The sequence below is a fragment of the Cornus florida genome, unplaced genomic scaffold (assembly GCF_030987335.1).
Source record: "Cornus florida cultivar Cherokee Brave unplaced genomic scaffold, ASM3098733v1 CherokeeBrave_3.0.0_Hap2_Chr02, whole genome shotgun sequence".
Taxonomy (NCBI): domain Eukaryota; kingdom Viridiplantae; phylum Streptophyta; class Magnoliopsida; order Cornales; family Cornaceae; genus Cornus; species Cornus florida.
Window position 1 is genome coordinate 55,268,465 of NW_026775572.1, and position 72,089 is coordinate 55,340,553.

Genomic DNA, 72,089 nt, shown 5'->3' on the forward strand with positions numbered 1-72,089 from the left:
CGGTTGTGACTAAAGAAGGTGAGAGAAAAAACTAATAGAAAAAGAAAATGGCAAACAAACCCATCCATACAAAGAAGCTCTGATGCAACAGAGAACTCTGATTGACAGAGAGACCCTTCTACAACGAGAGGACGAATTACCCCAAGCTTTTACTTGTAGGCCGCCCATCTGGTAAAATGGAATTGGAGGACTCAGATTTTGTAATGTAGTGGTTGGCGGACAATTCTTTGGACTTTACGATCTTATTCGCAAAAACAGGGCTTCTTTGTGAAGATTCTTATCCGCCAGCGTGTTCTTGGAGTCCTACAGCAATACGACTACGACAACAACTACTTATTTTATATATATATATACACACACACACACATTTATATATTTATATCCTAACAAATTTATATATATTTGGTGGAGTGACTCCAATACTAGTAATAGTAGTGCGGCAACAATAAAATATAGGAAAAATTACATATAAATGGAGTCAAAGTTCCATATTTACTTAGAGGCTGAGTCAAAGTTTCATATTTCTCTCAAATGGATTGCTGAGGTGGCACATGGTTTTTTACTGTTTAGAAATTGTGGTGCCTAAAATACCCTTCCGGGAAGGTACTACTTTTTCTTCGAAGGTACTACTTTTTCTTCGAAGGTACTACTGTTTTGAACTGAAGGTACTACTTTTTAGTGTCCAGGTACCATGTTTTTTAAACACCTGCGAAGGTACTACTTTTTCTTCGAAGGTACTACTTTTTTGAACTGAAGGTACTACTTTTTTGAACTGAAGGTACTACTTTTTTGTTAGGGAAGGGCATTTTAGGCACCACAATTTTCTAAACAGTAAAAAACCATGTGCCACCTCAGCAATCCATTTTAGAGAAATATGGAACTTTGACTCAGTCTCTAAGTAAATATGAAACTTTAACTCCATTTATATGTAATTTTCCCTAAAATATATATACGGATCAATTTCATTAAAAAAGTTTGTTTTGGGAATTTAAAGAGTATATCTATTTTACTTTAAATTTTTGCTGGCCTGTCATACATGAACAAGTGTCGTCATTTTCTTTGTTTTATATTTTTTAAATCCCGAGTCCCGACTAATCTATAAAGTCCATGATAGTTCGATCTGGGACCAGATGTTGGATGCGAAATCAATGATTCTCATTTTGCTTTAACAAATAACCAAACACTTTCACTTGTTCTCATTTTACTTGCATAAATACTCCTCTCTCTGGCTATCTCCATATTTCATACTAGAATGGGTAGTGTTTGGAAGATTGGAAAGTTGATGATGATCATTTTCTTGATGAATCTGCCTATTCCAGCAGTAGCAGCAGGAGGAAGAGTACTACATTTGAATGTTGTGATGACAAAGTCACCGGTGAAGTATCCTAGCCCTAATCCTCCATCATATGTTCCTAATCCTGGAGCTGGAGGTAGAGGTAAGTGAGCTTGTTGCACCAACAATAGTATATATACATATATATATATATATATATATATATATACCCGTTGATTTCGTATCTATATATCTATATACTGGAGTATGCAACAATATATTGTCTACTTGTGTGAATGCTTGTGATCTCTGTATATTATATCATTGTTAATGTGATCAAGAAGAGTCACCTTCTTTTCATCCCACAAAAAAGTGAGAATTCACCAAAACTTAGCTGTAGAGCTGCCGGAGATGATGGTCTTCGTCTTGCCATTGCCACCTAAATCATCACATTCCACGGAGACTTGCATGTCCAAAATCACAGTCTCCAAATATATCCCTGCATGCCTTCACATATATCATCACCAACCTCGTTTCTTTCTTCTTTGCCACCTACGCCACCGCCTCTCTGATGGTTCTCATCTTTCCGTTGCCGTCATGCACTATCGTCACATCTGGCATCAGATTTCCCTCCTGAAGCAGCCTCCGTTCATCAGAGCTACCCAACCGGGGAAACCGTCCAGTGCGTGTCAAAGACGCTCTGGGCCCTGGCAAGCAATCAAAGCTTGCGATGAGGCTTCGGACACCTTCATACATGCGTGGAAGGGGTCGTCAGAGACGAAGGGACTTTGGTGGAATCGGTGTTCCGACGACGGCGTGGATTGTCACACTTCACAGCGGCGGGTTTAATCGGGTCGAGAACGAACTTTATTGCCCCGCATTAAACGGGTTGTACAGTGCTGGGTGGGTCGGGCAAAACTATTTGACCCCCGAGCCAGAATTTTGACCCAGCTTTTTAATACAGCCCGAACACTCTTGCTCTTTTGTCATAAACCAATCATCCTCTAAAAATTGTATTAAACAAAGAAACAAAAACAGTGTTGGCTTGTAAATAGAGATGAACTAAATCATAGCAATGAATTTTAGTTAACTTTTTCTACGTTCTGTCTCTACCCTTTCTCTCACTCTTAGCCGCTTTATTCTCCCCGTCCGCTTTGCTCCTGCTCCCATCCATGGGAGTGGGGAAGTTCTGTTTCTTGCCTTCCACGGGTTAATAAATTCGGCTTATTTCAACAAGTTCGTTTTGTGAGTGATTTTCACATCATTTTTATTTTTATGTGGCTAAATCTGCTTCTTTTTGGCTTGTTTCTGGCTAGACGGGTGGATTTGATATTTTCTCTCCAGCTAGATCTGTGATCTATGTCGGTTTTTATTGTGCTCAACTTGATTTGATTTTGATTATTACTTATCCAAAAAAATATATATTTTGTTTTGATTATGTAAAGGGTCGTGATAGATAAGCCGATGATTTTGGCAGATTAGTTTGGCAGAATACACATGGCAGTCCAGATAATTAATTTTAACAATTAAAAAAAGGAAAAAAAATAAATAAAAAAGGAGAAACAATATATGCGTCGGCAGATTCAACTTTCCCAGACTGTCAAGTTTTAGGTTAAATTCTTCTCTTCTAATAATTATCAAATCTCTTACTCTTCGTTTAGTCTCTTCAAACAATATTTATTACCATCTTAACTTGAAAGAAGAAATAACTTTTGATTTTTAAGGTATGGTTGCAACTTCATATCATATGTCATATATATATATATTAGAAAGAGAAATATAATGAAGAAAAGAAAGAAAGGAGAGAAAAAGAGAGGAAAGTAGTCTTCGGCGCTTACGAACCAGCTTTAGAACAGATCGACCCATTTCTTGCTTTTTTCCGGTGAGTGAGATATTATAGAGAGAAATAGAATGAGAAAAAGAATGAAAGGAGAGAGAAGAGTTGAGACAGAAAGAGATGAAAGTGGCCTAGCTAGATAAGCCACCTAGATTCTGCCAAAGCAATCGATCAGATACTTCGGTTGATCATTTTCCTCATGTAAAACTCAACTTAATTAAACTTGAGTCATTCTTGTTCCTCTTGTGTAATATTAAAACTTGTGATATTCTTATTATTTTAGTGCTATATTGTGTAGGTCGCATGAAATTGGTGTCTTAAAATTGAGATTGAAAAAATTTTAGTTCAATATTGTTTAAAATAATTTTTATGCAATCAAACATAACATAAATAAACTCAAGAGTAAGGCAATCGTGACCCTTATTTATATGTCTTTATATATATTGGGCTGGGCCAGGCCCAAGGGCAGCTCCCCAGCCCACCCACCCATGTGACGAAACCAATTAGCAGAACAACTCCGTCAACATGTAAATCATGCACTACGTACTACTTTATCTGTATAAAGCAAATGATGTGACACCCGCATGCATTTCTTCTTCAAGAAGTGACCTCCTTAAATCCACACAATATATGTGTGTGTATATATATATATATACTGTACACTGTACACTGTACACACACAAACACAGGCCCATCATGCATGAACCATGAAGAGAGAAACTTGTTTGCACAGGAGGACCCACAAAATTAATCATTTGAGGTGCTTTAATTTCATATAAGACCAGTTTTTTAATGTCATTGCACAGGTCATCTTCAAGAATCCAAATGTGTTGGATCCCGTTATTACATTGCTTATACGACAATTTCTTTCAAATTGAAATGACTTATAAAATAATAATTATTTATTTTTTATATATTTATTACACAAGCAATGTCATAGTGACAACTATTGGACTAAGACACCGAATCCCCTCCTTGGATTATTGGTTCAATTTTAATTACTAAATTTCCCCTTTTAACACAGTTAATCATAATTAACAACTTGTTCATGTTCCTTCTTTTGCCTGTGAATCTGTGATGGTGTATCTTCAATTCTCAGAAATATTGCTGCTTGCAAGTTTTTTTATGCATTGGTTGATGAAATTTCAACAACAATGCAAGATTGCATATATATTACACACTTTTTTCATAAATATATATATATATATATATATATATATATATATATATATATATATATGCAAAATAAGATGTACGTTTTCAAGTACACCACGTCCTCGTTTGGTATGCTTTATACAAAAGCCGCGTAAACTTATGGCCGCAAACTTAAATTAATAAATTACAATAATTCACTATTTCACCTTATAAGACGTTGTGAGAGAACTTATAAAACATAACCTTACAAATTACGCAGCAAGAAGGAGGGTATTTTGGTAGTTTCATTATACTTTGCTGCGTTAACTTTGTCTACACGGCATTTTGGATCAAATAAAACATACCAAACGACAACGTTTCGTGTACTTTATTGTTTTCATTTTAGGAATTTTTACATATAAATGTACTTATGGATCATATTTATTATAAATTTAAGTCAAAATCTGATAGTTTCAATAAAATGAGATTGACCCAAATATTGATGTGATTATGAGATTTTACCGTTCATTTTAATTTCTTATCTAAAATACCCTTTTTACTACCCCCTTTCTCTTTCCTCCTCTGCCGTTCGTTTTCTCTCTACTCTCTCTCATCAGAGACCAAATCTCATTAATATATGGGTAAATATATATATGTACATGTATATATAACAGAGAACATGAGAGATGGTTGACGACCATCGCAACGTGGCGAGCTCAAAACGGCGGTGGCCCTCCATGATTTCGCGATGCTCCACAACAGCGTTCACCAGTCACCACCACCACAAAGGCGGTGCCGCAGAGCTCGGACCGTCGCGCCCGCCATTCGCTGTGGGTCGAATCAAGATCGGGCTGTGGTCGTGGAACTGGGTTCGAGGAGCGTCATGACCGGAATCGTTGATGTCTCAGGCCGTTCGTGACCGCCGTTTGTTGTGGGTGGGATCAAGATCGTGATCCATGGTCGTGTCCTCGGGTGACGAGTGAGAGGTTGGGTATGGGGTTGATGATGAGGGCGATTGAGGAGGAATTGAGAGTGATATGGTGTATCAAACTTCTGTCATCAGAGAAGACCTCTGTTGTTGGGTTTCTTTGTGGGGAGAGAGAGTACATAGCGAAAGGGGATTGTTGAGAAAAAAAGAAGTTTTGGTCTGATGAGAGAGAGTAGAGAGAGAAAACGAGCTACAGAAGAGGAGAGAGAAAGGGCCGGTAATGTAATTTGATTCAAAAGTAAAAAAAAAAGGGTATTTTAGGCAAGCAATTAAAATAAGCAATAAAATTACATGTCCACGTCAACATTTAGGTTAACCTCATTTTATTGGCTTTGACTCAACCCTACAGTGAATATGGCTCCATAAATACATTTATATGTTAAAATCCCTTCATTTTATCCATTGAGAGTTGACACGCCGCATGAAGTAAATTAATAACGGCACTGGTAGTTGCGCAGAAATGAAAACGAAACCAGATACCCTCCTTCTTGCTGCTCCATATAATGATTAATGAACTCCGTAGAGATCTCTACACCTTAATCATTCATATAACTTCTCTCTCTATATCTCTCTGCATATCATTTTTATAATTTTCAGCTTTCATTATATATATATATATATATATATATATATATATATAGTTAGAATGAAATTGATGAGTATGTTTTTTTTATTGATGATGATCATTATTGTGACTCCAAAGCCTCTTCTAGAGGCTGCAAGGCATTTGAATGTTGTGAAGGTGGCAAAATCGGCAAACGGTGTATCAATTGATCAAAAAGGTCCCGTGAAATTTCCGAGCCCTAATCCTTGCACTAATTATATTCCTGAAGATGGAGATTGCAAATTGCATTAATTAATGCAACAGCTGCAGCTGCCAGAGGTACGTGAGTCATATATGAGTTGTTGAACAAGAATATATATATATATATATATATATATTTTGCTTATTTGTGTGAAAGGTGGCTAGCTTGTGATCTCTATTCTATCATTGGTATTTATTTCTAAATTTTGAGTAGTCATGCAATGAATAACGTGGTACGTACAGAAAGGTGAGGGTGATCTTCTCTTCTCTTCCTATATATTTTCATCACAAAAAACGGCAGCTGGTTACCGGAAACCTGTAGGCCTCGCGGCGGCGGAGGGAGTATTCAGTGTTTGATCCATCGGGGTTGGTCGCTTCCGTGACTGAAAGTGACGAAAATTCTCTTCTTCTTATTTTAGTTTTTAATTTTATTTTTGTTTGTTTATAGGGTGTGATCCTGAAGTGTTTGGTGAATGCATGGTTGACCAAAATAGGGAGAGAAGAAAGACAATAAAGAAGAAGACAGAGACTCTTTTATAATTAAAAATATATAGGGAGAAAAGAGGACAGAAAGAGACAATCCATCATGATTGAAGAGAGAGAAAAGAGAAAAGAGAAAAGAGAGAATTTATTACTGTATGATTGAACATTATATATATATATATAAGATAGTCAACAAATATTTAAAATTGGAATAATTACAAATATATGGATTTTTGGGGAGTAACTTTTAAATTCATAAAGTTAACATTTATCAAAATTATTATTCTTCTAAAAAATGCTACATGCTTTATACTTTTGTGTATAAAGTTGATATCTGAACACAGCAAGATTAATTTAGGAAAATAAATAGTTCTTTCATATTAACAACAAACTTTTCGAAACATATATTCTCTTTGTTCCAAAATAAATGTCCATTTTAACTTTATACTTCTAAAGTCGACATTTATTTTGAAACATAGATAGTATTATTTAAAAAACATTGATTTTGACATAATAAATTTCAAAGTTGTCCTCCAAAATTTTATGTATCTATAATTATCTTTTCAATTAAGGGATTTCCAAAGTCACATTTATATTTGGGTGAGAGAGTATTATTTTTAAAAAAATTGACTTTAACATAATAAATTTAAATGCAGTCCTCCAAAATTTCATGTATTTTAAATTATCCTTTCAATTAAGGCATGTATATTGATTGGGTTTGAACCAGATAAAATACAATGGTATCCAAATTCGATAAAGGTTATAGTCGATTATAACCCGATAAATTATTTATGAGTCAATTCATATTCAATTTGTTATTAATTAGATTTCGGATTTGATAATTTTTTGCTAAAAATTTGAAATTTTTTTTTTTAAAAAATTCATACACCTATTGAGAATAAAAGAAAAGAAAAAGAAAGAGAGAGTGGATAAGAAAAACAAAATATAAAAAAAAGGTATTTAATTTTTATTAAAGAAAAATATAATGAAGAGAGGAAAAATAGAGAGGGAACAAGAAGGAAAACATAATAATAAAAATTATTTTAATAATATGTAAGTGTGCTCGTAGCATTAGATAATATATATAGAGAGAGAGAGGGGATTAAAGGAATTATTAATTTATAGCCGAATTATTAGATCAAATTCGAATCAAATTTTCATTCATTAAAAAATCTATTCCAAGTCTTTTTATCGTGGACTTTTCCAATCCTCTCTTCCGACCTTCAATCCCAAAATACTGTTTTGCTTTATTCTGTTCTCTAGATATAATTTAATCTGGTCTTTTCTTTTACTAAATATAGGAAAAATTACAAATAAGTGGACCTTTAGATTTCAATTGACAGTCAGATGGAGTTAAGGACTTGAAATTTCAGCAAAATGGACTCTCAGCTCGAAAAAAACACATTCATTATCGAAGTGCCTTTTGGAAATGGACCTACCTTAAGGACTACCTCTCCACCAACTTTACTAAATAAACTCACCTTTTTTTTGTAAATTACACCATCTTTGCTGCCTTTGCTCTCACAACCTCAACCTTTTCGATCTGTCTCTCTCTCAACATCTTCTGGCCCGAAGGAAGACGCTCTGCTTCTCTCTTGGCTCGAGCTCATCTCTCAGTCTCTCCCTCTCTTCTCTCTCTCCTCTCTCTCTCTCTCTATATATATATATATGAGGTAAAGTGATTGCATTTAGGAGGCAAAAAAAAAAAAAAAAAAAAAAAAAAAAAACATTATTGGATAAATTTCCTCTTTTTTTGTTTGAGAAAAATTTACTTTGCCGCAACAACTATATGAAAAAAACACCCTCATTATTGAAGTGCCTTTTGGAAATGGACTTACCTTGGCTACCGACCTCTCCACCAACTTTACTAAATAAACTCACATTATTATTATTACTATTATTTTTGTAAATTACACGATCTTTTCAGCCTTTGCTCTGACAACCTCAACATTTTCTCTCTAACCAGACCATGTTCGATCTCTCTCTCTCAACATCTTTTGGCCCGAAGGAAGACGCTCTCCCTCTCTCTTGGCTCGAGCTCATCTCTCAGTCCTTCTCTTTCTCTCTCTCTCTCTAGCTATATATATATATATATATATATGAGGTAAAGTGATTGCATTTAGGAGAAAAAAAAATTCCTCTTTTTCTCTTTGAGAGAAATTTACTTTGCCGCAACAACTATATGTTTTTCAATGTATATTGTGGTTTTGATTTTCATTTTAACGGTGTATGTGGCAAAATTGCTTCTAATGATGAATACTAAATGCATTTGGTGCTTTTAAGTTTGAAAATGCATTGGATGAATACTAAACAATCAAGAAGAGAACTTTAAATTTTTTTTATCCCTTAGTACTTTGCCTATCCAAAGAAAACAAGTCACCAAATAAGTGAATATTTAAAAAAAGAAACAAAAAATATATACACAAAGACTGAGAAGAGAAGAAAGGTAATGAGTCGTTCGATCAATGGTGGAGTTACAGATGATGGGCAGAAAGTGACAAAAAGTACGAGGTATGATGGTATTAAAATTACACTAAAATTTTTTAAAAGAATGAAGATACTTCTTCTTCTTTCTTTTCTTTTTTTTTTTTTTTTTTATTTCTTTTCTCGTTGGCATTCACACTCTGTTCCTTCAATAAATTGTTTGCACCAAGAGTAATCAAATTTTAGATATTATGTTTCTAAAATGTAACTTTTTTTTTAAGGGTGGGAATCAAATGAATTCGAAAAAAAAAAAAAAAAAAAAAAAAAACTAAGCACTTTTTTTTTTATAAATTAAAAATTTTAGGAAGACATTTTGTCAAATTATTTATAGATATGTCCAAAAAATAAAATTAAAAAATAAAAAATAAAAATTATGTGTGTATTTATATGTATTGGGCTGGGCCAGGCCCAAGGGCACCCACCCACCCACCCAACCCAAAACACCTTGCTGGCAACCATCATGCGAACGCAAATGTGACGAAACCAATTAGACCAACAACACCGTCAACACGTAAATCATGTACTACACTACTACGTACTACATTATCTGCATAAAGGAAATGATGTGACACCCGCATTCATTTCTTCTTCAAGAAGTGACCTCCTTAATCCACACGATATATATGTGTGTGGTGTATGCACACAGTACACACACAAACACAGGCCGTATCATGAACCATGAAGAGAGAAACTAGTTTGCACAGGAGGACCCACAAAATTAATCATTTGAGTTACTTTAATTTCACATAAGACCGGTTTTTTAATGTCAAAGTACAAGTCATCTTCAAAAATCCAAATGTGTTGCATTGTATGCTATTAAATCGCTTATGTAATAATTTTTTTCAAATTAAAATGACTTATGCAACAATAATTATTATTTTTTATATATTTGTTGCAACGACCAATATCCTAGTGATAGATATTGGACAAAGGCACCGAATCCCCTCTTCGGATTATTGGTTCAATTCTAATCACTAAATTTCCCCTCTTCGGATTAATGATAATTAACTACTTGTTCATGTTCCTTCTTTTACCTGTGATGGTGTATCTTCAATTCTCAGAAATATTGCTGCTTGCAAGTTTTTTGAAACATTGGTAGATGAAATTTCAGCAACAATGCAAGATTGCATATATATTACACACTTTTTTTATAACTATATATATATATATATATGCAAAATAAGATGTACGTTTTCAAGTACACCACGTCCTCATTTGGTATGCTTTATACAAAAGGCGCGTAAACTTATAGCCGCAAACTTAAATTAATAAAATAACAATAATTCACTATTTCACTTTATAAGACGCAGTGAGAGAACTTATAAAACATAACCTTACAAATTACGCAACTTTAATTGAAAGTAAATATATATTATATTGGAGCAGCAAGAAGGAGGGTATTTTGGTAGTTTCATTATGCTTTGCTGTACACGGCATTTTGGATCAAATAAAACATACCAGACAACGTTTTCGGGTACTTTATAGTTTTGATTTTATCCATTTGACAGTTGACACGCGGCATGAATTAAATTAATAACGGCTCTTGTAGTTGCGCAGAAATGAAACCGAAACCAGATACCCTCCTTCTTGCTGCTCTATATAATGATTAATGAACTCCGTAGAGATCTCTCTACACCTTACTCATTCATATAACTTCTCTCTCTATAACTCGCTGCATATCATTTTTATAATTTTCAGCTTTCATTATATATATATATATAGATAGATACAGTTAGAATGAAATTGATGAGTATGGTTTTGTTATTGATGATGACCATTATTTTGACTCCAAAGCCTCTTGAGGCTGCAAGACATTTGAATGTTGTGAAGGTGGCAAAGCCGGCGAACGGTGTATCAATTGATCAGAAAGGTCCTGTGAAATTTCCGAGCCCTAATCCTTGCACTAATTATATTCCTGAAGATGGAGATTGCAAATTACATTAATTAATGCATCAGTTGCCAGAGGTACGTGAGTCATATATGAGTTGTTGCAACAAGAATATATATGAATTTTGAGTATATATATATTTGTGTGAAAGCTAGATTGTGATCTCTATTCTATCATTGGTAATTAGTACTAAATTTTGAGTAGTCATGCAATGAATAACGTGGTACGTACAGAAAGGTGACTCGGTGAGGGTGATCTTCTATTCTCTTCGTATATATTTTCATCCCACAAAAAACCGCAGCTGGTTACCGGAAACCTGAAGGCCTCGCGGCAGAGGGAGTGTTCCGTGGGTGGCAGATCCATCGGGTTTGGCCGCTTCCATCACTGAAAGTGACGAAAATTCTCTTCTTCTTATTTCAGTTTTTAATTTTATTTTTGTTTGTTTATAGCGTGTGAAGTGTTTGGTGAATTAATGCATGGTTGACCAAAATACGGAGAGACAGAAAGACAATAAAGTAGAAGACAGAGACTCTTTTATAATTAAAAATATATAGAGAGAGAAAAGAGGAGATAAAGAGACAATCCATCATGATTGAAGAGAGAGAAAAGAGAAAAGAGAGAATTTAGTACTGTATGATTGAATATTATATATATATATAGAGAGAGAGAGATATAGGACCTAAATAATATGAATGACATAAGATAGTCAACAAATATTTAAATTTGGATTTTTGGAGAGTAATTTTTAAATTCATAAAGTTAAAGTTAACATTTTTAAAAATTATTATTTTTCTAAAAGCTGCTACATGCATTATACCTTTGTGCATAAAGTTGATATGTGAACACAACAAGAGTAATTTAGGCAAATAAATAGTTCTTTCATTTATATTTACACCAAACTTTCTAAAACATGTCTCTTCTGTTTCAAAATAAATATCTACTTCAACATTTATTTTAGTACATAGAGATTATTATTCAAAAATCATTGACTTTGACATAATAAATTTCAAAGTTATCCTCCAAAATTTCATGTATTTGTAATTATCCTTTCAATTAAGGTATTTTCAAAGTGGACATTTATTTTGGGTGAGAGAGAGTATTATTTAAAAAACATTGACTTTAAAAAAATAAATTTAAAAGTAATCCTCCAAAATTTTATGTATTTTTAATTATATTTTCAATTAAGGCATATATATTGATCGGGTTTGAACCAGAAAAAATACAATTCGGTCCTAATTCGATAAAGGTTATAGTCGATTATAACCGATAAATTATTTATGAGTCAATTCATATTCAATTTGTTATTAATTAGATATTGGATTTGATAAGTTTTTGCTAAAATTTAAAAAAAAAAAATTTAAAAATCACAAACTGATTAAGAAAAATAAAAAATAAAAAATAAAAAATAAAAGAGAGAGAGGATAAGACAAAAAAAAAAAAAAAAAGAAAAGAAAAAAAAGAGTAGTAAAAATCATTTTAATAATATGTAAGTTTTATGCTCGCAGCATTAAAGGAATTATTAATTTTGGATCAGATTAAATGTTTTAATTTATAGCCGAATTATTAAATCAAATTCGAATCAAATTTCCATTCATTAAAAAATCTATTCCAAGTTTTTTATCGTGGACTTTTCCAATCCTCTTCCAACCTTCAATCCCAAAATACTGCTTTGCTTTATTATGTTCTCTAGATATAATTTAGTCCGTCTTTTCTTTTACTAAATATAGGAAAAATTACAAATAAGTGGACCTTTAGATTTCATTTGACAGTTAGATGAAGTTAAGGACTTAAAATTTCAGCAAAATGGACTCTCAGCTTGAAAAAAACACCATCATTATCGAAGTGCCTTTTGGAAATGGACCTACCTTAAGGACTACCTCTCCACCAACTTTACTAAATAAACTCACCTTTTTTCTGTAAATTACACCATCTTTGCAGCCTTTGCTCTCACAACCTCAACCTTTTCGATCTGTCTCTCTCTCAACATCTTCTGGCCCGAAGGAAGACGCTCTGCTTCTCTCTTGGCTCGAGCTCATCTCTCAGTCTCTCCCTCTCTCTCTCTCTCTCTCTCTGTCCTCTCTCTCTCTCTATATATATATATATGAGGTAAAGTGATTGCATTTAGGAGTTAAAAAAAAAAAAAAAAAAAACATTATTGTGGATAAATTTCCTCTTTTTTTGTTTGAGAAAAATTTACTTTGCCGCAACAACTATATGAAAAAAAACACCCTCATTATTGAAGTGCCTTTTGGAAATGGACCTACCTTAGCTACCGACCTCTCCACCAACTTTACTAAATAAACTCACATTATTATTATTATTATTATTTTTTGTAAATTACACGATCTTTGCAGCCTTTGCTCTGACAACCTCAACATTTTCTCTCTAACCAGACCATGTTCGATCTCTCTCTCTCAACATCTTTTGGCCCGAAGGAAGACGCTCTCCCTCTCTCTTGGCTCGAGCTCATCTCTCAGTCCTTCTCTCTCTCTCTCTCTCTCTAACTATATATATATATATATATATATATATATATGAGGTAAAGTGATTGCATTTAGGAGAAAAAAAAATTCCTCTTTTTCTCTTTGAGAAAAATTTACTTTGCCGCAACAACTATATGTTTTTCAATGTATATTGTGGTTTTGATTTTCATTTTAACGGTGTATGTGGCAAAATTGCTTCTAATGATGAATACTGGATGCATTTTGTGCTTTTAAGTTTGAAAATTCTGTTATTTATTTATTTATGTTTGGCTATTTATGTGTAACGGTTTTAGATTTGTATGTTTCATGGATTCAACGTCATGTATAGATTACTTGTTCTTCTAATCTTCGTTTCTTCTTCTTTGTAAATTAATAGATGGAATTTCAATTTAATCTTGGTGATCTATAGTTTTATATGTCCATTATACATATAGAGAGGGTAGGAGTTAATTTTGTATCTCAAAAACCGGGAAAAAAAAAATGGAATTTCAACCTATATTAGAAAATTTTAATTTTAACACTCGTTATTAGATAATAGTTAATTAATAATTAGATTTGAATGAGTCTGATAAATTTCATTTGTGCTTAATCACTAGGTGGCAACCATATCTGAAAGGTGGAAGCGGAGAAAGGTTGATGAAGAGGAATGTTGTAAAGATGAAGACTTGTATATAGACTCGTATATATATATTACTTATGTTTTGCTTATTATTCAGGATCCTTTATCTTTGATGTTTACGTAACTTCTGTGAAGTATTTTGATGTATTTATTTATTTTTTATTTTAATTGATTGTCTTCTCTTTTGTGATAAATTCTATTTTTAAAGCGATTCTGAATATTATTAATGCTCTGGATTTCTTATGCGAATCAAGTCCTTATTCATTCCAAGCATTTCCATTTCTCCATCAATTCAGATGATTAATGCTCTGGATCCACACAGGGCAATGTCCTGAGTAGTATGGGAATTCTAGAATTTTGAGAGTTAGTTAGCTGGGTTGGGTTGGGTTGAGTTGGGTTGGGCTTCTCCTAAGTTCTTTGGCATGTTATGTTGTAAATGTTTGGTTTGTAGGCTTTTGCCAAGTCTGGATTTGGGCCAGGTTTCTGGGTTTAACTATATTAAGCCCACTTCTATTTGTTAGTCCTAAAAATTTAGTCACTGGAACCGTTGACTTCATATTTGGTGATGGTACTGTTGTCTTCCAAAACTGTCAAATTCGAGCCCGTCATAAGAACACCAAAACTGCTCAGGGCAGGAAGCACCAAGGTTGAGAAAAGCAACATAGTCATCTTGTTCACAAGGAAAGGCTCGTTCCAAGGAGCCTTCACTCGAAACTAGGATCACCAGAAGAACCCTATGGTCGCTGCAGCTGAGACCGTTGCATCTCAATGTTGAAAGTTAATTCAAATTTAACATATCACGTTAGTGTTGTCTTGTGAGTTAGGTTTTTGAATTTGAATAAAATAATTGATATGGGTTAGGTTGTTAGAGTTTAAATATGGTAGCACTTATATCATTAAGATGATTACGTTCTTTGCCTATTTAAATAAAGTGATTGTAATCGTCGATGATCAACTGGATTACACAAAAGCGTAAGACAAGGTTGAGGTAAAAAATAAACTATGGCCGCAACATGTAATAACAACTCTCATCCAATTGTTCCTACTTTCAAAGGTGAAAATTACCAGTTTTAATTTATTAAAATGAAAACAATTTTTATTTCTCTTGATTTGTGGGAACTAGTTGAGAATGGTTGCTGTAGAAAATGATAATCAGGAAGAGAGAGTTACTGCTGCACAAAGAACAACATTGAAAGAAAATAAGAAGAAAGATACCAAGGCCTTGTCCTATATCCAACAAGGGTTAGACGACACTATTTTTCCAAGAATAATGGGAGCCAAAACATCCAAGGAAGTATGGGAGTTGCTTCAGAATGAGTCCGAAGGATCGAGTCAGGTAATTGCTTTAAGGTTATAGACTCTCTATCGTGAGTTTAAAACATTGATGATGAAAAGTTATGAGTCAATTACCAATAGGCCAGTGGCCTAGCGGTACCAAGTCCCTACTTCTTAAAGAGATGTCAGGGGTTCGAGCCTACATGTAGGCATGTGTGTGTGAGTATCCAACTAGGAAAAAAAGAAGAAGTTATGAGTCAATTCATGCTTACCTAATTAAAGTTACTGCTATTGTTAATCAAGCAAAATCTCTTGGTGAAAATTTGAATGATCAAAAAATCATTGAAAAAGTTTTGAGAAGTCTAACTCCTAAATTCAATAGTGTCGTAGCTACAATTGAGGAGTAAAAAGATTTATCTAAGTTGTCCTTTACTCAATTCATGGGATCACTAAAAATGCATGAAGAAAGATTAAATAGGTCTACAGAAAGTCAAGTGGAGTAGGCTTTACAAACAAAATTGGAGTTTAAAAGAGGGAAGCAATTCAATGGAAAAGGGAGACAATTCAATAAAGGTAATTGTGAAATTCCTATTTGTTTTTATTGTAGAAAAATGGGTCATATTGAACAGGATTGTTGGTACAAAAATATGAATCATAATATCCCTCAGTGTTCCTTTTGTGAAAAAAATGGACAAAATGAAAAAGACTGTTGGTATAATCCTAAAAATCAAGCTAACTTTCATTAGGAAAGAGTTGATGAAGAAAAAGTTGAAGATGAAAATGCTAATGATGAACATCTATTCATATCTTGCCTCAATGCCACTGCAAAAAAATGTGGTATCTTGACAGTGGATGTAGTAACCTTATAACCGGAGAAATCTATTTTTGTTAAACTTGATGAATCTGTGTAAAGTCTCAGGTCCGTATGGGGAACGACAAAAAGGTGTAAGTTCAAGGCAAAGGAACCGTTGCAGTGAATACAAATTTTGGTAAAAAATTTGATTGATGAGGTTTTATATGTTCCAGGTTTAGCTCAAAATTTGGTCAGTTTGGGACAATTACTCAAGAAAGGTTGTTCAGTTATGTTTGAAGATGACAGATGCATGTTGTACAACAAAGGAGATAAAAATTAATATTGTTTTAAAAAATGTTTGATAACAATATTTATCCTCTTGATTTTTCTAATCTCAGGGATGATGAGAAGAAGAAAGAAGTGGTTGCATGCACTGCAAAAACAACTCCAGAAAAACATTGTGTAACGATCCTGGATTTTTCAACCCAGTGTGTCCTGTGATGAACCAAAAGATGCCCCGATAACAGATCCGAAATGCAGAAGTAAAAGAAGCAAGATGGCCTCAAGAGACGTACATCATCTCTAAGGCACCAAGATAACTCCCCCTGAAGTCACGGAACTCAAATGAGCCAAGCAATGAAGCAAGAATGCCAAACCCGAAAAGAAATTAATTAAGGGCAAAATGGTCATTTCACACTGAAATGGGTGCCACCGTGCACACCATTGGAAAGACAACAAAAAATGAACGAAGTTGGACTCAAGAATCGCCTGACTCTGAGTCCAAACGGAAAAGATATGAAATTAAAACAAAGTGGTCTTCGCCGTTTAAGAGTTACCACCAACCTATCTCACTAAAATTAGAATAACTCACACTATAGGTGGAGTTTTGATAAGTGGTTAGTACCATTGGAAAGCTAACTTCAAGCTCTTGAACTTAGACTCAAGAATGACCAGATTTGGATTAAAAATGAAAGAGATATGATTCCCCAAAGTTGGAATAACAAAGTTGTCCAAGGAAAAGATGAAGAAGACGGTCCCAGGGAGCATCGGTCAACCGAAATGCAACCATCAGTCGGCCGAAACTCAACCGTCGGTCTATCGAACCCCAATCATCAGTCGACCAAAATGAGATTTTTCCTAAAAAGCCTACTGGAATGGTCTCAAGAGTTTGGTCAGCCGGCTGATGGGTCCTTATCAGCCGACCGACACATCTGCTGCAGCAGAAAAAGCTGCTGCAATGTGTGTGTGTGTGTGATACTTGGTCCGTCTCTAAGGCTATACATGCATTCTACATGATCCAAACACGTTTGAAAACATTTCCTAACCTCATGCAAGCATCCAAAACATGTTAAACAAAAGGAAACTTAAAATGATACCCCAAAGCATAAATTTTCATGAAAATTCATAAAATCGCCCAAAAATAGTTCAAAAGTTGAACTTAAGAGTTTTGTGAAATGTGGACATACACGCAAACGTAAAAAGACATTTAAGACGCGTTCTAATGGTCTGCGGCCTCAAAATGTCCTAAATGCAAAATATGACCTCTCAACGGTAAAAAATGCCTTAAAACACAATGAATGAAACTAAAATGCAAAGCCTAAAATAAAATGGTGTTTGGCCTTTGGCCACACCTCATTCATAATCATGGAGACCCTATGAAAGAAAAAGAATTGAATTCCCATGCCCGATGAAAATATGGTGAGGCAAAATCTAAACATTTTCCATTATTTCCATAGTAAACCTTGAAAACGAAAGTACATAGAATACATATTTGATGACATTGGCCTATGGTCTCAACTCATACATGTCAAATATAGTGAAAAGAGTGTACTTATGTATACATTACATATATGGAATCGAAGGTACAAGTTTTGACATACAAAGTTACAAATAGGAGTTCATGCCAACATTTTCATGAAAATGATACTTCAAGACTACGCAACTTCCATGGCTTAGTGTGCATCCCAAATCAAGGTCCCTGTACCTGAAAAATGTCCCCACTACGTGGGTGAGTAATATAAAGCTACTCGTAGGAGATGAGCATGCATCGACCAAGCATTTTGTAATTATATCACCTTAAGGTGAAACGTGTTAGAGGGGCTCATGCCACCTAACGTCTATGTTAAAGTGAGACTTAGGGATCATCCTAAGCTATCTTAGATCATTTCTAGTATAAATCACAGCATTCATGCAATTTAAACAACATAGAAACATGTTGTATAAAGCAACAAGATATAGGTTCTCAAAAGTATCAACTTGCAACTTAAGATACGAGAACAACTAAAGTGGGTCATGCCACATAGCGTCTATGTTTCAATGAGTCTAAGGAATCATCCTAAGTTACATTTGAATATCAAAACACAAATCACAATATTGATGCAATTTAACCAACATTGGAACTTCCAATACAACGCATAAAATATGATTTTTCAAAGTTAACATCTTGAAACCCAAAGTGGGAAAACAATTAAGGGACAACAAATTACGATATCATCTAGTTATCAACTTGAAATGAAATGCGAAATCAAACAAAGTGGATACTTGGACATCACGCCGGATTAGACCGACACCATAGTTACTTTAGGGTTACTAGCCCATGGTAAACCTCCCTATGTGCGCACTAGACTGTAGAGGGACAATCCCCCGTACTAGAACCATATCCTAGTCATAGTCAAACAATGACATTCCCAAGTTTCCAAAGTCAACAAGTTATGCAACAACGTATATATCAACATCTATATACAAGATAATCAACTATCTACCATGCACAACCGAATTTGGAAACTCATACAATACATGCTCTAAATCCACAACTACTAAGGCATGACAATGTCAAATTTTCAGTGTGCGATTCGTTACACGCTATGGCAATATCATTCAATATTGAAAACATAAATTCATGCATTGAATAAAAATCCAAAATCATGATTTAAACATATAACCAAGGTCAAATACATGATTAAATCCTTAATACCAAAAGAAATGAAAATTAATTAAATAAACTAATTAATTTCCCTAGGTTTCAATTCTCAACCAAATGATCCATAATTATACATGTTATACAATATAACTTGATCGTTACATATACCAATTCAAAAACTTGATTAGGTCATTTAAACAATAAAATTGAATTTAATTAAATCATGATAGTCAAATTCCTAATTTCTAAAACAACATGAAATGATCTCAAATTAATATATGCTAGTATACAAGCTCTAGTCATCACAAATATCAAGTTAAAAACTTAATTAGACCAATTAAACCATTAAATAGATTTTAATTAATCATTTTAATTAAAATCTTTAGATTTTCATACTCATCCAAATACTTTCAAATTAAAGTATGTTAAAGAACATGCCAAGACTTAATTTAAAAACATATCACAACTTAATTTCATGCAAGATACACCCATGAAAATTAAACTTTCACAAAAGATAATTATTAAATAAAAAGTGCAATCCTTATTCAAATAATTCCAATTTAATATATGTTAACAAACATATCAAAACATAATTTATCATTATGCCACAATTCAATTCTAAGCTATATATATCCTTATAAATTAAATCTTATACAAAGAAATAAATATTATTAATTTTCTAGATTTGATACAAGGTATGCAAACAAGTTGTATAATCATGGAAAACACTCAATGCAATACATACAAAATCCTAAAACACCCCTTACCTCAACTTGAGATAAAAATCTCAAAAATCACCAAAATGAAACCGCTCTGAATTCGACGAAACTTCTAGGTTTTGTCGGGGACAATACGATGAACAAGAACCCCAAGGAAATCCCATGAAAATCACAACTTGACTTTAAACCCGAACTCAAAAAATAGCCAAAATGAGATTTCAATCGGTGGAATTGAAAGCCTTCCCAAGACGAACATAAAACACTAAGGCACTATGACTTTTTACTGAAGGGAGGAAGCTCAAAAGAAGAAAAAGAAGGTGGCAGCCATGGCTGCCATGGAATCCGGCCAAGAGAGGGGAGGAAGATGATGAAATCTGATTTTTTGACTTAAAACCCCCTATTTATAGGAAAACTCAAAAAGTGCCCCGCCTGGTCCAGAAAAGTGTAATTTGAGCAAACACACTCAAACGGTGAAACTCCATGAACAAAAAAGATTCCAAATGAGAAAATATGTACAACGGAGGAAACGGCGTCAAAAATTGAGTCCCGAATAGAGAGATATGCCCCGAACAAGTTCCGCGGTAACTGGGGCCAGAAACCCTGAAACTGGAAAAAGATAACCAGAAGGAAATTCTAAGAGTACATGACTCGACGAAATGTAGTTATGAATCCCGTACAAGGATCTAGGCTCAAAATGAGGTATTTTTGCAATAACTTTCCTTAATTGCACAATGGCCCCTCCAAAAAGGGTTAATTACACTAATAACCTAGAATGAAAATATCTTCCAAAAATATTTTCTTAAAAACCCCTGAAATAAAATATCTTCAAAAGATATTTACGAAAAATACCCCAAGAAAAGAAAAATATTCTGTAAAACTATACATCCATGCTCTTATGGATACCGGGAGCAACTAGAGTACTTTACTGCAAAAGGAAAGATACATATTTCATGGAAACCACCTAGAATGAAGATACGTGAAGTCAAAAACTAACTCCGAGCATAAAAAGTGAGTTGTGCCAAAAAGTGACAAATGGGGAAAAGACAAAATAAGGAAAAGGACGAAAGGTGAATAGTGTTGAAAAACAGAACTCAGAAAAGAAAATTAATCGGAAAAAATTTATCCGTAAAATTTCAGGAAAAAAAAAGGAAGGAAAATGACCGGGTTATTACAACCTACCCTCCTTAAAGGAATTTCGTCTCCGAAATTAGGAACAGACAAAAGAGAACCGAACAAGATCAAAGCAAGATCAAACTATAAGGTGCTAAAGGACAACTCCAAAAGCCTGAAGGTCATCCGAAGGGACACAAAAATCAAGAACTGAGTGAAACTTCCCAAACGAATCGGCATATCACCTCAAAGTCAATCATCGAGAGAATCCCCAAGACAACGACAATTCAAATCATGACAAATAGCTAAGAATGATATGGCAGTACGAACAATGACCAGAACCCGCCCACACTTACTCGTCAGTAACGTAGCAAGACAGTTTAAAGCACTATTTCATAACATGCCCTCAACAGATCAACTCAGAAAGAAACTTTTCGATATAAATGACATCAATGTCGAGAATGATCATTACCAAAAGCACTACAGAAACCAGGCATTTGCGGGAGTTGGGGTAGCTAATCCCAAAACTTTAACAACAATGTTATTGGCACCATTACGCTTAAGGACTTAAATCCCTAATGTTGGCGTAACTAACGACCCCCACATCTGAAAATGCAACAACAACAATATCAGTCCCGAATCCATAGCCTTACGAGTCTGTGCCCTTAAGCCAATGGATTGGACCCACAAAACCAAAACCCTAAGCACAGATCTGAAGTAGACCTACCGTAAGGCTACATACAGAAGACAAAACATTGGGTCAAAATCCCTATCATGGGCAACTAAAACCTCAAAACACAAGTCTACTACGTAGCTCGCTCTTGACAATCCCGACATCCAAGGTCATAAAACCCCAACATAAGTACAGGAAAGATGAAACAGTATAAACCAAATACTCACATAGTATATGCTCGCAAAATTTAAATGACATAAATTAAATAATATCATAGTACTAAGCACAGTACACATAAGGTAAACCAAATAAACCACCTATTATATAGAGATTAAACAAATAGCAACACGCTATACACCACCAACAGCACAAACATGGTAAGTAGATACAGTATAAGTAACGTATCATATACATCCTCATATAACTACCACATAGTCATAAATCCTAAACATGTTTGTAAGGTATGCCCGAAAACAATGGGGCTCATAAACATGTAAAAATAATCATACAAATGGTAAGTTCGTAAAATCAAAAGAAATGAATAGAATGCCTCTCAAAAGGAACAACCTCTCGGAAAAGGTTACACAAAACCTAGATGAGTCCAATTTCTCACTATAAGGAAATGAATCATTCCCCCTAATGACCACTAAGGTCTCCTAAATATAGAGTCAGCACGTCTTTCCCAAGACCAACTTATACCCTGATGGAATCCCAACACTACACGAAACAAGGCAACAACGAAATGGACAGCCCCAAGGTTAACCGTTACAAACATCAACGAGAAAACCCCCAATCCAAGATGCCAACGAGTTCGATGGGAACTCTACAGGATTCTACCAGAACCCTAACACAACGCCCCAAGTCTTAAAGGACAAGGGAAAGTAATTAATTGCACCAACGCAATTAATTACACGAAACCGCTCACATCCCAACTGTAGCTCGTAAGAGCTATCCAAGGCAACACAAGAAGGATCTTAGGTCAACACACCTATTCAAATCCCAAAACCATTATCCTAAGAAAACAAGACACAAGAACCTCGCCCTGAGGCTCACAAGGCAACTTCCCAATTCCTTTAGGAAGGATTTGAGTCAGTCCTGACTCATCGTCCCATGATGCTAGAAACAAAGACCTTTATGACATCACGATTTCAAGACCACTACGAAGTCCTAAGAGATGACACCGACACCTCCAATACCACTATTACCACATCACACAAGGGCAAAAGAAGATGAGACGAAACGGTGCCTCCGTGGCCTATGTCTCATCTGCCAGATGGATACTACAAGCCTATGCTCACCTGAGCCCCAACAAGAAGACTCTCTGCAAGTTAAGACTGTGATGCTATATGCGTGAAAAGGAAACGAAATCAATAATAACACGGGTTATTATGATCGAATGCAGCTCACTTAGTGAATGCCTCAAATAATTAGCATGTCAATGTATGCAATATACGGTTATGCTAGGGCAGTTAAGCATGAACAACATGTTAAACAGATAAAGAAAACCTCTAGGTACTTAAACACATAAGCACGTAGCAACCAGAATGCTTTTAAACACATAAGCATACAGTACAGAAAACAAGTCATGAAACCGAGCGTGTTATCAAGAAACACGTAAACATGTAACAACACCAAAACATGTTATTAAGAAGCATATATACATAAAACATGCTTAACAAATAATAGATGTCTCAAAACATCTGAGTATGTGAACATGTTATCATATAAGACGTGTTATCAAGAAACAAATGGCATACCAAAGTAAAACAATATCAGCATAATATGCATCCAAAACCCGTCGTCCAAGGTATTCAAACCCGTACGCTCTGATACCACCTGTAACGACCCTGGATTTTTCAATCTAATGTGTCCTGTGATGAACCAAAAGATGACTCGATAACGGATCCAAAATGCGGAAGTAAAAAAAGCAAGATGGCCTCAAGAGATGTAAGTCATCCCTAAGGAACCAAGATGACTCCCCATGAAGCCACGGAGCTCAAATGAGCCAAGCAATGAAGTAAGAATGCCAAACCCAAAAAGAAATAAACTAAGGGCAAAATGGTCATTTTACACTGAAATGGGTGCCACGGTGCACACCTTTGGAAAAACAATGAAAAATGAATGAAGTTGGACTCAAGAATCGCCTGATTTTGATTCCAAACGAAAAAGATATGAAATTAAAACAAAGTGGTCTTCGCCGTTTAAGAATTACCACCAACCTATCTCACTAAAACTAGAATAACTCACACTATAGGCGGAGTTTTGATGAGTGGTTGGTACCATTGGAAAACTAACTTCAAGCTCTTGAACTTAGACTCAAGAATGACCAGATTTGGATTAAAAATAAAAGAGATATGATTCCCCAAAGTTGGAACAACAAAGTTGTCCATGGAAAAGATGAAGAAGATGGTCCTAGGAAGGATCGGTCGACCGAAATACAACCATTAGCCGGCCGAAACTCAACCATCGGTCGGCCGAACCCCAATCATTAGTCGACCGAAATGAGATTTTCCTAAAAAGCCTACTGGAATGGTCTTGAGAGTTTGGTCAGCCGGCTGATGGGTCCTCATCAGCCGACCAACACATCTGCTGCAACAAAAAAAGCTGCTGCAATGCGTGTGTGTGTGATGCTTGGTCCATCTCTAAGGCTATACATGCATTCTACATAATCCAAACACGTTTGAAAACATTCCCTAACCTCATGTAAGCATCCAAAACATACTAAACAAGAGGAAACTTAAAATCATACCCCAAAGCATGAATTTTCATGAAAATTCATAAGATCACCCAAAAATAGTTCAAAAGTTGAAACTTAAGAGTTTTGTGAAATGTGGACATGCACGCAAACATAAAAAGACATTTAAGACGCGTTCTAATGGTCCGCAGCCTCAAAATGTCCTAAATGCAAAATATGACCTTTCAACGGCCAAAAATGCCTTAAAACACAATGAATGAAACTAAAATGCAAAGCCTACGTCAACATATTCATGAAAATGATACTTCAAGTTTACGCAACTTCCATGGCTTAGTATGTATCCCAAATCAAGGTCCCTGTACCTGAAAAATGTCCCTACTACGTGGGTGAGTAACATAAAGCTACTCGTAGGAGATGAGCATGCATCGACCAAACATTTTACAATTATATCACCTTAAGGTGAAACGTGTTAGAGGGGCTCATGCCACCTAACGTCTATATCAAAGTGAGACTCATGATCATCCTAAGCTACCTTTTAGATCATTTCTAGCATAAATCACATCATTCATGCAATTTAAACAACATAGAAACATGTTATACACAGTAACAAGATATAGGTTCTCAAAAGTATCAACTTGCAACTTAAGATACGAAAACAACTAAAGTGGGTCATGCCACCTAGCTTCTATGTTTCAATAAGTCTAAGGAATCATCCTAAGTTACATTTGAACATCAAAACACAAATCACAATATCGATGCAATTTAACCAATATTGGAACTTCCAATACAACGTATAAAGCATGATTTCTCAAAGTTAACATCTTGAAACTCAAAGTGGGAAAAAAATTAAGGGACAACAAGTTACGATATCATCTAGTTATCAACTTGAAATGAAATGTGAAATCAAACAAAGTGGATACTTGTTCTAAGTCAACTATCTACCATGCACAACCAAATTTGGAAACTCATACAATACATGCTCTAAGGCCACAACTACTAAGGCATGACAATGTCGAATCTTTAGTGTGTGATTCGTTACACGCTATGGCAATATCATTCAATATTGAAAACATAAATTCATACATTTAATATAAATCCAAAATCATGATTTAAACATATAACCAACGTCAAAAAATAATTAAATCCTTAATATCAAGAGAAACGGAAATTAATTAAACAAACTAATCAATTTCCCTATGTTTCAATTCTCAACCAAATGATCCATAATTAATACATGTTATACAATATAACTTGATCGTTACATATATCAATTCAAAAACTTGATTAGGACATTTGAACAGTAAAATTGAATTTAATTAAATCATGATAGTCAAATCCCTAATTTCTAAAAGAATATCAAATGGTCCCAAATTAATATATGCTAGTATACAAGCTCTAGTCATCACAAATATCAAGTTAAAAACTTAATTAGGTCAATGGAACCATTAAATAGATTTTAATTAAAATCTCTTGATTTTCATACTCATCCAAATACTCTCAAATTAAAGTATATTAAAGAACATGTCAAGACTTAATTTAAAAACATATCACAACTTAATTTCATGCAAGGTACATCCATGAAAATTAAACTTTCACAAAAGATAATGATTAACTAAAAAGTGCAATTCTTATTCAAATAATTTTAATTTAATATGTGTTAACAAACATATCAAAACATAATTTATCATCATGCCACAATTCAATTCTAAGCTATATACATCCTTATAAATTAACTTTTATACAAAGAAATAAATATTATTAATTTTCTAGATTTGATACAAGGTATGCAAATAAGTTGTATAATTATGGAAAACACTCAATGCAACACATACAAAATCCTAAAACACCCCCTACCTCAATTTGAGATGAAAATCTCAAAAGGCACCAAAATGAAACCGCTCCAAATTCGTGAAACTTCTAGGTTTTGTCGGGGACAACACGATGAACGAGAACCCCAAGGAAGCCCCATGAAAATCACAACTTGACTTCAAACCCGAACTCAAGAAATGGCCAGAACGAGATTCCAATCGGTGGAATTGAAAGCCTCGCCAAGACGAATATAAAATACTAAGACACTATGACTTTTTACTGAAGGGAGGAAGCTCAAAAGAAGAGAGAGAAGGTGGTAGCCATGGCTGCCATGGAATCCAGCCAAGAGAGGGGGGGGGGGGAGAAGATGATGAAATCTGATTTTTTGACTTGAGACTTCTTATTTATAGGAAAACTCAAAAAGTGCCCCGAAAAGGCTCCGCCGGGTCCAGAAAAGTGGAATTTGAGCAAACGCGCTCAAACGGTGAAACTCCGTGAATAAAAAAGATTTAAAATGAGAAAATATGAATAACGGAATAAACGGCGTTGAAAATTGAGTCCCGAGCAGAGAGATATGCCCCAAACAAGTTCGGCAGCAACGTGGGCCAAAAACCCTGAAACTGGAGAAAGATGACCAGAAGAAAATTCTAAGAGTACACGACTCGACGAAATATGAAAATAAATCCTGTATGAGGATCTGGGCTTAAAACGAGGTATTTTTGCAATAACTTTCCTTAATTGCACAATGGCCCCTCCAAAAAAAAGGTTAACTGCACTAATAACCCAGAATAAAAATATCTTCCAAAAATATTTTTTTAAAAACCCCTAAAATAAAATATCTTCAAATGATATTTACGAAAAACACCCCAAGAAAAGAAAAAGATTTTTTAAAACTATGCATCCATGCCCTTATGGACACCGTGAGCAACTAGAGTACTTTACTGCAAAAGTAAAGATACGTATACGTGAAGTCAAAAACCAACTCCGAGCATGAAAAGTGAGGTTGTGTCAAAAAGTGACAAACAGGGAAAAGACAAAATAGGGAAAATGACGAAAGGTGAATAGTGTCGAAAAAGTGAAAATGCAGAAATGACTCGATCCTCAAAGAAAGTTGTTAATCCGAACGAAAGAGTCTTAGAAACCATTTCTGAGCACTCGAGATGACACTCGGTGACGAGAAACAGAACTCAAAATAGAAAATTAAACAGAAAAAATTTATCCGTAAAATTTCAGAAAAAGAAAAGGAAGGAAAATGACCGGGTCATTACACATTGAGAATTCAAAAGATAAAGAAGAAACCAGTGGAAGACAAGCCTGACAAGCCTGAAAAGACTGAAATTTCACACAAAACAAAGCGTGGAAGAAGCAATAATGTTGGAAGAAGATTCAAAAGAAATAGTAGCAGTGATCGTGGTAGAAATTTGAAGGCTTACCCTAAAATTTGTTAAAGAAGTTTGAAAATTTGAATTAAGGGGGAGTGCTGAAAGTTAATTCAAATTTAACATATCATGTCAGTGTTATCTTGTGAGTTAGGTTTTTGAATTTAAAAAAAAAAAAATTGATGAAGGTTAGGTTGTTAGAGTTTGAATGTTGGTAGTTATATATCATTCAAATGATTACGTTTTTTGCTTATTTAAATAAAGTGATTGTAATCATATATGTACCCCAAATTAAAATAATTTACGTGATTTTTTCCTTTCACGTATATTTTCCTTTCTCTTCCTGTTGTTATGTGTTGCTTCATTAATAGCCAAAAAGGCTAACACTCAAAGCGTTGCTAGTTCAAACACTTAATCCCAATTGAGGTGATAGAAGTGACTAGATTCGTAGAAGAACACTCGAGTGCCTGAATTCAAGGGTACATAGCTGCAAACCGTCCCTTTAAGAGTGATGCCCCTTCCTTTCATTAAATGCTGACAGTCCAAACTGCTCACATTTCGTATTGTCTCCAGGCGATATCCAATATTCCACACTTATGGTCTGTTTGGCTTGTGTTTTTGGTTCGTATTTTTTACTTTTACTAGTATACTGTAGCGAAGCAAAAACAGAAAGTATAGTTGGTAATATTTGTTGTCATTTGAATACTACCGAAGCGCTTCTAAAATTGAAGCCAAAATCGGAAGCATCAAAATGATGTTTTTGTTTACTTTCGCAATGTAGCAAAGCACTGTTCAAAATAATAATAATAATAATAATATAAAAAAATAAAAAATTTAAAATATAACATTTTTAACTAACCATTCAAATTTTCAAACTTGCAACATTTTTTACCAAACATGCTTTAATATTTTACTTCTAAAAATCTTGTAATAAATCTACGTTACCAAACAAGCTTTTAAATAGTGTTAAACACACTCTAAAACAGAAACATTGCTTCTGTTTTGAGTCAAAGCAGAAGTACAAAACAACTGTGGTTGCCAAACGAACCCTTAGTATTTGTGAAGCTTGCTCATGCAGTGTAGCTGCAAGGTGTGTACCTTGGTCCTTTCAAGTTATCATTAATGTGTTAATTGATGTGTGTCAAAATATACGACCGCAATAGCACAAATCCTTATAGAATAGGGCTATATTAAGGGTGTCGATCCCACAAAGAGATATGTGTTTACTGTAATGTCCAATTAATCTGATTTTGATTCAGAGATAAAAGATCTTTTGATTGGTTGGTTGTCACGAATATAAAATAAAATAAAACTAAATTAAAGTAAAGAGATCAGATAGAGAGAATCTTAGGGATTAACTTTATCACGAATTTCGTATTATGGTCAACCGTTCAACCTTGGGATTTCAACAATTTATATATCATATGAATTAAATTCAATAACATTCGTTTAATTCGGTTTTAAAGAAAGATATTTCATGAATTTCAACTAACATTAATTTATCTTCAGTTAGTACGAATTATCTACCTACCTAATTCTAACTAATGTTATAGTATAAGTCGTCTTCCCTAGGGATAATCTATGAAAACATTCATTCATGAAAAAACATTGGAACACCATTGCGTGATATCTATTCTTAATGTCGAGAAGCCCTTATGCCGCCATCTCGTACATTATGAATAGGTTAAGAATAATTAAAGAATAATTAAATCTAAGACAATGTATTAATTATTCAAAAATTATTATTTCATTAAAACACCAATTGATATTACTCGATTGCTCATAATCATGTAATCAATTCCCAAAGTTAGAACAATCAAACCATAATACTCAGATCGGGTTACATTTATGCCCTAAGAGAGGAATTAGCTACTCATGACGACGCAAGATATCATCTGTGTTGTTATGGTTTTCATCATCATGGACTACACTTCTATTCTTAGGATCTTCACCTTCAAAACTATAGAAAACCCTACTAGCTGCCACTAGATCTAGAGTAGAAAACTAAGATAAAACCTAAGAGAATTCAGACCCTCTTTTTCTGTGTCTTGTGCCTCATTTTATAGAAGAATTGACTTCTAATATGGCTTGAGTGGGCTTTAGGTCTTCTGGGATCATTTGGGCCCGTCTAAAATGAAATATGACATAATTAGAACAAATCCCACAACTTAAAGTTCTGATTTATCATCAATGGCTCGAGCCTAGAAGCGCTCGAGCTATTTATGTAATGGCTCGAGCTATTTGGAAAGGTGCTCGAGCCCTAACTTCTATACTTAGCTAAATTTCTTCAAATCTTTTCCGAAACATATTTTTTTTTATCAACATTTAGAATATTTTTTAGAATTTTCTTTAACAGTGCTCGATCCCTCCTCCTTCATGGTGCTCGAGCCTTGGGTCTCCGGCTCAAGCTTTTTGGCAAAAGCTCGAGCTATTTGACTTTGGCTCAAGCTCTTTGATCTTGGCTTAAGGCCTTAGCAACATGGACTTTCTGAAGCAACTTTTCATATTCCGACGCACATTCTACTGGAATTTTTTGGCAAAAGCTCGAGCACCTTGAGGTTCAGCTTAAGCCCTAGGATCTCAGTTCGAGCTATTATGCCTTAGTGGAATTTCTTGCTTCTTGTTGTTGTGCTCGAGCCAATGGACTTAGGCTCGAGCTGTGGCACTTGAAATTCTCCAAAATTCACCATTTTGACTCTAGGCTTACTTCAGATGATCGGCAACGACTCTGTAAGCTTTAATATCAATTTTTTCATCTTAAAGTCCCGGTTTTAACCGTTTCTTTGGAAAAGTTCCTACAAACACAAAATAAACATAAATCAGTCTATTAATGGGTAGAAGTATCACTTTAGGTCCTAACATACGTATATTTAGCGGCTCAAATATGCAATATTCAACGCTTATCACACCCCCAAACCTACTTATTGCTAGTCTCTTAGCAATACAGAACTAAAAAAGTCGTTTTCGTGGGAATTATAGTTGCATTTAGCTTATGCAACAAGCCTTTAAACCCCTAGGTTACCCATAGTGCACGAGTTATAGTCTTGTGAGCATTTCCTGTGATGGTACCCACAAACACCTCAAACAGTGCCTTACTTGCACAATAAGCTCATTCAAACCTATTTTCACATCATAATGTCCCAGCAATGCATCAATCAGTCAAATATAACAAGTATAACAAACTATATTAATTAGGAAAAAAATTCAAACTTTTAACCTCAAATCAATAACTATGGTCCCCACATGTTAGTTTAGTCACTTATTCAACAATCTCAATTCCCAAAATCCTTTTTATAAGTGAACCTACAATGTTAAACATGTAGTTTACTATCCATACTCATATCTATTCCATGTTATTCCTCAATTCACAAGTAAACTTTTCAAATTCTAATCCCCAAGGTATTTTTCTTTTTTTCACAGGTATGCTTACTTTTCTTCATCACATTTTTTTTTTTTTTTTTTTAAACAGGGTACTTTGTGCAATGCTCGAGTCTCTTAAGCTATCTAAATCTTCAGCCAATGACTCCTAAACTAGATGGTTTTAGGGCATTAGATGTTAATCTAAGTTATAGACTCAAACTTGACCCTTTATTTATTTATTTTTTCATTTATCTCTTTCATATTGTTGAAACAGCTCTTTTTTGCAACATACCAATTTTTTATCTTTTTATTTTGTTTTATACCTTAGTTCTCAAAATAATCAAATTCACCTGTTCATCTCAGTTTAGCACAAAACAGAACAAGACTTCAAGTTTATACCCCATAGAATGCATGTAAGTGTGAACATGTGCAAAGTGAAGTATTCTAGAGATCAAAATCATCAAATAGTAATTATCCAAACAAAATGGACCACAGGCCACCAACTGATTTAAAAAAATTTCAAAAATTCCCATTTAACATGAATTTGACATACAAGCCATCTTTAAACAACATCATACTACATATAGAAATCATGACATAGCAACAAACTCAAACTCATGCTTAAATAGTTAAAACACATCCACTTGTGCATATCATATCATATTTTCAGCAAAAATTAAAAGGTCACTGCCTTACCCCCAAACTTAGTGTGCATATTATCCTCAATGTGTGAAAATAAAGTAGAGTGAGAAAGATATTACCATACTACACCGAACCAGCAAAGATTTACAAGTTGAAGCTTAAAAGGGCAAAATAGAAAAATCACCCCCAATCTTGGTCCTTAGTATCTGGCAAAATAATCGCACTCCAACACACATCAGAGTATCAAGTATATAGAGTAAAACAGATATATATCATCAATAATAAGCAAATATGGTAATAATATCAATAAAAGGGAAAAATAGGCAAAAAATATGTATATATATGATCAATATTAGTACAATACTTCAAATAAAAGACTTAGTGTAAAAATACAGAATATGAAATAAATAAAACAAAAATACTGCCCTAGTCAACAAAAGTCTGCCTATACATCAAAAATGAAACAAAAATAGCCCTAGTCAGCTAATCTGCGAGTAGAGGAACATCAGTAGAGGTAGAAGCAGTGTGGCGTAAGAGTTCGTCCAATTTTGTACATAATCAATATAGAAGAAGTTTACCCAAAACAGAAAGCCAAAACATACCAGGATTGAGAGTTACCAAAAAGGTCTGAAAAACTTGAACCAGTTCAGGAGGGGCTTAACCGGTTTAAGTTAGCCAGAAGGAATTTTGAAAACCAACCTTTAATACTTGAATCAGTTCAAGTTGGCCAAACTTAAACTTCATAAATATGCCTTCAAAAGTTGAACTAGTTCATAAAAACTTAAACCGGTTCAAGTTAAGTAAAATGAAATTTTTTTCCAAAAACCTAATTTTGAACTACCCAAGTGTCCTCACACACTCACTTACCTTCCTAAAGCGTTGTTCTCATCATTATCGAGTGTATCGAAGTATGAACATGATCACTTCTTTAATTCCGCTTCCGATCTTGAGTCTTGACAAATTAAACCACAAATTTACAACTCGATATCGGACTCATTTTGACAACGAAATTTGTCAAAATTCAAATTTAAATTTCAGAAATATATATAACTCTTAGAAAGCTAACAGAGCCCTTTGAGTAGGGTTGAAATGGTAAGAACTTGCATGTGAGAGGGTCATTTTTGCTCTCCATGGTCACTTAAGTCAGATAAGGCAATGATTACATGCCTATACAACCATAACAACGTAAATATTTGCTTATCTTTGTGAAGCTTGGCCTGTGCTAGTTTAGCTGCCAATTGGGCCTTCAACTATTTTGGCACCCCTATTACTATCATCGGTCATTAGGATGTTTGAAAGAACTATTGTATATTTTGTTTTTCTCTTTAAACCGGTCATTTTCGTAATACATAAGTCATTAATCCCACATCAGATAATTGTAACCAAAAATAAAATAAAATTAGAGAGTAGAAAAGAAGAGCTAGTACATTAAAAAAGTGTTGGATTTTAATACAATAATTCAAATGTAAAAACCAAGAATACTTTAATAATTAAAGAGGAGATTTAGCCATCATAACTGATTGATTAAGTCGTATAACACCTTTAGATTTTAGAGAAGATCTTAGAAACCTTTAAGAATTTCCTTAGCCATTTGAGTGTCCTGCAAAACATTAGAGTACGCTACTCCCTTTCTGAGAGTTGTCGATAGATGGGGCTAAACAGGATTATGAAACCTTTTTACATATAAGAACGTACAATAGGGGGGAAACTTAGTGATAAGCGCTGAAAAGTGCGCATTTCCCATCATGGAAACTTAGTGATGAGCGTTGAAAAGTGCGCATTTAAACCCCTTAAGCGAGGGTATTTTAGTCCATTCTTCTATCTTATTTTCCCATTTTAGTCTAATTTCATGTTTTTGTCTATTTAAGGTCAATAAAGTTAAAACGGGCTAAAAATGGATTCTTAAGGTCTTTTTGGAGTCAAATTAAGTCTTAGTGAGAATCTGGAGCAAAAAGAAGGCTGATGCTGAAAATTGCAAAGTGAGATCGATCGAAGAAAAGTGAGATCGATCGAACTGTTCGCGAAAGTTATTAAAAAGCAAATCTAAAGCTCATTTCAACCCAACTCGGGCTGTGCTTGAAAGAGGAGATCCTAGGGCCGAGTTCTCACATTCTTGGGCTCTAAAAGCCTTGTATATAAGAGGGATTCAACCATTTTTGTAGGTAGATCCATATTTTTACATTATAATTTCTATATTGTTATAGCTTTCTCTCTCTACAAAGTTAGAGATTAGGGTTAAAAGAAAAGAGGGAAGTGGAGGCACATCTCAAAAACCCATCTTTAGATCCACATATTCTCTCTCTCTAGAGCTTCAAAGAAGAAAAAGAAGAAAAGGAAGAAGAAGATGGAGCCATGTTTAGAGCTTGTCCTTGAGGGTTTCATGACCACATCCACCTCCTCCATGATTGGCTAGATCTACACTTAGGGCTTGGATGAGCCCTAAGTCTTGTGTAATCTAAACCTTTGTATTTCTATTTTTGGGAATTTATGTATATATTGTTGTGATTAGTGCTTAGCCTTGTGATTGTTGATTTAATTCTTCCTTATGATTCTCTATTTTAATTATATGTTGTCTTATGTGTGATTATTTGAGAATTGATCTTTACACTAGATTCTCTATGTTAGTTGCATGTTTATATGTGATTAATTAAGGATTTAGTGATGGCTAAGCATGGGTTTTCATTGAATGGGTTTGTCAATTAATTTGATGGATTATACTTATACTTGATGGGTTGTTTTTACAATTTAATTCATGTTTGTAGGTAGGTAGACAATCTATACTTGATTTGATATTCCATGACTTATTATTGCAAATTCCATGATTCTCTAGATTGATGTGTGCTATAATTGTGACTAGTTTGATAGGTCATGCTTAGATTTGATGGGTTATTCTATACTTAGTTTATTTGTTGGTTAGGTAGACAATTCATACATGAATTTGATGGTCCATGTTTAATATTGCAATTGGTAGTCGCATTTTGTTCATAATAATGTATTCCCTATTAATGGAAAACAAGTGGTTGATTGTATGAGCTTAGTGGTGATTCTAACACCCTAAGACCTCTCTTCATATCTCTTAAATCTCTATCTCAAATTAGTTTATTTTAATTGCATTTTAATTTGTTTGCATCTTAGTGTAATCAAACAATCAATCTCTCATTCGCAATCTTGTGATCCACTGGAGTCGAAGTTAAATTACAGCACGTATAATCCTTTGGGACGATCTCTACTCACTCTTGCTACGTCAGTAGTAGTGGTGGTTGTTGTTTTTATAAATTTAAACTTGACCTAAAAGGCTTTTCTTGAACCGCACATTCACTACATTATTTTGGCGTATACAAACGGCCTCGTCAGATTTTGGCGCCGTTGCCTGGGATTTGGCAACGCTGTATTTTTGGAAACAATTAGTAATTAGTACTCTTTTGATCGTGATTTTACTTTATTTTATTTTAAATTACTTATTGTGTTTGTTCTTGATTGGCTAGGTGAATTGAGCAAAGGAAGTTAAGCAAAGGAGAATTGAAAAGCAAGGAGCTAAGCTAAGTATAAAAAGGCTAAAATCTAAAAAAAAAATTTGCAAGGCATAGCAAAGCTTGAAAATTAAGAACTAAATTGAAGTTACTTAAGAACCATTTGTGAGCTCTTCCTAACTCAATCTCTAGTTAAATCGTCGGCCCGCGTAGAGATGTGTTTTTACTTTCCTAGATAGATCGTGAGCCCGCGTAGAGGCAATTTATTTATTTTTTTTACATATTGTTGAAAGCATGGGAGTATGGGATCAATGTATGTGGAGGATGTTTGTTGATTATTGATTTGTTGCGGAGGAGAAGTGATTGCCACTTGCTTGTTTCTTATTTTAGTTTTGTTTGTGCATGCATGGTCGTAGGTCATTAAATCCTACTCTTATCCTTCCTAATTTGAATCTTGAATCCATTGTTCGTAATCTAAGGGGAAGGGATAGCTTTCATTACTCCATTTTCCAATGGAGGACTATGTGGAGGACCTTGGTCACATAGACCAATAAGGTATCCTCCATCTTAATGTGCATCATGACAATATTCAAGTACCATTAGGCATGCCAAGACCTTTCATTCCACAATAAGGCTAAGTTCCAATGGGAATACCTCGGCCAATTTTTGCTCCACAACCCCCATTATGTAAGGCAACCAAAGTGTTTGTGTAGCACCGCCAGTTGTGAATTCTCCCATTGCTTTGCGTGTTCATTATGTGCCTAATGAATATAATGCACCTACATGCATTCAATTGCCCCAATTTAAAGCACATCACTATGAGATTAAACCACAGACTATTCAACTGCTTCTCAACTATCATGGACTTCCAAGTAAAGAACCTTACAAGCATTTGGATGAGTTTCTTGAAATGTGTTCCACCGTGAAATACACGGACATGTCAAAAGAAGTGTTAAGGACAAGACAAAATTTTGGTTCAACAATCTTGGGGCTTTTTCGATAACTTCTTGGGCAGAAATGCAACAAGAGTTCTTGAAAAAGTACTATCCGGTATCAAAGACCAATGGTATGAGAACTTCCATTCGTGAATTTTCTCAAGAGGAAGGGGAATTGTTTCATGAGGTATGGGAAAGATTTAATGACTTGCTTAGGAAGTGTCAACATCATGACATTCTTAAATGGCAATTAGTCCAATACTACTTTGAAAGTTTGCCGAATAATCAAAAAAGAATGGTTGATGCATCCATGGGTGGTTCTTATCTTGATAAACATGAAAATGATGTTTGGCAACTGTATAAAAGCATGAGTGAGAACTCGATGCATAAATCTTTATCCTCTAAAAATGGTAGAAATCTAGGTGGAAGGAAAAATGTCGGCTTATATCAAGTTTACAGTTCCAATGACATAGCCGCCGAGGTGAAATCTTTATCTCAAAGGTTTGATCAATTTTTGATCAACCAAAATTCGGCAAATCAAGTACCTTCCTCCCCTAATCATGTTCATCATGCATCTAATGAATCTTACATGACTTGTTCTAGTGTCTTACATTCTACTTCCAATTGTCCCCATAGACATGTGCAAAGTGAGAACCATGAACAAACAAATGTCGTTTTTGTCAACCAAGGGAATAATCCCTATGGCTCACACTATAATATAAAACTTTATTTTTTGGCACAGTCTTAGGACCGTCCCTAAAACCTTATTTTTTGGCACAGTCTTAGGACCGTCCCTAAAACTTTATTTTTTGGCACAGTCTTAGGACCGTCCCTAAAACCTTAATTTTTGGCACAGTCTCAAAAACTATCCCTAAAACCTTAACTAGCCCGTCCCTAAAACCTTATTTTTTGGCACAGTCTAAAGACTGTCCCTAAAACCTTAACTAGCCCGTCCCCAATTCCCCAAAAAAAATTAGTGCAACAACATTTGGCGCTTCAATTTTTTGTTTAGCGCTACAAAAATATAACATATAAAATAATTTTATTTTACAAAATATTAAAGAGGGGCATAAACTACGTCGTTTAATCATATATATCATTACATCCATATACCTAGTCTTCAGTTCTGAACGCTCAAGCCCTCACACCTCTTCCACCGTCTTCCATCCTCTTCCGCCCTTTTCCATCGTTGCTGAAGACAGAGGCTCTTCCACCCTCTTCCACCGTCGCAGAAGACAGAGGTTCTTAATCAAACATTCTTTGGGCTTCAATCTTCACCGAATCACAAGATTTAATCTTCACCAAATCTGGAGGCGGCTTGTGGTCTGAGTCTGAATCGCTGTAGGAAATACAGGTTTGCAGAAGCGATTCTTTGTTGTTTCGAAGAGAATCTCGAGCTTGGAGGAGGCTATCAGAATCAGAAGGTACTATTGTGATGGAACTTTATAAACCCTTATATATTCTGTTATGTGTTCCTTCAGTCTCTAATGTTATTTCGTTGATATCATGTATGATAATGTATCTATGTTTGTGGTTTTGATATCGTAATTGGTCTTGATTTTTAGGGTTTTTGATTTCTGTAAATCTTTGTGTTTTTGCTTGATCTGATGGTCGATGTAGTTTGGGATTACACATTCTTTATCTTGTTGTTAAGATTTATTACTATTTAGGTTATGCTTTTGATTGTTATTAAGATATCTTTACCGAGTTTTTTGAACTGAAAATTTATAGAACTCTGTTCCCTTTATTCTTTAGTTTGATATTTTACTGATTACTTCAATCTTGATGTGGGTAATTTACGGTTCTTTGGTGTGGGGAGTTGTAATTGCTGTTCTCAACTGCATTAATCAAATGTTTTCAAGTTAATTTAACTAGGAGCTGAATGATTGACTATTTATCATGTTCATTTATTCAATTTGGTTTGATTATAATTTCTAACATTTGAAGCAATCCTGATTATTTAATTATACTGACACTTCTCATTCCCCCCTTTTCTTTGGCTTGTGTTATTCTCAATATGTGAACATTTGTTTTATCATGTTCATTTGTTCAATTTTGTTGAACAACAAAGATATTTACCTGTTTGGGCAGATAACATAATATATTGGAAGTGGTTTGATTGAGTCCTTACTCATATATTTTCTAAGCACATAGATGATAGTTTATGATTTCTTAATCTAGTTAGGGTATAATCTGGATTTTAATGAATCAAATCTGGTTGTATGTTTTGATGCAGTAGTGAAATCATTAATTAAACCAATGAAAAAATAAAAAAAATTCCTTAGTCAAGTGTTTTTTTCTTGAGATATAGTTGAAATAGGTTTTCTGTTTGTTCTTATGTTTTATTGTTTCGTACTTTTTGAATGGTGTGATCTGGTTGATTTGGCTGCAAATTTTCATGATAATTTAGGTCTTTATTTAGATTCAGTTGTTTGGGAAGATGCAATATCATTTTTCCAACTGTTTAAATAAGTTTATTGTTAATTTCTTCAGTTGGAGGCTTGGAGCTGAATTGTGCATTTTCTTATGCAAGCCTTATAATCCAAAGTATTGCCTTCTTAAATATTATTTAACACTAGAGACACATTATCTATGACTGCATTCACAATTTCTCTATATCGCACATGTATTACTATGAAACAGACATAAAAGCATCCAATTTGACAGCAAAAGTGGCATCTTCCTATCATAACCTATGTAGCTCTTTAGCAGTATTAGGGTGTAATTATACATTTTTAATATATATATATATATATATATATATTAGTAGAGGTGACCTAATGGTAAAGTTGCTGCTCCATTGTAATCTTGAAGTTGGGGTTCACAATCTAAAAATCTATCTAGTAGAGATGTATAGCTAACCCTCTTCAAACCCTTCAATAACAAGAGGCCGTGTCACGCAAGGGCGGATTCAGGAATTGTCAGTGGAGTGGGTTAAAATTAAACATAAATTTAAAAACACAATTTCTTAAGCAAATTTTTTTATAAAATAATCTAGATAAATATTTGAATTCAAATATTACAAAATATTTATCTAAGTTGTGCTCGATGAGTCTTTAAAGACTCGAATTTGTCGATAATAGACTCCAAGTCAAATTTTCAAACATGGTAATTCATCTATCATCGTGCTATGTTTTAACACGTTTCATATTTGGTTTTTTTGGTTTTAAAGATTGAATTATTGTAATTTTTGTTTGTGGTTTTATTTTATAATTTTTTTTTAGTTTTAAAGATTGAATTATTGTAATTTTTGTTTGTGGTTTTATTTTATAAATTAATTTGAAATTCTAACACTTACCCATCTATATTTGTTTTATCTAAATCTGTAGTAAGTTAGTAACCTTTGATTTGTGAATTATTGGATTTAGATGTTTTCTTTTATATTAATACTCCTTGTCTACTAGAGATCAAAATCATCAAATTTTCATAGTTTATAATGCCATAGATTTTTTTGTTTATTTGTTGAATACTTTCTAGATAAACACATGAGCTCTGTTTATTTTTCATGATGATTTGAAAGTGTTGACATTAAGAATTTATGCTATATATATAATTTCAGAACTGCCTCTACAACAATTTTATCTCAAAATATGTTTTACTTCATATCCTAATACATATCCTTAATAGGGCTTGTTAGGCTGGGGTCTTTATTTTAATATTGTGACTTAGTTGACTTGGGCTTATTTGGGTGGGTTAATATTAATAATTTTTTTTTTTTTGGGTTGGGCTAAAAATACCCATAGTAATAAAAAATAAAAAATAAATTTTGGGGTGGGTTGGAGCCCAGCCCAACCCTACGCTGGATCCACCAGTGCGCCGTGTACTATTCTAACCTTGTGTACATTTATTTTCTTGTATAACTGTGTATATGTATATAGATTATCCCAATAAGCAATCTTTAACCTTGTCTGCCCTTGTTAGGTCTCCTTTGTAATAATTGTTACATATATATACAATTTACCTTTTGAAAATTCTCAAGCCTAAGGGATGGAAACCTAACTTTGACTCTAGAAGGACAGGGCCACCCACGTGTTGACAATATCCTTGGAGTTCCATCAGGCAATAAAGATATTAAGAGTTTGAGTTTTAATTGAATATATATATATTGGAGGATTATTGAAGAATTAATGACCTGTAGCCTAGGTGAATAACTTTATATTATTTAATTCTATTTTTTAATTTGAGAGCAGCTGAATGATTGAGGTACATCAGTCTTCAGATCTCTATAGAGTAGAAATGTGACAAACACTTTTATGTCTATTTGGTCCCAGTATAAGCTTATCTAATGCTTTCATGGTCATGATTAAATAGGAAAAAAAGACTGCTATTCATAACCTTGGATTCCTTTAAATCTAATCCTCCATTAACACAAAAACAAATCACACTAGTTAAATTTAAACTTTATCCTGCCTTTTTTTTTAATTTATATTTATTATTAATAATTAGACCAAACAAAAGTTAAGGTAATCATCAAAAAATAATTTATAATATTGTCCAAGTGTTGGTTGTGACCCCAGAGACTTGCTTTATCATTAATTGTGTGCTAATAAACCTAATTTGAACAATTAAATAGTGAGGAAGAATTTTTTTTTTTTTTGTAAGCTGAAGCAAACTCACCTCCTCCACTTAGGAGGCTTAAACTCCCCACCTCTCATTTGGGGAACTTGGTTTGTACGAGCTGGACCATTGTTCATTTAGTTAGTGAGCAAGCTTAATATTACATATTGCTTCTAGCGTTGAAATTGTAATGTATAATTCTCGTTAGAATAAACCTTTTAGTCCAAACCAAAGTGTTCATTAGCTTGAGTATAAATAATGTTATCTGATCCTATTTTTCTAGTAATTTATATTGTCGTGAATAAATTAAATGTGAATCCCATTCATTTTATGAAAAGGATAAAAAATCATTTCCCTATTTAAAAAACAATTTAAAAATCATATTCTATGTTATTTTATGCGAATCATAAGTACCGTGTTAATCCCCATCCAGGCCTCAAATTAAGGCGATTTCAATTTTAGATAAATGGCCTGGTCAAATTTTTCTGAAAGAAAAGGAAATATATATATATATATATATATATATATATATATATATATATAAATATATATATAAATGTAGTGACTAGCTTTATGGTTTCATAATGAGATTTTACTCAAAAAGTTTGCTTTTTGTAAAGCATTTGCACACATTGTTACTCAAACTGGAAACATTGTTTTCTGAAAAATACAATTATGTCCTGCTTTGAAATTTTATTAACCATATATAAAAGAGATTATATCATCTAAGTTGATGTCTTTAGTTTCTTTGAAAAATCAAATTTATGAGTATTAAGATATATATATATATTTTACAAGGTACGACTTCTCTCAGGTTTATGAGCCTCTAATTATTGAATTTTTTATTCAATGGAATTATGTAAATATGAAATGATGACTTAGAATATATTCTGCATATGCTTGTTTATTTTGATTTAATTTCACTTGATTCTTCATATCAGCTTGTAAACTAAACTATGGACACCTCCGAGGAACCAATGCGTAGAGTTTTAAGGTCCCGTAGGGCTGAAACTGAGCGACCATCTACAAGTTCACCTGCTACACAACCGAGTGGATCAGGTGATGATAGGAATTCAACAAATGAAAGAATGGAAGGTAATGGTAGTTATGAGTAGATGGGGCCACAACCAAGTGGAGGTAATTATGCTTCATCATTAATTAACCATAAGCTCTTTTGTAAAATGTCTACGTTTTAATTAAGATGATAAAGTTGTTTTTCAGGTCCGATACGAAAAGGGCGTGGAAGAGCCAAAAATGAAGCCTTGCACAAACTTAAGGAAAACAACTGCCCGGTTCCAGTAGAATTTGGAGAGGGTTATATTAAACTTGTTGGTTTAAATAACAAATTATGGACGGTTGAGGTTGGCATTAATACACGAGATACCGAAGCCCTTCTAAAGTATAAAACGTGAAGGGATGTTTCAGATTTTGAGAAAGAGGTCTACTATGACCATTTGAAGGTAATGATAACCATCATTTAATGTTTGTTTATTAAAAATAAATCAGAGGTTACTGGTCCAATTGGTTACGAATTATAGCTTACATTAATTTTACATTATAAAGAAGGTCTTTGGAGTGGATGCATATGCGAATGACATTGATTTTAAGCGAGTAAATAAGGGAATTTCCAGTGCATTGAGGAAATATAGATATAAATTGAAGTGTCATTTTGAAGAGCATCTTCTGATTGAGAATGCATGCCGCCATCCTTACAATGGTATTGGTCATGCTGTTTGGCAAAAATTGTGTGATACGTGGATGTCACCAGGTTCAATTTCTTAACTACTTGTTTTTTACTATTTAATATAATAACTTCATTCACTAGCTATTTAGGTTTCCTAACTTATAATATTGTTTGAATTACTACCTAGAAAATAAGTGAAAAAAACAAAGAAAATCGTTCCAAGAATGAGGTTCCACATTATTCTGGATCAATGTCCTTTGTCAGATGTTACGATGCTTATGTGCGTAATATATAAAACAATAATTATAAATTTTTTATTTTATAATCTACGTTCTAAACTATATATTTGTCTAATAATCACTATTACTTTGTACTGCAGGTCAAACTCAAAGAAAGGCAGAGCCAAGAAGATGAGGACAGTGAAAGGGATGAGGATCCTGCTATTCGTTTGTACAAGGACACACATTTTAAGGAACAAGGTGGATGGGCACACGAGAAAGCTAAGAGAAATTTTGTAAGTTAACTATAAACTAGCATGTTGGATTATGAAATTTGGATCTCATAATTTTTTTGCGGTTTATAGGGGTCACATGCCTTTAAGTGATCAATTTTGCGGTTTATAGGGGATCACATGCCTTTAAGTGACCATTCTTGATTTTTTGTGCACAAATGGAGGTGGGGAATTGTTGCGGATGAAGTGTGGTTTTCATTTATTGCATTTTATGTTTAAAAAATAAAAAATATATATAATGAAAATAATTTTTTGAAATGTTAGGGCCATGTGACAAAGAGGGTACTTGGTACATTCTGTTCATATTTTCCATTACTGGTGTTTAGGTTTGACAGATTTTTCTTGGTCATATGAATATTTGATGACAGGGTATAGATGTGACTAGAGACCTATACATCCATCATGGACATGTGCTCACAAAGGCAAAATTAATCAATCATTGAAGAAAGAGGAAAGAATATACTTAAAAATATTTTTAGTAGGCACCTGTATGTTCCTAGGAAACATGATTGATACCAAAACAATATATTGCTAAAGATTAATATATATATATATATATATATATATATTCCTAGAAAGAGGAAAGAATATACTTAAAAATAAAATTGCTAAAGATTAATATATATATATATATATATATATATATATATATTCCACCTTTCCTAGAAAAATCACTGAACTCAGAAACAATCAAGTTTGCTACTAATGGTACGTTTTGATTCCTTCTCAACAAACCCATAATCTATATGTCGGACACAAATCCATCAAAATTAATGAGTCCATAAGTTTGATTGATTGCATTAGGCTAAATTGCAACCATCAAATTTTTTGGCTACCACTTTTCCACAAATTTGATACAGCCTGCAAAACATTGAAACTTTGAAACTAGCAAATTATATATACCAGCAAAGAAATGAGAAGAAGGAAAGGAAAAGAATGGAAAAAGCATTTCTTCCTAATCACATTTGATGTTTCAGAATCCATTTCTGTCACCAAGAAGGTTGATCAAAATCATTGGAGTGAAGTACCTTTCACTATTAATCCTCCCTTTACAAAAGGTGATGGAACAGAGAAAGGGCATGAAAAAGAATATCTTCTAACCATTAAATTCACTCATTTATTTCCTTCTATTAATGGAAGATGTAACTTCCAGCAACCCAATTGAAATCAGTGAGGCTGTAATTGAGATATATAGACATTATTGGGTAGTTGAAAGGCTTTTAATTGGCATTTTTGCATAGAAAACGACTGGCTTGAAAGGAAGGTAGAGATTGTAAAAATAAAGATATACCCAAAATGAGCACAAATCCAAAGTATCCAAAACCAACAACACTTTATGAAAATAAAAAAACAGGTAACTGAAAAGAATCAAAGAGTTTGCTCACTTGAGAATTCAAGCTTACCCATTAAGAAAGGGCTATTAAAAGTTTTAATAAAATAGAATAAAATTAATTTCCGAAAGAAAAAAAAAAAAAAAAAAGAGAATAAAATTAAGGAGTAATAAGTTTTGTATGCATCATAAGTTACCTCCTATATTGAGACCAATGAACTTCAGAAATTGCACAACCTTTTTTTTTGCTCTCTCTTTGATGATTTTGGTTTAAGAAGAATGAAATGCAGAGAGAGAGGAAAAGGAGTATTAAATAGGACCGTTTGTGGACTAGAGTAATAAGACATCAAAGTTGTATTTGTTAGATGCAGAGAACACTGATATATTTAATGAAGGAACAACCAATCAGTTTTAGGCTTTTAGCTACAAAATCATTACTATGGCGTTATTCACGCCGCATATTTCGGAGCTTCTGAGGATGTTTTTGGAGGGAAACAGATTCGATATTACTGCAAATTATTTCGGACCCACAACCCACAGTAAAAGTATTATTTATTTATTTTTTTGTTAGGGATGATAGTGTCGGATTTCTTAAAACACTCGGTATTGTCGGACAACATGCAATCCGCATTCCATATACACGGAATTTTTTTGTAGAGCAAACATATAACTTATATAAGAAGCTACGCATTTGAGGATTAATGCAAAAAAAGTGAACAACATTTTATATGTGGGTAAAATGAATCAAGTTGTTGCACCTCAGTTCCTAGGTTGGTTAGGAAACCAAATTTTATATAAAAGAAAAATTATATTCTTTTTAAGTTCATTTATTAATAAATTCTACAAGGTTTACCACATTTTGTCATATTTTTTAATCTATGTTATATTTGAGTTTGTGAGTTTGTGATTTTTTTTTATCTTGATTTGATGTTTTACAAAAAGTTTATATTTTGTTTGTACATAATTTTTTATTTACCAAATTCTGGTTGTGGAAGTTTCTTTTGATATCGTTTATTGGCATCTAATAGCTCTATTATATGTTAATTTGTTTGGTTTGTGTTATTGCAGTTTGTCCAAACTCATCCTTCCATTTTGAAAATAAGCATTTCAATAAGCATTTTTTTTCTCTCTATTGAGATTAGTATTCTAGCTTATACATGATTTATTCCTATGCCATATTCTTTCAATTTGATAGCGAACTTAAATATTTTGTAGGATGCAATGAAAGAAAAGACTGCACAAAATTCTCAAAATTCTGATGGTACGAGTCCAACCATAAATGATATTGAGATAGTGCAAAACCAACTAGGCATAAGGAATGGATATTGCCGTGGATTCAGACATGGTTTCGTGGCTCCAAAGCGTCAAGTGCCTCCTCATCATGTGATGAGGCTTCTAGGAAAATGGCCGAAATTGCAGAATAAAGAAATGTACAAATGGCGGAAAAGATGGATAAACTTGAGAAGATGCTTGAGCAGTACCAACAATAGCCGCCACCATGGTTCCTCCAATATCAGCAGCCGCCACTATGGTTCCTCCAATTTCAACAGCAACAGCAGCAGTCACCACCATGGTTCCACCAATAACAGTCTCCATCAAATTCCCAACAGCAGCAAACCGCACCAAACTGGCATCAACAGCCACCGCAACCTCCAGCAAACTCTCATTTTCAGTAGCCGCCACCAACAACAAGGTGGTACCAGCAAGCACCACCACAACCACCAATAGAATGAATAATAGATCTTGAAGAGGATGGAACAATTTTTTGTGCTACCACATGGTTTTAGTTTTTGTTTAGAAAACTGGAGATTTTATAGATCTTGAATATATATATTGTGTATTTATTTTGTTTTATGGTTAGTAATATATTTTTAAATGTTATTGTGGATCTATTTTTTTTTATGTTTTGCATGTATTTGGAATGGTTAAACTCACAAATCAAGCATACAAATATATATATATATATATTCATGCATTAGGGACAATCTACTTGTCCCTAATACAATAATTATAATGAAAAAAATGATGTATTAGGGACAGTCCGTCCGTCCTTAATACAATAATTATAATTTAAAAATCATGTATTAGGGACAGTCTGTCCGTCCCTAATATAATAATTATAATTTAAAAATAATGTATTAGGGACGGTTTGACCATCCCTAATACTATAGGTATTGGGGACAGTCCTTAAAACTGTCCCTAATTCATACCTCATTAGTCAAAAAGTTTTAGGGACGATGTTCTTTGGGACAGTATGGACTGTCCCTAAAGGTCAAAAGTATTTATCACGGTCAACCTTGACCGTCCCTAAAGCTCTTTTGGCACGCTACTTTTAGTGACGGACCAATTTGACTTTTAGGGACTGATTCCGGGCTTTTAGGGACAATTTCGACTGTCCATAAAACCCTAATTTCTTGTAGTGAATCCTAAGCGGAGGAACCATCCAAATTTCTCTTGGAAAAGCCAAGGGGAAACCCTCCCCATGTTGGTTTTCAAAATAAGTATGTTCCGCCTCCAATGCAAAGCTAAGGTTCCCAAGGTTATAGATCTTCTTGTCAATCATTACATGGAAATCAATTCTCAAATTCTCATTTTCCTAATCAATCATCGTATTCTTAAGAAAACTCAAGGAGACCCACTTTTGAGGAGAAAGTGTTGACCGCTTTGGGTACTTTGGAGGCAAACACTCAATTGCTTCATTCTCATTCCCAATCCATTGCTAAGCTAGAAACCCAAGTCGGGCAAATAGCTAGTACTTTGAATGCTAGAGAGAAAGGGAAGATGCCTCTAAATGCCCCACCAAAGCAACAATTTGTTGTAGAGTCAAATTCCTCATCGGAAGGTCACACAATTGAGCATGTCAATGCGGTGACAACCTTGAGAAGTGGGAAAATTGTTGATAACCAAGTTGGAATCCACAATGAAGAGAGTAAATGTTGCAACCAAAAGTTGACACCCGTCCCGTTTCATATTTTATTCCTCATTCATTGCATGTGCATGATCATCTTGTTGAGAAAGTTGTGAAAAATGATTTGAAAGATGAATTGAACAATGATTTGAAAAAGGATTTGAAAAATTCTTGTATTGAAAGTGATTCAACGAAAAATTTTGAAAAAGTTTTTGAGCCTAAAGCTTCATTTCCGGATGCCTTGAAAGGATCCATTTTTTTTGAAAAACAAAAAACCAAAGTGAATGAAATCATTGCAGTGTTTAAGCAAGTGAAGATCAATCTTCCGTTCTTAGATGCAATCAAACAAATTCCGGCTTATGCCAAGTTCTTGAAAGCTCTTTGCACCCAAAAGATAAAGAACAAAAGTCAAGCACTAAGGAAAGTGGTTTTAACCGAGCAAGTAAGCTCTATCTTGCAACACAACACTCTCCCAAAATTTAAAGACCCCGGTTCACCTACTACTTCTTGCATCATTGTTGACTATGTCATTAATCGGACTCTTTTAGATTAGGAGATAGTGTTAACCTTCTTCCATACTCGATATATGTCAAATTGGGCTTAGGAGACTTGAAACCGACGTCGGTAGTTTTGCAACTTGCAGACTGATCCATCAAAAAGCCCCGAGGTGTTATTGAGGATGTGTTGATTAAGATTGATAAGTTCTTCTTCCCCATTAATTTCGTTGTCATAGACACAGAACCGGTCCCAAACCCCAAGAGCCAAATTCCCGTTATCCTTGGCCGTTCTTTCTTGGCAACCACAAATGCCAACATCAATTGTAGGACAGAGATAATGAAAATATCATTTGGGTATATAAAAGTGAAGTTGAACATCTTTAATCCAACCCCGAGTTGAATAGACAAGCATGAAGAAGTATGTGTTATAGAAAAGTGTATTGAGAATGAACTTGATAAAATTGAGTCTTTACTTGATGTTGAACATTTCCATGGTTTGCTTCCCAAAAAGAGTTCAAAGAAAAATATGTGCAAACCAAGTGTTCCAAGGGCATGGAAGCCCAAAAATTACATAGACCAAGGACCGTCAATCTCTTTTGAGCCAAATCCAACAAGTTCTCTCGGAAACAATTTGTTGGGTGGGATTCAAAGTGCCTTTCACCCCGTTAAGGAGGGGATGCACAATAAGATTTTTGATCAGGGCTAAAAGAGCCTAACGTCTTGCTAGAGATGTTAAAGACTAGTGATTCGTAGAGTTTTCAACTCTATTCCTCTCCCATTTCTTTTTATCTTTCACTTCTTGCGGCGTCTAGATATGTTCCATTAAGCTTCATTGAAGATTTCATGCATGTTAGGCATAAACACTAGTATTCGTAGAGTTTCAAAGCTCTATTCCTCCCTCATTTCTTTTTATTCTTCATTCTTGTGTACATTCTTCCACTCTTTTTTTGTAATACCCCTAATTTTAAAAGGATAGTCCTTGTAATAACCCGGATTTTCACGGATAATTTTTTTCCGTTGTCTTTTCCTTTTTGGGTTCGGTTTTTCATCACTTGATGTCGTCTCGAGTGCTCTGGAATGATTTTCGAGACTTTTTTCCTTGAATTTACAACTTCCTTTGGGGATTGTGTCATTTCCATACTTTATTTTTCCGAACACTATTCACATTTTGTCTTTTTTTCGTTTATCCTTTTTCCTTTCACAACCTCACTTTTTGTACTCGGATTTGATTCCGGTTTTGCGTGCATTCATGATATTTGATTTCCATGATAGTGGTATTTTTACTTTTCTAGAAAAGCATGTTGATTGCTTACTTCCTTTATAAAGGGGCATTAATGCATACTTTAGTGTAATTCTTCTTAATTTGTGGGGTTTTAGTGTAATTAAATAAAGTAATTATTTTTCATCTTGGGAACCATTTTGCAATTAAATTTGGAAGATATTTTCAAAAAGGACCTTTTTGTAATTTTTGAAAAATGTGACAAGTGTCACACTCTCATTGGTCCACTTGTTGACATTTGTGTGGAAACACTTTGATGCATTGGATGATGACATTTGGAGGGTGAGGATTCACCCACTTGTTGGCCTAGGATTGGTGCACTTGTTGGTTTGGATGGTTGACAAGTGTAGGTATGGGATTAAGCCTAGAAAGGAGCCATGGATTGGTGACAAGTGCAGGTTCACAATTTAGTCTTGCAAAGATCTTTAGGCCACTTTGGGATTATGGTTTTAAAGGAGAGTTTTTGTGCAATTGACCATAAATGTGTGTGTTGACCATGGTATAGGATCACATAGTGAGTGGAGGATTTCTATTTCCTCTACTAACACATTTTCACATTTCATCTCTTTCTTCCTCACCACAAAACCCTAGCCTCCTGGATGAAGCTTGAAACTTTAGGCATTGACCTTGATCTTTGAGGCCCTTCCACTTACTTTAAACCATAAAGCTTGGAATACTTTTTGATCCCCTCATCCTCCTCTTCAAAACCCTTGAAGGATCTAGCCTAACTCCTAGTTTTGCTTTGGTATCTAGAGATTCAATTCTCTAGTGAGGTATAGATCTATTATTTTGAAGTATTTTTATGTCAATATTGAGTGTTTTACATGCATAGAAAAGAAGGACTTGTATTCTGCCCTTAAACTGTTTTAACTTGAAATAAATCTTGTCAAATTAAATATATAACATAAAAATATAATCAATTAGCTTCCATTTAGTTTTGGTTTCATGTAATTTGGATTTAAAATGAATTAGTTATGAATTTTTGAAGTTCCAAGCTAATTGTTGGAAATTTAAATATTTTCTTATCCGGTCCGGAAACGAATTTTTATATGGAGCTGTAGTACTTCAATTACCTAGAAATTTTTACTGGAACTTTTTCCATGAATTTTACACTACTCAGAATTTTTTCACGATTTTAGAGTATTTCTAAATTTTTTTAAAAATCCGAGACTACATGGCTGTCCATGTTTTTATTGCAGCTGGAAAACATATTTTTAGATGATTTATTTCACTAACCTTTTGACATTGGATTATGGCTTAAATTTTTAGTTTTACACTCTCATATGTTTACTTCCAAAATAAATTAGGTTTGCCCAATTTGGATGTCAAATGAATTTTTCATGAATTTTTAAAATTGGACGCTACAGGCTGAAAATGTGTTTTCTGGGCAGAATTTGTTTCAAAGTTGTGGGTCAAAACTGTTTCAATTGGGAAAATATTTTGTTAATCTAAATTGATATTATCAAATTGCAGTATTTAAGCTTTCATTGGGCTTTGGATTCATTCAATTTAGATTAGAATTGAATTTTTTATGAATTTCCCAAGTTGAAGGTAACAAGCTGAAAAATCTGTCTTGCGGACCAAAAATTTGGGGCGATTTCACTTCGGTGGTAATTGGGATTTTCATTCCAATTGAGGTAGGGGATATTTTAGGATTTTGTATGTGTTGTATGTGGTGTTTTTCATGATTATACAACTTGATTGCATGACTTGTATCAAATCTAAAAAATTAGTAATATTTAATTCTTTGTACAAGATTAAATTTACATGGATGTGCCTTGCATGAAATTGACTTGTAGCATGCTTTTAAATTAAGTTTAGGCATGTTGTTTAACATACTTAAATTTGAGAGCATTTGGATAAGTATGAAAATCTAGAGACTTTAATTAAAATGATTAATTGAAATCTATTTAATGGTTCCTTTAGCTTAATTAAGTTTTGACTTGCTATTTGAGATAACTAGGACTTGTATACTAGTATATGTTAATATGGGACCATTTTATATTATTTTAGAATTTAGGGATTTGATTATCATGATTTAATTAAATTTCATTTTGTTATTCAATTGGCCTAATCAAGTTTTAGAATTGGTATATGCAATGACCATGCTATATTGTTAACATGTGTAATTTGAGGCCATTTGGTTGAGAATTGCAACTTAGAGGAATTAATTAGTTTACTTGATTAAATTTCGTTTCTATTGCATTATGGATTTAAATCATGTGTTTGACGTTGATTGTATATCTAAAGCATGATTTTATACTTGAAATGAATTTATGAGATTACGTTCCAATATTGGATTATCTTGTTATAGCGTGTAACGAATCGCACACTAAAGATTCGATATGTGATGTTATTATAGCGCGTAACGAATCGCGCTCTGAAGATTCGACATTTGTCATCCTATAGTAGTTGTGGATTTAGAGCATGTATTGTGTGGTTACAAACTACTTGTGCATGGGATGTGGTTTCGTATATATATAAGTTGTTAACTTATTTATTTTGTAGTCACTTGGGACATGGTTACTATGATATGGCTAAAGTTCGGCTTTAGTGCGAGAGGTATGAGTTCTCCCCAATTGAGATAGTGCGCATTTAGGGTGGTTTTCCCTGCGGGTTAGTGCCCGGAACAACCATTGATCTCGGCAGAATTCCGAGTCTAGATGTCCAAGTCTTTCATTATTTATTTTCGCATTCAATTCCAAGTTAACAATCATGTTTATATTGTGACTTGTGGTTTTGGTTATCGGCGATTTTGATGTTGTTAAGTACATCCATGCTTTATGATTTTTGTAGATTTTGATGTTGCCAAGTACATCCATATTTTATGATTTTAATAAATCATTTTAATATTGTTAAGTACATTCATGGTCATGGTTTTTAATAAATCATTATAAACTTTTGATGTTGTCAAGTACATTCATGTTGTGTTGTTCAAATGTAAAGTAGGAATGATCCTATAGATTCATTTGGAACATAGACGTTAGGTGGCATGATCACTTATGTCGTTTTCGTTCTTTAAATTTCAAATTAATGACTTTGAGAATCTATATCTAGTTGCTTTGTGTAAGCATGTTTCTATCTGATTGCTTTGTGTAAGCATGTTTCTAACTAGTTGCTTTGTGTAAGCATGTTATATCTTGTTGCTATGTGTAGCATGCTCTTGTGTTGTTGAAATTGCATAAAGGATGTGTTTTATGCTAGAAATGATCTTAGGTAGTTAGGATGCTCCCTGAGTCTCACCTTTGACATAGACGTTAGGTGGAATGAACCACAATGATTAAATCATGTACACTTGTAAAATGTAGGTCGATGCATACTCATTTCCTATGAGTAACTTTATGTTACTCACCCTTACGATAATGGGGCATATTTCAGGTACATGATATAAGATTGGAGATTGCAATTGCTTGGGTGATTTGCTGAGTTGAGCTTCTTTAGAAGCATTCTTGTTCACATACAAGTGTTAGCATGTTCATGATTTGTCTATGAAATGTAATTTTTCTAACTTGGAGGTCTGACATGTCAAATGTTGTAAATGAGTTGTAATAAGGCCATGGGCTATTGTAACATATTTAAAATACCATTTTACACTTGTGTGTATGTTCACAATATTACACAATAGCATATAATGCAATTTGATCATGCCATGGGGAGTCATTTTGATGCCTTAGGGATGACGTACATCTCCAGTGGCCACTTAGTTTCCTTCGTTTATGTATTTCGGATCCATTATCGGGTCATTCTTTTGGTTCATCATAGGACACACTGGGTTGAAAAATCTAGGGTCGTCACAGTCCTGGTATTTTTAATAAATTATTTGAGTGCATTAATATTTGTTTAATTGTTTATTTGGGTTTATTAATTGAATTAATAGTTATTATTTGACTTATTTGAATTAAATTGATTATTTGACTTATTTGAATTAAATTGATTATTTGACTTATTTGAATTATTTATAAATTACGACTTATTTGAATTAAATTGATTATTTAACTTATTTGAATTATTTATAAATTACTTGGTGTTTTTATTTTTATTTATTATTTGTCTTTAATTGGATTGAATGTGTATTCTAAATTATTCAGGGTTTTCTTTTAAAATTCACGATTGTGGCTGACTAAGATGCAATGAGGGTTCTATCTCTAATTATACATGGACTAGGTTTTTATTCTTAGTCTTTATATATAGAATAGTATGGTCTGCTAGGGTTAGCAAAACCCTATTCATGTATTAGAGAAATAGAGAGAAACAGAGAGAGGTTGTGAGGAAAACAGAGTGAAGGTTTCGGTTGTGGATTAAGGGTCTGGCCTAGGAGAAGGGAAGGCTGAGCAGTAGGAGGTTGAGTTGACGGTAAACGAACATCCTCGGAAAGCTTAGGAAGACGGCGACAAGGTTTTGAGTCCAAAACTGCAAAGACAAGTTCTTTTCTTTCTTTTTCCCGCTAGCCTGTGTTCTGTGCACCTAGATAGTCTTTAAGATTTAATTGATCATTAACTAAAATTTACATGTTTATTATATGTTATATTGATGATCTGTATGCATCGAATCAATTCTGTTACAATTCTTGCATGTGTGTGTTTCAGTTTGTTTTTTAAGCATGTTAAATCGGTAGAAGTTTTAATCACTATAATTAATTCCAAATATTGTAAACAAATCATTGGGATGCTACTGGGTATAAGTAAGACTCTTAGGCTCAGTATTAAAGAGGAATAGAAGGTTTGGATTTTGCCGAAAACGAAAAAAATGAAGACTGGGAGGAGTGGAGGCGGCTCCCCTTTCAATGGAGGCGACTCCATTAAAAGGAGCCGGCTCCAATTTTTAAAGAAGGCAACTCATTTGCAAAGGAGCCATCTCTTTTTTTTAATGGAGCCGGCTCCAAGAAAGATTTGAGCCTGCTCAATGTTTGTTTGGAGCCGGCTCTACAAGTTTAAGAGCAGGCTCCCTTATATTCATGAAATCTAGACTTTTGGGCACAGTTTGGGACGAATTTGGTATTCTGAAATATTTGTGGGAATGTACTGAGGGTTTTAAATGAAATTTCATGGATTATTAAAACCTCTTATGGCATAAATTATACCTGTAGGCTAATGGATGGAACAGTAGAAAAGTATACAACTTTGCATACTGTTAACGGTTGGAGGGAAATTAATCGCTTAGTTTAATTCGGCGAATTAATGGATTATAGCATGAGTTTAAATCTTGTTTTAAATGTACAGTAAGGTTATTTATTTATCAGATTTAACCTATGCATACTCTAGATTTTAATTGCTGAAATATTTGTCTTTTTCTGTAATTATATGAGTTAATGATTGGATATAATTGTTGTAATATTGTACACTATTCTGCAATTACCTGGATTATGGTTCTGGATTTAAATTGTTGTACTATTATTTATGGTCTATAATTTACATAGTTTTGGACTTTAATTGCTGAATTATTATTTTAAATTCTGCCAATTATCTGGATGTTGCGGATTGTATGCACCAGTATGGGACGGTGGCATACTAGGGATGACTTAGCTCAGAATTCTAAGACCTACCCTACTGGAATAAGGGAATGGATTGTAAAAATTGAATCCTACTTATATTTAGGTCAGATCAACTGAGTAAGTTGAGTGACCACCTAGATTAATTGTTGGTTGTAGTTAAGTCATATCAACTGAATAAGTTGAGTGACTAATTGGCATTATGAATCGTATGTCAGATCAATGAACAATTGAGTGACATACTATGGTTTTGGACGGATTTTAGTTATATGATTATGGTATCACGATATGAGCTTGAGTTTCATAGTCGATGGTTTGGGCGCATATATGCAGTAGATGCGTAGCTAACTATCATAGGTTGAGGTGTACCCTGTTAGGTCTAGGTACCATGCACACCTTCAGGTGCATTTTTGCATGTTGCCTTCTATTCAGGTTGAGACCCCTTTGTAGTCCAGTGAATGTCCCTTAGTATGGATATATATATATGTATGGACTAGATAGATATTGTTGAGATATTTAGTGTGTATCTGCGTATCGGATTACTGTATGGATTGCAGTTAGATTAAAACTTGTTCGTAGGCCTGACCCACTCTTATATTTTTTCAAGTATCGGACGGTTTCAGTCTTAAGCTTGATCGTGCTGAGCAGAAACTATCATTCACTCTATTGACGACGTATGATTCTATTCCATGTTTTAGAGTTGTATTTTATCTTCAGTTATTTTTTATTAGGGGTTCACTAGATGGATTCCCGAGTTGTAAAATAATGGAGGTTTTAGATTATTGAATTTTAACATTAATACTTTGAGGATGTTATTTAAATAGTATTCTTTTCAGTTTTAATTTTTATTTCTTAATTCAATTTTGTATTCCGTGTTCGTTTTTAAATATTAATTTTTTGATATTCCCTTGAGTTTGCGCTTAGGCCTGATTAACCCATGTCTCGGATCCGAGGGGTATCACAGTTGGTATCAGAGCACTCCAGGTTCAAGTATCTCTAGGGTATTTCGTATTAAGACTTCCGCGTAATGTTTTCTCTTGATTATAGCTTAAGTTTAGAATTCATTGAATTCCTTTACGGTTCGTTTAGAAGGTACTGATGTCAAGTTTATTCTGTAATTTCAGAATGTTTGGCACTAGGAACAGGATGTGGTCCGCGATGAAAGCAAAAAATGACCAAGGAAGAAGAATGTTACTTCGACGATTCCCCTGCGAAGGCCGACTAAGAAGGCAGAATTAGAGACCAAGAAATTGGTTCTAATAGGAGTTGCTTCGGAGTATAAAGTAGGAAGGTTTCGGGTGTGCGAGATTGGCCACCATACTGTGGACTTAACACAACTTTGGTGGTGCTCGAAGTTGAGCCAAGTAGAGAGGAAGACCCCAAAGAAGATCCGGATGGAGGAGATACCGGAGCATCCAAGATGGAGAGTACCGAAGTTTAAGGATGAATGCTCTTTTAATAGTAATATGATTTTCATTACTAGTTGGAGTGGAAGTATTATTTAAAGAATAGTACTGTTTTAAATTACATACACTAGTAGTATGTTAAAGAATAAATGACAATTATTCTTTTGGAGGTTTACGATTTAAAGGAGTTCGTAATAAAATAAACTAGTAGTTTTGGCTATCTCTTTTGTGTTTATGATAGTATTGTTGTGATATATACATGAATGGTTTTATTAAACTGTATTGGAATGTGTATGTTGCGATAATGAAGGAATGTCACAGTGGAGTGATTTGTATTTGAGCAAGCAAACAAAGCTTTGCTTATAGGTTAGTTGTGTTGAGATGGGACGATTACCAACGAGTTATAAAAGCAACTTGTGGGAATCAATTTGGTAAGATGGATTGTAGAGGAGGCAGTTTAGCACCCTAAACTGTATAAATGCCTTGCTCATCATTGGTAGTTTGTCATTGGTGTAATGCACCTATGTGGTTGTATGCTTGTATCCAATGCAATGTGTGGGACTTAGAGTTGTTTTTCCTTTTGATCTTCTTGACGAAGATTTCTCAACTGTGAAAGGCTGACAGAACATGTCCTTGTTACTACTTGTCAGGACTTCGATCTGGTTTGACAGAACATGTCCTTGTTACTACTTGTCAGGACTTCGATCTGGTTTGACCAATTATTTTGGACAAGGATAATTTAATTACAAAATGCTAAAGAAATATATACGCATCTTCTAGGATATTTAATGTTGTTTCTAATTTTGCTATGGTGGTGTTTGTAGCTTATATATATTTCTTTGGATGGTATGATAGTAACGGTTTCGTATGTATATATATTATACCAAGATCACTTTGCTGGGTTCCTTTCTCACGTTTTTGGATAAGGTTTGTAGGCCATGTCACTTTGATGTTTGTACTATGGGACCTTATGCCCCTGTTATCCTGATGCTGGTTGCCTTGATAGATGATTTCTCTCCGGATTCAAATAACTTGTTTCTTGGCATACAATTCCACAATGTATTGAATATTGACTATATATAGCTACCTCAATTTATGAATTACATAGTCCCCAACGTAGTCTTCTAGATCAAACATTTACATTTGAGATGGTATGTGATGCAATTGATTGCTGCATCCTCATGCTGTGTTACAGTAGGAACTAGGGGTGCCAATTTGTTTTTTCATGTCGTATTCATGTTATGTCATGACACGGGAATTATGCTATATGATTCAACATGGACACGATTAACACGACACGATTATTGAAATGGTAACACCACACGACCTGTGTAACTTTTAGAATAAATGGGTCAAGACCTATATATATATATATCATTTTGTACTCTGCCGAGAAGCCACCAAAGTTCTTCTCCGCCAACGATGTCAATAAGCCCTTGTCACAAGAACCCAAACTCACCAAGTTCAATTCTCTCTCTCTCTCTCTGTAGTCTCTCTCTCTCTCTCTATATATATATCATTTTGTATTTGGCCTTTGATTCATAGGTGTGTACTGAATTTTCTTTCTTTGCATCTTATTTTCTCTCTCTAGGGCTAGTATTGTTCCTGGTACAGTGCTGATTATCCTGGCTAGGAGGTTCTAGGGGAAGAGAGTTGTGTTCTTGAAACAGCTTCCATCTGGGTTGCTCCTAGTTACTGGCGAGATTTTTCAACTCTATTATTGTATATTTTGAATGATTGTGCATGTTTGAAAAGCTCTGCATTCGTCAATTTGATCCATAAGGGGTTCATTTTGTTGATTTGTCTTGGTAATATTGGTACTAACATGACGAATATCAGTGAAATTTTTAATTTTTAAGTTTTTGTATTATGCAATTGGTTTGAGCTCATCCTAGGTGGATTTTGGGTAATCTAGCTGTTTTGGTATTTTAGTAGTTAAAATCTTGTGCTTCAAAAGTTTGTAAAAAGAATTCAGCTGTATTGTATTTATTAGTGATTTATTCGTTAACATGTTCCATAAAAGTCGTTTTCTTCGATTTGTCTTGGGTAATAGTGGTCCTAATGTAATTAGTGCCAGTCAATGATTTTTTATGTGTTCTAGTATATTATTGTTTTGATCTCTTCTTAGGTGGATTTAGCTTTCTAATTTTTTAATTAAAATCTCTTGCTTAAAAAATTTGTAAGATTGTGTAGAGACTTAGCTAATTATCTGTTCTGGATATTTTTTATTTTTTTATTATTTATTTATTTATTTTTTTTTTTGTTTTCCCCACAACGTTTTATAAGTTGTTACACATTTATTTGTGCAACACAGCCTGAGGTTTGGGTAATAAACAAAATTTCAATTGAAATAAGTATCCATCTGTCATGAGCTTCCCTTGCCATCTCAAAGTTATCTTACCTATGTAGCAATAGGTTACTCTATTTGTACATTTTTTTGGTAGTTTATATGATGTAGGTGCCTTGGGTCGATGGTATAATGCCTAATTGATGCCTTGCTCGTGAATTGTTTGGAAGAAAATTTAACAACACTAAAAATTGCCTGCACCTACGTGGTTATACTTGTATACAATGCGATGTGTGGGACTTAGAGTTGCACTTCCTTCTGATTTTCTTAAAGAAGATTTCTTAAATGTGAAAGGCTGACAGAATATGTTCCAGTCACTACTTGTCTGAACTTCGAACTGGTTTGATCAATTACTTTGGACAAGGCTAATTTAATTACAAAATACTAAAGAAATGTATACGCTTATTCTAGGATATTTAATGTTGTTTCTAATTTTGCTATGGTGTTGTTTATAGCTTATATATAATTCGTTGGATGGTATAATAGTAATATTTTCATATATATATATATTATACCATGATCACTTTGCCGGGTTCCTTCTCATGTTTATGGGTAAGGTTTGTAGGCAATGTCACTTTGATGTTTGTAGTTTGTAGTATTGTAGTACCTCATGCCACTGTTAACCTGATGTTGGTTGCCTTGGTAGATGCTTCTCTTAGGATTTAAATAACTTGTTTCTTGGTATACAGTTCCACAATGTATTGACTATATATAGCTGCCAGCCTGCCTCAATACATGATTTACTTAGTCCCCAACATAGTCTTCTAGATCTAATATTTACGTTTGAGATGGTGTGTGCTTTAATTGCTGGCTCCATGCTCATGTTGCGTTAGGGTAGGAACTTGGGGTGCCAATTTGTGTTATCATGTTGTATTCATGTGGTGTCATGACATGGGAATTATGTTTGTATGGGTCGACTAACACGACACGTGTCACTTGTATAATAAATGAGTCAGGACCTGACATGACACAACATGGCAACACTAATTTACTTAAAATTTCATACTATTAGGGTTATTTCTCGTTTAATTAGCAACATGATTGAGACAAACCCTAACCAACTTATCTCTTGTTGTGTTAGTGTGTTGTCTCAAGTATTGCACCACTAGTAGGAACCATAAAATTCCTGTGGCCTCAATTTTCTTGGTTATAGGTTTTGCTGTCCTGATTTTCTCTTCTTGTCTCAATATATCAACTTGACAGAATATCATTATTGGGATCATTCACTACCATAGCAAGCCCTGTGTATATGTGTTGTTTCATGGGGTATTGCGGTCTACTTGAGAGTTGTAAAACCACCCCGTCTTAATTGTATCTTACATCTATCCATGAGCTTATCCTAAATAGCTTGCTGCAGTTGTTTCCGGTTCTGATTGTAGTATAACTGGAAACAGTACTTTATAAATGCTATTACTTTATAAACCTCTTTTTGGTTCTCAAAAACACTGTAATGAAATTTTAATTAAAATGGACTTCTATTATTTGTGATGCCAACCTCAGTTACAAATGTCTATTCATCTCAATTTATATGATATATATTCCACTGCTTTTTGTATCTTCCATCAAAAGTTGCCGAGTATTTTAACAGAATCCCTTTATGATATATATAAACTTGTATGGTTGTGATGATTTACTTGTCCAGATGTATTGTTATATAAAATGGAGTTCTTTGAGGCAGAGAAAGAGGTTTGTCAATATCATATGGAACAATTAAATTAACACAAGTTTTTGTTTATTCTGACATTTCAATTCTTATTTATTTATTCTTGCGAAATGTAGGAGAAGAATGTTATCTTGTGAAATGTAAGGAGAAGAAAGATGATAGATATATATATATATATATATATATATATATATATTCTGTTGATATTGGTTCTGGAAGTTGTTCTTTCTGTGTAGTGATGATGACTAGAAACATTAAAAAAACCAATATGTTCCATGCTTATTATCCAAAACAAAAAAAAGGAAGTAAAAGAAAAATCAGAATCTTTGCTTATTGTCTGAAACAAGTGATTAATTGGAAATGTGTTTACAGGCTATAGCTCTTCTATAGGGTGGTATAGAGCTCTTGTTTATGGTGCGGCTTGTATGCTTTTGGTAAATATGCATATCTATACATGCAGGTATATCAGTTGATATAATCATATAGTAATACTATTCTGTTCTTAATCAACAGAATAGTTGATGTTTGCAATGTCGGTGGGTGCAATAAAGTAGTAGAAGAAAATTCTGTTGAATATTTTAATTGGATATACCCATATTCCACAACAAATCATTTGTTGATCTGACACAATGTTGACTTATATTACGTGTTTTGTCAAAGCCGCGTTTTTGCCAATAACTGCAGGATGATTCTGTCCTTTTTACCAAATCTAATAGTGAGAGTGAGCTAATAAAAAGTAGGGTTGACTGAAAAAAACAAAAAATGAGTGAACTTAAAAATTAGTGAGGGTGAACTGAACTTAAAAATTAGTGAGGGTGAACTGATTTTTGTTATTTGTTCTTAAAAAATTTAATAAAAATGATTATGATTGTGTGTATTTATAGAAAGAAAAAAAAAAAAAAAACAGATCCAGATAGAGAGATGGAGAATATGAAAAAGTCGATTGCGAAGACCGGAGATTACAGGTTTTGTATATCTGCTTCAAGTTTCGGATCAACCAAGTAAGGCTGGGCTAGTTTATAGGATGATCCGATTCAAGCGAAGCCAGACGAGACAAGGAAAATTCCTTGAATCAGCTCTCCTTTTGCACTCTAACGACTACAAATTCCCAAAACAAGGCTTCTTTAGCGCTTTTCCTCTGCTTCCCTAAAGATAGTGCTTAAAAATAGGTAATAAAAAGAGAAGTGATAAGATTGTGATCTTATGTTCTAGGGCATTTGAGTATTTGGGACTATATTTTTTTAAGGTATTTGGGCTTATATTTTTTAATAAAATAATGGGCCTAAAAGTTGTGTTTATTAAATATAAATTAAAAATTAAATAAAAATAAAAATAAATATATATATTATTTTATTGCCATATTCTTGTCATATCCGTATCATATTTTTAAAAAATTTATCGTATCACCGCATTCGTATAGTATGATATCCGCACTTCATATCTTTGAAGTCTTGGTATTTCCTCACCAACAACTGCTTCTAATCTTATATTTTATTGATACTTTATGTCAGGCAAATAAGGTAGCGTTCACCTTAGCCGAATCTTCTTGACATTTTTTATTTGCACTTAAATGGCAAAAAAAGTCTAATTGATCAAAAGACGTGTTCAATTAATGTGGACCCAAAACTTTGCAATCAATATATATATATATATATATATATATATATATATATATATATATATATATATATATATATAGATAAAGTAGTACTCTCTTGTTTCTAGTAGAGCAAAGGTCATTAGATTTAATACTAGCACAAAGTATGAAAGCAACACTCCTTTTGTTCTTGCAAATTTCAGCTTGGTTCTTGTTTCTGTGGCTTTATCAGCATAGAGTGGCTCCCCTACAGCACTTGCAATGAGGCTTAGGCCATTAGCTGTCCAGTAATTGTGTGGAACATTGTAAAATTTTGTCCATATAGGTAGACATCCTGCTTCAGTAGGCTGAGATTGGTTGTTCAGACTCCATTTCTGAAGTGAGAAGGGGTGGCCAACTATTGACCATGGACCATGAGATAACACATTTTCCACCTCGGATGAAGATTTGAACCTGAAAATATAAGAGTTGTTCTCTCTTAGGATGGTGTCAGTTAACCCAAAGGGTTTCCACAATTTAGCTACAGCATTTTGAACTACCTTGAAGGGTAATTTTTTGTGAATGGAAAATCCCACTAAGTGGTAAGAAGACCAAAAATTCAATCCTTCATATACCACCTCTTTTGGAGGATTAATGATGTAGGGATTATCAAAGGAGGGGGCTATGTAAACAAACTTCATTTTGTTTGTCCCATGTTCTACAACATTGGACCAAGACTTTGCTTGTGGCTGTTTGTCAGGGAGCGAAAATTGACTGGTGAGTGGGTGTGGCAGTGTTATAGGGTGTGTCAGTGCTGGAACAGTAGCTATGCTATCTGTGAATAAAGTTGGGGTTGGTAATTTTAATTGTGGTGGTGGATGGTCAACTATTTTGTGCTTAAAGTTGGGAGCTGGGGTGAGACAAGCTGAAAAGCATGTGAAATTATTTCCTTTCTAGGCAATTTGTTCTGGTGTAGCCTGCAAAGTAGAATTGACCAAACTTAGAGATTTGAAATTCAAATTTGAATTTGAACCTGTGGCCAACAATGGTGGAGCCTCTGTTGCAGTGGCAGAGATGGTGGTTGTGGAGTTTATAGGTGGTGGATGGTGATGTAATACAGCTATTGGGGGAGAGGTGATGGTAGAGATTGTTGGTGGAGAATGGACCTCTATTGTTACTGCCGCTGCTGGTGGTGGAGTCTTGGTGAATGTGACCTCGGTGGAAGAGGAGGTAGCTGGAAGTGAATGTGACAGAGGAATCAATGACCGGAGTTTTGAAACTTCATCTCTCAATTCAGAAATTGTCTTATTTTTTTCATAGTGCATATCCATTGATTTACTCAAGTTCTCTTCAGACCATTGTAGTTGCTCTTGGAGTCTTTCAATCTGATGGCCAGGAGAGTCATAGAGTAATGGATTGAAGTTTGCTGGAGGGTAAGTGTGTGATGGAGTAAGATCATGTTTTGTGGGCTGCTTCTTGTGTAATGGTGGCTTCGATGACCTTGTGATGATCTGAGTGTTTTTTGGGATTTTGTTTGTTTGTAGGTTGGAGGATACATTGGTCTGGTGGTTTTTGTGCAGTAATTGTATGGAGTTTGGGAATGTGGCAGGTGTTGTATGCTGTGGTTTTGATATTTTGGCAGGGGTTGGTTGTTTAGAGCTAGATGCTATGTTAGATGGGTTGCTTAGAGGAAGGTTTGGCCTGACCAGTTTGGTGGTTGGTTGAGGGTAGTGTTCTGAAAGTTTGCCATTCAGTAAAGGTGGGAGTGGAGGTTCAAAAACCTCAATATGCAGGGGTAAAGGACATGAGTTGACAGTTGGATTGGCAATGAAGGAATGCTTGCTGATCTTTTTGGCTGATTCAATGTGAGGAGGTGATGAGAACAAAGGCACCTCAATTGTCAATAAACCATCAACACCAACCTCCCACAAGCCCTCAACTTCCAATCAATTCTCACCACTTCAGCATCATCACCTTGACACTAATATCCTTGACACACCTTCACCGGTACAAATTCTCTCCTCAAACAATACTAGCAACACTATGGTGAGTAATTCCATCACTGAAACTCTGTCCTATACAGCATCACTATCCCTACCTCATTCCCCCCTCTGTAGTAGGAAACTAAACTTCTCATCTCTAAAAAACACTACAACATCTCTTCACAGCCTCCATACATCTTCCATGCCACAACCCCAATACAAAAACAGTCCCCTCCACCACACCAGTAGTCTACCAAACTTAGTCCCTCAACACAAAAACCGCAGAAAATACATGCCTCTTTCTAAGAAATACAGTCCTTCCAAGAACACAGATATGGCCCAGAGCCATGCTACCCCACCATTACATACTCTAGTGGCTGCAATGGCCAACAATCACCTCTTCAACCCACCCCTTCTGGCTTCATCTTCTCTGAGTGATCCATGGAGCTATAACAAGCCACTACAGAAAGGGACATTGACTGCAAGAAGTCTCAAAAAAGCTGCAAGAATGAAAGAACCAAACATTTCAGGGTTGATGCATGAGGGTTCAGGAAGCCCAGGGTATCTTGGAGGTCATTTCTCTCCACCCTTCCTTTGATCTCTCCCCTCACATGGAATATTAGAGGGTTGAACCAACCCTCTAAACAATCAGAAATTAAAAAATTAATTTCTGAGAAAAAATTAGATGTAGTCTCCATAGTGGAGACTAGAGTGGCTCATTCAAATATGGCTGCAATTCACAAGAAAATTGCTCCACAATGGTCTATTACACATAATTATCCTTTCTCTGACCTAGGGAGAATTTGGATAATTTGGAACCCCAACATTCTTAACTTATCAGTTATCCATTGCAACAGGCAAGCAATTCATTGCTCCATATCAGTAATTGGTCTGAATCTATCTTTTTTTACATCATTCATCTATGCATCCAATTGTGCCACTGAAAGACAGGTTCTATGGGATGATATCACCCACTGCTCAACAATCTTTGCTGCTGGCCCTTGGTTGTTAATGGGGGATTTTAATGTCATTCCCAATATAGGAGAGAAGCATGGTGGATCTATGAAATGGAGCACTGCAATGTCTGATTTCAAGGACTGCCTCCAAAATGCTGAATTAGAGGACCTTAAGTTCTGTGGGATTCTATACTCTTGGTCAGACAAGAGTTTGGGAGATGCATGTATAGCTAAGAAGCTTGACAGGGCTCTGGTCAATCAAAAATGGACATCCTCCTTTCCAATTTCAGAATGCAATTTCCTCACCCTAGGTATTTCTGATCACAGCCCTATTTTGGTTACACTTGACATCAACAAACCACAAAGGCGTACCCCTTCAGGTTCTTTAATGCTTGGTCATCACACAAGCTTTTCTTATCTTCAGTACAAGGGGTTTGGAGCACACACATTAAAGGAACAGCTATGTTTCAAGTTGTTCAAATTAAAAACCGTCCTAAGAACTACTTGTGGGAAAGAATTTTCAGAGTTGGACTCTAAAATTCATGCAATTCAGCTTGAATTACAATCTTGTCAAATGGATCTTGATCTTTCTCCTATTGATTCTTCACTCAAAGAGCTGGAAGGAGCCCTTACTAGAGAATTTTTTAGGCTGGGAAACATCCAAGAAGATATTTTGAGGCAAAAATCTAGGATGGCCTGGCTTAAATTGGGGGATTGCAACTCAATTTACTTCCACAGATCTTTCAGCTCAAGAAATAATAAGAAAAAAAATTATTTCCTTAATTCTTGATGATGGTCAGATGATTCATGATTTGGAGGATATTAAAATTCAAGTGGTCAATCATTTCCAATCCCTGCTTGGTCAATCTCCCCCTCCCACTCACCACATCTCTAACTTAGCTCCATTTATCTCCAAGGTTGTCCCCACCAGTATGCACTCTTTCCTTGAGGATCCACCATCCAATTTGGAGATTCAAAGCTGTATGTTGAAGCTTAATAAGGATAAAGCTCCGGGTCCAGATGGCTACAATGCCTCATTCTTTCAAAAGTGTTGGAATATTGTGGGAAGGACTATTATCAAAGCAATCTCAGAATTCTTCAGGAACGGAAAGCTCCTAGCAGAGGTCAACAATACATACATTGCCTTGGTACCAAAATGCCAAAATCCAACCTCTCTTCATGACTACAGGCCTATCTCATATGTCAACACCATCTACAAGTGTATTTCAAAACTTCTTGCAACTAGGCTTCAATCCACACTGCCACTCCTCATTGATCAAGCCCAATCTGCCTTTGTGCATGGCAGAAAGATTACAGACCCTATACTACTAGCACATGAGTTGCTAAGAGGGTATCACAAGCATGGCACTCCTGCAAGATGTGCAATCAAGGTGGACTTCAAGAAGGCCTTTGATTCAGTGAAGTGGGACTTCATTATTAATTGTCTCTCATTGCATAACTTCCCTCCCAAGTTTATTTCACTGATTAATGCTTGCATCTTATCCCCATCTTTCACCATTGCCCTGAATGGTGAATTCCAAGGGTATTTCAAAGGGAAGAGGGGCTAAGATAAGGTGATCCCATCTCCTCATTCCTGTTTGTCTTAGTTATGGATGCTTTTTCTTCGATCATCACCAACTATGTGATAGAGTTTCATTTTTCAAGTACCACTGGAGGTGCAGAGAGCAAAAAATCACTCACCTATCTTATGCTGATGACCTACTTCTGTTTTGCCATGGAGATATTTGTTCAGTTTCAGTCCTAAAGTCAGCACTTGATCTTTTCTGTTCTATGTCTGGACTTGACATCAACCTATCTAAAAGTGCAGTGTATTTCTCAAGAGTTCATGATCACACTCAATATGAGATCTCTTCTCTACTTGGCATTCAGGCAGCAACTCTCCCAGTGAAATATCTTGGAGTGCCCCTCATTTCTACTAATCTTAAAGCTCAGCATTATAGCTTACTGGTAAGCAGGATTACCCACAGAGTTACTAACTGGACATCAAGGTCTCTATCTTATGCAGGTAGACTGCAATTAATCAAGTCTGTGCTTGTCTCTACCCAAAATTACTGGTGCAACATCTTCATCCTTCCTAAGGGGGTAATTGATGAGTTAAATAAAATTTTCAGAAGATTTCTCTGGTCTGGACCAGAATTAAAGACTTCAGGTTCGAAGGTTGCTTGGGGCAAGGTATGTTCTCCTAAACCTGCAGGGGGGTTGGGGATCCCTAATTTGGAAATAGCTAACAAGGCTGGTATTCTGAGATTCATCTGGGATCTACAAACAGACAACTCCAACAGATTATGGGTTAATTGGTGCCATTCCCACCTCCTCAAAGCTAGGAACATGTGGACTCTTAACTTCCCTCAGCCATGCTCCTGGAGTTGGAGAAAAATGCTGTAATTAAGACATACTGCAAAGGGTCTCATCAAGCATTCTATTGGCAATGGGGTTGACACTGCTTTCTAATGGGATAACTGGGCTCCAGGGGGTCCTTTATCCTTAAGGTTCCCAAGGTCACTAATGTCTGAGGGAGGATTACATGAAGATATAACAGTGGACAACTTCATTATTAACAACAACTGGGCCTTTCCCATCTTCCTCACTAATGCTATCCCAGAATTGGCTAACCTTCCTGCACCTGATTCATCTACAAGGGACACCAAAAGGTGGATTGCTTTTCCTACAGGACAGTACTCATTCAGCCACACAGTTTCTTATTTGGTAGGGGACCTCCCAAATGTTCCATGGCACAACCTTGTTTGGCAATCCACAACTATTCCTAGAATGAAGTTCATCCTTTGGTTAGCAGTCCAATCCAAATTGCCAACACTAGATAATAAATCTATGTCAAGCCATACCAATATTTGCCCTCTATGTCGCTTATCCACCGAATCCCATGACCACATTTTCTTAAACTGCCCCTTTACCTCTCCTTTGTGGCGTTTTATCAAATACATGTGTAGCATCCACACAGCTATTAGGAGCTGGGAACCTCTAGTTTAATGGGCAAGTATTCAATGGAAAGTTAATACCTTAGTCAATCTGCACAGGAAATTGGGGTTTTTAGCTTTAGTATATCATACCTGGGAGGAGAGTAACGCCAGAATCTTCAAAAGAAAGGTGGCCTCTCAAAGGATTGTATGCTCGAAGATATGTTCTATCATCTCTTCAATTTTGAAATTGGGATGCCTCCGGGACTGCTCCTCTTCCAGATCTATCCTAATGGATTGGAACCTCTCTCCGTCTTGCTGCAGACCCCCTCCTCGTCCTCCGGACTAACTCGCGGCGGTTTGCCGCTGCTGCAATGTCACCGGATTGTTTTTTAGCCTTTGTCAATGGCTATTGCAGTTACTGGTAGTTACTTCCTGGGTTGTAATGTTCCCTTGTTGGGCTTGTTCTCAGTCTTGTAACGTTTCCGTGTTGGGCTTGTTCCTAGCCTTGTCTCAAGCTTTGGTTTGCTTTCTTCATCTTTGGACCTAAAGGCCTTTTTGTAAATTCTTTTATTCAATGAAAATTGCTTTAATTTTCGAAAAAAAAAACACTCCTTTTGTTGTGAGACTTTTAAAGATTATATCAATTTTACTTAAATTTTTATTGGCCTTTCCACGCATGATCATAGTGTCAAGCAGACCATGTCATTTTCTTTGTTTTATATTTTATATTTTTAATATAAATTTGCTGACATTCAACATGCAATGTAAAACGTCTTATATTTTTATATTTTATATTTTTAATAACGAAAATATGTACGCACGCATGACGCAACATGCAACATTGAATGGCTTTAAAACAGTAAAAGTTTAAAACGTCTGGGTTCAACAAATAAAACTAAACACTTGCACTTGGTTCTCATTTTCCTTACATAAAAACTCTCTCTCCCTCCATATTTCATACTACTACAATGGGTAGTGTTGGGAAGGTTGGAAAATTGATGATGATCATTTTCTTGGTGATGAATCTGCCTCTTCTAGCAGTAGCAGCAGGAAGGCTTTTGAATGTTGTGATGGCAAAGTCACCCGTGGTGTATCCTAGCCCTAATCCTCCATCTTATGTTCCTAATCTTGGAGCTGGACGTAGAGGTGTTCCTAATCCTGGTTTTTTTTTTTTTTTTTTAGGTCTTCTAAAAGTGCATCTAAAATTTTCTGTTTCTACTTTAACTCTTTATCTATTTTCCATTTCCAATTTTTATGTATTTCACTTTTATCATGTTTTCTTTGACCCTTTGTTGGAAGCTGAAATTTTAATACCATTGAAAACAGCTATTCAATTACAACATTGTATAATTAACGCGGATGCCTCCTGCAGGAAAATAATACTTGTCAAATCAATCCCAACTCCGCCCTGTTGTCATTCCTGGGCAGGTTAGCCACTCGATGCCGAATAAATGGGTCTCTCTTCTATAAAAAAAAACTGATATAGATGTAGATGGAGTTAGACGCTTTACAAATAGATTATTGGGTAATGCCCTTTCTTCTTTCTAAATCTATCATTACTAAACATATCAAAAGCCAAAAAGGGCCACATACTACAAACCCCGATCTGAATCTGGGTTGTGGACTCAGGTTGAATCCGACCCAAGTCATAATTTTGACCCAGCTTCTTAAAGCCTGAAAACAACAACTCTTTTTTCATTCACCAATCATCCTCTTAATATAATAGTAAATAAAACGTTTTTACAGAGAGGAATTAAATTATAGCAATGACATGAGATTCAAAATACATATATAGTGTTGATGTTCTAATGTTAGGTTTACTGATTGATAATATATATATTTTGTTTGGTTCTGTTACTACTTAATTGATAATGCCTCCTTAAAATACAGCTCTTCTACTTTAACTCTTTATCTATTTCAAATTTATATGTATTTCACTTTTATCATGTTTTCTGTGACCTGAAATTTTAATACCATTGAAAACAGCTATTGAACTACAACATTGTAAAATTAATGCTTATGCCCTTTTTAATTTTGTAGGAAAATAATACACATTGTTTGTGAGGGGAATGATAACACTAGTCAAAAAATAAATGTTGTATCTTTGTTTTATGTTTTTTTATGAATGTGTAGCAAAATGGTTGGCACTAGAAGTAATTATACATGTATCCCTTTTTACTCTATTTAAACTTAATTAACGGCATTCCTCTCGTGTTATATTAAAACTTATGCTACGGTATTTGTGCAATTCTTATTGTTTTCATTTGCACGTGCACACGTTCTTAATTTGCTTGACCTATTTTTGATTCGGTAAAAATCTTTTATATGTGTGTTATTATATTGGGTTGTGGTTAAAATTCTTTTTGGATTCGTATTGTAACTTGATTTTGATTCACGAGTGGAGCCTCCTAGATAGACAAGTTAGTTTGTTGTGGTTTTGGACTCAGTTTCTAATATCTAATGTAATCTGGTAAGATATAAGGATAGTTAAAATTTTATATTATTTATATAAAAAAAAAAATTCATTTTCAACGTGGACGGAGATTATAAGCGGAACAAAAATGTTTGATAATAAGCCTTTATGATTTAGAGGATTGCTTGATTTAATGATATGCATGATGATTGTTCGTTGAATAAGCTAGCTGATTGATTGCAATTTACTACTACTTGACTTTGACAAAACAATGGATCATTTTATTAATTGAAATTGGTTAAAAATAAAGTCAAATATAAAATTTTTAAAGTTTTATATAGCGGATTGGATGTGGAGAGCAATTGTGAAACAAACTGAAGTGTTGCTCTGTTTTGACCTATATGCTCTGTTTGCTATCCCTTAGAAATTTCCCCTTATATGCCTAATAAAGTTTGCCATAAGTCCTGTAATAATTCTCACAATAAAATATTATTAGTTCTTAAAAGCACAATTAAATTCACTGCCATAAGTCCTGTAATAATTCTCACAATAAAATACTCTTTAGTTTAAAGTTTCATTGTAACGGATGAAGATGAAAAATTGTGTTTAGTATGAAATGTTGAAAGGAAAAGAAAGGATTTAGATGGATACCCAAAAATAAAAGGATATGGAAGGAAGAGGAAGTAAAGATTAGTATTTTTAATGAAATTTTGTTAATACTAGATTTATCTTTATTTTTATAAAAGACAAAATCTATGAAAAAGGGTATGGTTGTAATTAATTAAAATGATTTCATTTTCATTCGCTTCTAAAACATAGTAGCCAAACATACCCTATATGTCAAACACCAATAAATAGTTAGCAGTATTCTTTCATTTCTTTTTTTCTCCTAACTAATATTATTATTTTTTTATTCTTTTTTACTGTATCAAACGTATCCTTAATGTCAAACACAAAAAAGGAGAGGTGATACTACTATAAGGTAAGCTTGGCGAAGCTAAAAAAAAATTTGAAGGTAAGCTTGGTGCCCAAAAACGAAGCAAAAAAATAAAAAAATTAAATCTGAACCTATGCATTAAAAAACAGCTATGGAATTATAACATTGTTCGTTGGCAAAAACACTAGAACATACACTTTTGTTCACACCTAGACTCGAATTGTGTCCGCTTTGAAAATGGGCAGAAAGTGACTAGCAATACAAAAGAGTAGCCATTGATAAAGAGAAACACCAATTTTTCTTTGTTAGTTAGATGGGTAGAGGAGGCAAAAAGCCCAAAGAAAAATGGACAATGGGGCAAAATTTAAATTGGGCCAGGCCCAGGCATTACAAATAGACAACCCTAGAAGGTTTTGTTCTGGCCAAACAAAGCCTACAGGAGCTTAGACCAGTACCAAAAGAGATTCACCAATTTTTATTTGTTTAGTTAGACGGGCAGATAGTGTGACTAACAATACAACAATATGGTGTTAATTATGGGCTGTTTTTGGCAATAGGTTTTGTCTTGTATTTTTTGTTTTTGTTTGTGTGATGTAACGAAGTAAAAGTACGAAACATGTTTGACAATGTTTATTATCATTTGAATAGTATCGAAGTACTTTAGAAAAAGTAGTCAAAATCGAAAACCTAAAAATTAAGTTTTTGGTTACTTCAGCACTGTAACAAAAACACTGTTATATATTTTTTCTTTGTAAAATGATATTTTTAACTAGCTATTTAATTTTTCAAAATTAACGACATATTTTTACCAAACATGCTTTCATATTTTTGCTTTCAAAAATCTTGCAACAAATTTACGTTATCAAATAAGTTTCGAAATAATATTAAATATACTCTAAAATTCTGCTTTTGTTTCGGATCAAAGTAAAAATATAAAACAAAAGTAGTTACCAAACAGGTGCTATAATTTCAGCTCCAGGTAACACAAAACATGATAAAAGAGAAATAAAAAGTGAAATACACACAAATTGGAAATGTAGAACATATAAACTGAGAGGGTTAAAAGTAGTAAAAGAGAATGTTAGAAAAATATCAGCATTTACCAATCTTTGCGTTCCAAATTAAAAATAAATTTAAGAGCTGATAGACTGATACAGTCATTAAACTTGTTGACGGTAGCTAGCTAAAAACTTCACTGAAATAAGTATAATTAATTAATAATCAAATGATGATGATTAAAAAAAAAAAAAAAAAAAAAAGAAGAAGAAGATTTCACGGAATCATCATCAATTATGTACTTAGTAAGTTTAGTAACAGAATAAAATAATAATAAAAATAAAATCACTGAATAAAATTAGAACACCAACACTTTTAATGCCTGTCTGAATCTTGTGTCATTGCTATAATTTTGTTCCTCTCTCTGTTTGTATATATATAGACCGACTCTGTTTTTGTTTTCAATCACAATGGTTTCTATTTTTGGAAAGATAAGACCAGATGTGTATTGGGATTGAAGGTTGGAAGGTCCATTGTAAAGGATAAGAAGTTTTGAGAGGTAATGAGAACATTTAGGAAGGGTTTTGAAAGGGTTTGAATAAGATTTTACATTTTGTTCATCTTGAACTTGTTCAAGATTTATCGAACAGGTTTAACTTGAACTGGTTCAAGATGGACAGAATATAAAATCTTGTTCAAAACCTTTCAAAACCCTTCCTAAATGTTCTCATTACCTCTCAAAACTTCTTATAGCGTTATTCTCATAATCTCAAAGTGTAGTATACCATGAACACTTGACCTTCTTCAAATCCGCATCCGATCTTTAATCTTTGAAATTTCGTACTG

The 72,089-nt window shown here is 34.3% G+C and overlaps 2 protein-coding genes and 1 long non-coding RNA gene across 6 annotated transcripts; all 3 read left to right on the top strand.

Moving 5' to 3' along the window:
* The first annotated feature begins 12,807 nt into the window (after nt 1-12,807).
* Nucleotides 12,808-14,237, top strand: LOC132287090 (uncharacterized). The gene is made up of 2 exons (XR_009472932.1): nt 12,808-13,431; nt 13,972-14,237. It is a non-coding gene; the product is annotated as an uncharacterized LOC132287090 (long non-coding RNA).
* Nucleotides 14,238-36,878: 22,641 nt separating this feature from the next.
* On the top strand, nt 36,879-45,746 carry LOC132295028 (uncharacterized). Of its 4 annotated transcripts, none has more exons than XM_059793098.1 (6): nt 36,879-37,198; nt 41,273-41,468; nt 41,553-41,791; nt 41,895-42,099; nt 42,395-42,529; nt 45,072-45,746. In XM_059793098.1, the coding sequence occupies exons 4-6, from the start codon at nt 42,025-42,027 to the stop codon at nt 45,582-45,584; spliced, it is 723 nt and encodes a 240-aa protein (XP_059649081.1). In that variant the 5' UTR covers nt 36,879-37,198; nt 41,273-41,468; nt 41,553-41,791; nt 41,895-42,024; the 3' UTR covers nt 45,585-45,746. The 4 variants fall into 4 exon arrangements, 3 of the variants coding, with proteins under 3 accessions (XP_059649081.1, XP_059649082.1, XP_059649080.1); XM_059793099.1 differs by having other exon boundaries at nt 41,898-42,099; XR_009478285.1 differs by lacking the exon at nt 41,895-42,099.
* Nucleotides 45,747-63,204: 17,458 nt separating this feature from the next.
* Nucleotides 63,205-66,967, top strand: LOC132296256 (uncharacterized). The gene is made up of 6 exons (XM_059794468.1): nt 63,205-63,563; nt 63,860-64,652; nt 64,759-65,501; nt 65,641-66,151; nt 66,249-66,360; nt 66,450-66,967. Exons 1-6 carry the CDS (start codon nt 63,205-63,207, stop codon nt 66,965-66,967), a joined length of 3,036 nt encoding a protein of 1,011 aa, XP_059650451.1.
* The last annotated feature ends 5,122 nt before the right edge of the window (nt 66,968-72,089 follow it).

Bases quoted from the DNA above. Each gene is read 5' to 3' on its own strand.
- LOC132296256 (XM_059794468.1), top strand. From the start codon at position 63,205: ATGCCACAACCCCAATACAAAAACAGTCCCCTCCACCACACCAGTAGT. The intron at 64,653-64,758 runs GCCTGGCTTAAA...GATGATGGTCAG, and splicing joins TGAGGCAAAAATCTAGGATG to ATGATTCATGATTTGGAGGA. The intron at 65,502-65,640 runs GTATTTCAAAGG...CTGGAGGTGCAG, and splicing joins CTGAATGGTGAATTCCAAGG to AGAGCAAAAAATCACTCACC.
- LOC132295028 (XM_059793097.1), top strand. From the start codon at position 42,025: ATGCATGCCGCCATCCTTACAATGGTATTGGTCATGCTGTTTGGCAAA. The intron at 42,100-42,394 runs GTTCAATTTCTT...TTTGTACTGCAG, and splicing joins TGATACGTGGATGTCACCAG to GTCAAACTCAAAGAAAGGCA. The intron at 42,530-45,071 runs GTAAGTTAACTA...AATATTTTGTAG, and splicing joins AGAAAGCTAAGAGAAATTTT to GATGCAATGAAAGAAAAGAC.